The sequence below is a fragment of the Nothobranchius furzeri genome, chromosome 6 (assembly GCF_043380555.1).
Source record: "Nothobranchius furzeri strain GRZ-AD chromosome 6, NfurGRZ-RIMD1, whole genome shotgun sequence".
NCBI classification, from domain to species: Eukaryota; Metazoa; Chordata; class Actinopteri; order Cyprinodontiformes; family Nothobranchiidae; genus Nothobranchius; species Nothobranchius furzeri.
In genome coordinates this window covers 73,883,021-73,953,167 of record NC_091746.1, presented here as the reverse complement: position 1 = coordinate 73,953,167, position 70,147 = coordinate 73,883,021, and the positions used below count along the sequence as shown (strand labels likewise).

At 43.8% G+C, this 70,147-nt stretch overlaps 1 protein-coding gene across 5 annotated transcripts; it reads left to right on the top strand.

Annotated features, from left to right (window-relative positions):
* Nucleotides 1-13,532: 13,532 nt before the first annotated feature.
* Nucleotides 13,533-67,213, top strand: tjp2a (tight junction protein 2a (zona occludens 2)). 5 transcript variants are annotated; one of them, XM_054744917.2, is made up of 26 exons: nt 13,533-13,766; nt 19,340-19,469; nt 31,325-31,378; nt 40,217-40,341; nt 40,423-40,525; nt 41,182-41,893; nt 44,671-44,774; nt 45,650-45,803; nt 46,690-46,801; nt 48,829-48,965; nt 49,041-49,122; nt 49,205-49,355; nt 49,458-49,566; nt 50,313-50,532; nt 54,512-54,699; nt 54,779-54,874; nt 54,950-55,029; nt 55,115-55,325; nt 55,403-55,503; nt 55,579-55,803; nt 55,886-55,933; nt 58,985-59,200; nt 59,322-59,336; nt 66,346-66,423; nt 66,565-66,650; nt 66,887-67,213. In XM_054744917.2, the coding sequence occupies exons 1-26, from the start codon at nt 13,660-13,662 to the stop codon at nt 67,035-67,037; spliced, it is 3,795 nt and encodes a 1,264-aa protein (XP_054600892.2). In that variant the 5' UTR covers nt 13,533-13,659; the 3' UTR covers nt 67,038-67,213. The 5 variants fall into 5 exon arrangements, with proteins under 5 accessions (XP_054600892.2, XP_054600889.2, XP_054600891.2 ...); XM_054744914.2 differs by having other exon boundaries at nt 13,534-13,766; nt 55,886-55,984; XM_054744916.2 differs by lacking the exon at nt 59,322-59,336 and having other exon boundaries at nt 13,534-13,766; nt 55,886-55,984.
* Nucleotides 67,214-70,147: the final 2,934 nt, after the last annotated feature.

Genomic DNA, 70,147 nt, shown 5'->3' with positions numbered 1-70,147 from the left:
TTTTTCTCTTGAGCTACAGAAATAAACAGATTGAGGGTCTTAATGTGAGCAGGTGGAACAAGTCACACCAGTAGCCCCCGTGTGAGCTGCAAACAGACGAGTCAACCCAGTTTTAACAACACCAGATCATAGCGACTGCAGGACGGGACCATTTTAACTAAATCACTGTAAAGAAAACTAGTCAGTACAAAATCTGAGCATCTCTGGATAGGAAGTAAACTGGAGGAGGGTGGAGACGAGTCTGATGGAGAGATCTGATTACATCCTTCTGTCTGCAGCCCAGGACATAGCTTTGTGATTCAGGTTGTTCTGTGTTTTCATGTGAGTGAAAACAGCATCACGGTCTAATAAAACATCCCCTTTAGAATGCCGCTAACCTTCACAGGAAAAGGAGGCAGCTCCATCCCTTCCTGTGCAGAGCCACAGAATTCCTGCCCCAGTTCACCTTCCTGTCCAAGTCAGATCCAAAGTATTTGTAGTCCTGTCTATCTTTTCCTCGATCTCTTCCCACAAGGGATGAGGAGTGGCAGGACTCCTGGATCTCAGGAGGTCAACAATTAGCTTTGTGGTCCTAACTCTGGTTCTCTGAAACTCCTTCAGCTGAATCCAACGAGAGCAGAAACATCGGAGGAAATCAAGGAGAAAAGGTATCAAAATTCTGTGGCTGAAGAGCCTCTGAGTCACGTTTTTGTTCATTAATAAAAAAAGTTTATAAAATAAGATAAAAGTTAGTTTTAGATGATACATGTTCTCAGGTAACACCCTTTAACACTTTTACATATTTTAATCTCTTAGAATAAAACTCATTCAGTTATGATGTATTTAATTCTAAATAAGAAAATTTTATTTAGTTTTAAAATCTGTGTTGTGTTTTAAGTCATAAGTAAATGAATGTTTTAATATAATCTAAATGTATTTATGAGTATGTTAAAAACAAAAACAACTGACAAGAGTAAAATGCAAACAAGATGCATAAAAAGATATAGAATGTGGTTTTAAGATGATGAGTGTTGAGATAAAAATAAATCCTTTCTATGTAACATAAAGACAACAACCATTCAGTGTTCAACTTTAATCCAAGCTGTTTTTATGAGTGAGTATGAGGACCTGTGGAAGTGTAGGGATCAAAGGAACAGCGCTAGGCTGGTTTAAATCCTACCTGTCTGACAGATTTCATTTTGTAAATGTACATAACAAATCATCTTCATACTCCAGGGTTACTTGTGGAGTACCACAGGGTTCAGTGCTTGGACGAATTCTTTTCACTATATATATGCTCCCAATTGGTAAACCCTAACCCTGGCGCTTTATAAATAAACTTGAATTGGATTGAAAGTGTTGAGATTAAAATCTGTAGCTTAAGAAAGTAAAATAAAAATATTATTGAAAGAAACAAAAATGAAGGTAGGTAATTTTATCTATTAAGTTGATAATATTCATTTCAGGTTAAAGTTAAAACTATTTTTCATTAGCATCCAATATTTTGAGATTGTCTGCATGTTTGAGACTCTTATTGTGAAGGATTGAAGGAAGTGCCTGGCTTTGTTCAATGGTTTACTGCGTAAAAGCACACCCAGAACCATCAGCTAGTGTAAAAAAACAAACAAACATAAAGAAAAAAAACCCAAATGTGGCCAGGTAGAGATATTTCTTAGTGCTTTTCTTGAAATAATCTGATTTCAAGATTCTGACTTTTATCTAAACAATTTTAAACAGTGTGTCAAATCCAACATTAATATTTAAATTTATTATTTAGATATGAATTTAGGGTTGAGCTTCAACACTTCAGATTCAAGATTTAGATTTGAATTTGATTATTCAACATTTAGATTCAGAATTAATTAATTACTTTTAGGTTTAGTTTTAACACTTTGATTCAGAATAATGTTTACTTTAGTTTTAGATGCAATATTTACATTTAACATTTGTAGATAGTCAACATTTAAATTTAGATTCAAGATAGGTTTAAAATTTAGATTGAGACAGTCTACTTTTACATTCTGATTTAAGATTTAGATGAGATTTAAGATGAGTTAATATTTAAATTTAACATTTAGGTTTAGATTTAATATTTAGCTTCTGATTAAAATTTTTAGAATTAAATTTGACATTTACATTCAGACATTTAGGTTTAGATTTGTCAAAATTGATGAAATGCGTGAACTGGTGTGTGATTATTTTCCATTTTAAATGTGATGAAAGCATGCTAAATATAAAGTAAGGAGCCCACGCAGTAACCCATTCCGTTGCTTTGAGTTCAGCAGGTGTGGAAGAACCCGGAAGTGTGTGCTGACCAGTTTCGACCACAAACAACCACGTGATCTTATGTACCTTTGTGTAGTGACCTCGGCCGCTATGTGAGACCCAGCGGTGACTCAGACGAATGATGCCCAACCACACCTAAAGAGTCATGCGTGAAACTGTTCCGAACCCACACAACACACCTGGAGTTTCTAAGCCCCTCCCACATACCTGCAGAAAACCAGGAAGCAGCCTTCTATGGGCTTCGGGAGAACATTTCCAGGCTATTAACCCAGACAGAGAGCCCCTATCTGCTGACCAGCTCTGTTGTTTGGACCCACCTGCTTTAGTTGGACACTAACAGGACACCTGCGCAGGCTCACCTGGTGAGTACGTCACGTTCTACTTCCAGAAATGTTCCGTTTTTTCCCTCCGTGTTTATCTGCGCTCACAACTGCCTCACACGGACAATAACACCTTATTTTGACGGGTTTTCATTAATAAACACACTTGTTGCGTCATTTGAGGCCAAATGACGACACTTCTACGTTTATTTTATCTGTTTTTCGGGGGCGAAATTAGGGCCTCCGGGTCACGTTGAAGCTAACATGGGTGTTTCCCTCCAACACGGTGAAGCTCTTCGCCCAATTAGGCCCAAATACTCGCCAGTAACTACTCTTAACTAAACTTTACTTTACATAATCAGATAAAACGTGCATGTTAGCATCAGAACGCCCCAGTGACGCAGTTTTAGATGTCTCCGTTAGCATCTGAAGCTATTAGAACATTAAAATGTTGGGCTTTTCCTTCACGCTGGGTTCATTTGAGTGTAAAACAGGACTGACCTCTGACACCAGTCTGACTTTTGTTACATCTGTAAAAAGTGTCTGAGATAAACAACCTTATTGTTTTAAAACTGATGTCTATTTTATAAAAGCGTAGGCTACTATTGTGGGTGACTGGGGCTCTATTATGAGAAGTATAAATCTGACACAAGATGCGGGTGTGGGTATATTTGTATACTGGCCTACTAGTGCTGCCTTTGCAGGGGTGTGCATAAGCCAATGCATGGCCCAGGGGGCCATTTGGGGCCCTCGAAGGGAGTTTGCGTGGCCCCAATAGCATTTCTAGAATGGTTGAATTTTGTGTCCAGGCTTCTGATGTAGCAAAATATTGCATGAACCGCTAGACTAATTTAGATTTAACATTGTATATTATTTAGTATTACTTTAACAAACAAGCTCCTATATCTGATTAATAAGATTTGTTCTCTGTTTTTTTTTTCAACCTTTCTATATTTATGACAAAACTGCATTTCCTTCAGATTTTCAGGTTTTATTTTTTTTCAATTGCTATTTCATAACAACCCAAGCTAAACAACTGACAATAGTAACGAGCTCACCTTTGGTGCATGAAAGGTTGCAGAAAACCGACAGAACTGGAATTTCATGGAGTGACTAGCACTCAGGAGACGAGCCTTTCAGCTCCATTAGCTGCAGGAAAACATCCTGCAGGTTCGTGTTTTACGACATTTCATGTTAACTCCGTTTGATCCTCAGACAGCAGAACTGACAATTAGCTGTTTGCCATCAGGTAAATTAATCTAGTCTCTGCTTTTCTTTGTTCATTAACTGCTGTTAATTCCAGATTCTTCATGTCACGTCTCGTTCGTAATCTCACCTTTTTATGAGCAGAAGCTTGCAGGTGCAGCATCTACTCCATATACTATTGTTGAATAAATCTGGGTGGTTTATTTTCCATAAGTACCACCAGAAACACCAGTCTTGTCTAACACTCCACTAACTAGATGTTAGCAGTTGTATTATTATTATTATTTTTTTTTTTTTACAAAGACCTGGCACACTTTCAAAATAAAATCCAACCTGATTGTGTTATAGTGTGAGGTTTGTTAGTGTTTTTACACAATAATCCGATACTAGTGTAAATGTGTGTGTGCGTAGGTGAGCGATGGTTTATGTTGTGAAGTGCCTTGGTGGGGGGGGGGGGGGGGGTAGAAGCCAAGGAGTTGCATCCAATGCAGGCCATTTAGCATTATATGTTCTTAGAATATAATTTTTAACTTCATTAAAATGTTTGAAAGAAAAATTGTTATTACAGCAGTACATATTTTTCAAACATGAAAGCTTTATCGGTCTAACATGATTATTATTATTATTTGAAGGTGATAATTTTTTGTTTGAACACAATGATCTCATTGTTCAAACTAGGGGTCGAAATGTACGTTTTTTTTATACATCGCATCGGCCGACATGCCTCCTTAGGAAAGCTGATCTGAAGTCCGGTGCAGACCGGTGCAACTGCAAAATTAAATTTAAAGTGGGAGTCAAGGCATGGTTGGAGACTTATTTCATCCACACTTCCTGTTAGGAAAACGCTTCAGAAGCATCGAGGCAGTGATAAACGGATTCTGGAGGATTTATGCTAACGAAGATCGTTAGATGAAAAGGGGAAGAGGGCATTTTGTTCAAGGAGGCAGTCGGCTCAGAACGCCAACGTGTCATGTCAGCGGGTGAGTGTTGAGCCAGGTGGAGGTTCGGCTGCCTCAGCTGGAGACCAGTGCAGTTTTTCAGCTTCGCCATCAGCCACATCTGATTCTTAATTATAAATAAACTTTTACTTACTTACTTACTAAATAAATGTGGAGCAGAGTTTTAACCTGAAGATGGAGATATAATTATGGTTTTGGGCTGAAATATTACATTTAAAGTTAAAGTAAGTTACACTAAACTGCCTCACTATTGATTACACAGGTCTACAGCACCATCAGACACTCCTCTATACAGGTTATCAGCAATAAAAAGTTAATTTAGGTGTTGTTTGCACTTTAAATGTACATCTACGTATCTGAATAACAGCTTCTTAATAAGGGCTCTAAAAATAATTTTCAACTAAAATTTATTTTTATTTACCAGTCTTGAATATTTAATTGCTGGTCAGTTAATTGTTTGTTTGAGTAACTCTGGGTTTCTGATTGTTCCACTGAGCCGTGCATAAAGATGAGATTAAAGCGTCGGTTAAATTCAGTGTTCAAAAACCGATTCAGCTTCAGAAACTTTGCATCAACTGATGCTACTGAGACATTTTACCGTACAGAGAAGAAAAACGTTTAGAGATCGGCCCAAAAAAATCAGCAGCACATATCGACCATCAGCAATAGAAAAAACCATATCAGTAAAGTCTCATTTTAATGTAGTGTCATCATCAGGTTCTTTTAATATCGCAATTACATTTTGTGCTTAGAACACATAAACCTCGCATTGTAAAGTAAAACACGTTAATAATGAACTTCTCACATAACATGATATGGTCAGATATTATTATGCTTCCCTATTTCGTTGTGTAAATAATGGATTAAATAACCGAATGGCTTCTTTATGAAGTTTTTATCACACTCAAACCGTCTTTTTCTGTCTGTAACAACCTTCTGCTGCAGATGGAGAAAAGACCAACAAAAATGCCAGGATTTGGCTTCGTATGAATAACATGAAGTTGGACTCCTTTACATCCAGCGATGCGGAGCCTCTTAATGAGTCCTTGACTGAAAGGCTTCACTGCTGGAGGAGAAATAGAACATCAGCATAGCTCTTGTCTCACGATAGGTTGAAAAAATGTTTCTATTAGAGGCGCTGAAAAAAATCGATTCAAGTCCGAATCGGGATTCTTATTTATAAAGATTCAGAATCGATTCACAAAGGTTCAGAATCGATCCCAAGAACTCAAATGTTTGGCACGTTACAGGTTTGAGATGCACTTTTTTTTTCTTTGTTCGGAGAGTCCATACTCCGTTTACTTTTGAGGTCCCATAAGTTGAGATGATTTATTTTTGAATCTGCTGATAAGAGGGAACTTGAATGCCATTTTTTCCATACTCATTAATTTGAGATTTTCATATTTATTTTTTAAGTTGATAAGTGAGTACTCAGGATTACTCATGTATTTATTTTAAGTTATTGATAAATGAGAGAAAACATTTTCCTCTGTAAGAAATCTGAGGCACTTTGTTTAAACAGGTTGAGGACCCAAATGTTAAACTTGTTTCTACACATACTTAAAGTATTTGACCGTATTACTTTCAAAGCTACTGTTAGGTAACTACAGATTTGTTATATTTTACAAGGTAAGCAAAAATAAATGCTGCCTTTTGGTCAAAAGATTGTTTCTGTTTACAGTTTTTGAATCACTTTAGTTTACCTTGTAAATTAGCATTTTTTGAGCATGACCAATTTAAAGTCAAATAAAAATGTCCCATAGCTTTAACTAACTTGTACAACAAAGTAGTTCATCCTGGAGCTGACTCTTTGTTAACATCGATTGTGACTTGATTTTAATCGAGAATCGATTCTGAATCGAATCGACACCCCGAGAATCAGAATCGAATCGTGAGCTGCTCTAAGATTCACATCCCTAGTTTCTATTGGTCCAGATCACACCTGTGCTGAGCATGTGCACACTCATTCTCCACCCTTCTTAATTCCTTCCTCTCTGCACACTCTCATCTCAGATATCCAGTTGGCATGTGTCCCTCCATCTAGCTTGCACATGCATTGCATTTAGACGTTGCATAATGGCCTCAGGCCTTGGTAATGCAGCGCTAGCCTACAGTGCTACTACGACACGTGGGGAAGTGACGAGGGCCGGAGAAACAAACTGCTTATGTAAAAGCATTAAGAAGACCAAACCACTCCTGCTGCATTTGCTCACTCGGGTGAAAAGTAAGGAGAAAAGAATAGAAAGCTGCCTCGGTTCATTAAAAAGTGAAAGTATGCAGCGACAAAGGAATTAGCTGCGGGGGTGAGTCACTCGCCTCCGTCGTTCATATTTAATAAGCTGAGACGTGTTAAAAGAGGAAGCGTAGGCAGCAGGTTGGTTCTCGGCAGCAGATGCTTTCAGTGGAAAATTCACGTCATAAAATCCTAATCTTGGCTGCTTTTATTTACGCTGTGTTAAAGTTTTTATTAGTACTATGTTTGTACTTTATTTGAGCATTGTTGGGCAGTACATTAGATACTGTTTTGCACAAATGAGTTTTTTTTTTGTTTTTCCACATGCCTCCAGAGGCTTGGAGAGCATCTGATGTAGAAAACAGGCTTTCTTCTTACGTTTTTGCACAATAAAAATAAGTACTGTGGTGTTTTTGGACCATAAGGCTCTTTTCTACTTTACCAGACCTTTGCAGTACACACGTGTCTCCATTTCCCCGGGTTTCCGAGCTATTCCTAGCCTAATGAACTAGACCACATTCCTGCTTTGCAAAGTTTTATTTAGGAATGCTCCATTGGAACCTCCGCAGCCCCTGGCAGCATTCTGGCTGACCAATCACAGCTCTCTAGAGGAGTTTCAAACCGATAGAGCGCTGTGATTAGTCCACAATGGTGCCAATTCCCCTCTGGGATTAATAAAGTACCATTGAATTGAATGAGTTATTCTCATCGACATATGTACTGGACAATTTGTTTCCATAGCTCCAATAATAAGTTTTTGCACTAAAATGGGAGGTGGCCACCACCGCCATTTTGACCGTGTCACAGGTTCCGTCAAGCCCAGACAATTCCAAAAAAGGGAAGAGAGGTGGAGCTGAGGGTGGGGCTGTAAGGCTGGGATCAAATGACGACACCCATCTAACTGAAGCGATGTAGCTACAAGCTAGCGCGGCGATGGGAGCTAAGCTAGCGGAGGTAGCTACCTAGCTACAACCGGAGTTAACTGTGCACAACACCAGAGCTTCTGAGTCAGAGATACGCCGGGCTGACCGCTGGGTAAAACCGGGTGGAACACAGAGGTCTCCGAGAGCTCCACAAGCCGGCATCCGCGTAGCAGACCGGCGCCGCGGTGATCAGAGATTCGCCGAGTTGCTGCTGAGGGGAGGGGACCATACCGATGGTCGGAACCCAGCTCCACCAACACGTTATATTTCAAACCATTTTCCAAAGTGCAGCATTATGTTAAATGCACTGGGTTTTACCCTATTACATTTAAATTTCATGGTTAAACAGTACATGTTAAAATCTAAGCTCAGCTCGGCAGTGACCTAAAATACATAAATATAATTTTACTTACCGAAAAAAAATGAAGTGGAGCCTCCTTGGACGCTCTATTAGTGCAATTAATGCCACAGCAAGTCATTTTGTCCAACAGTTGCACAAAAATATCCAAACAAGAATACACAAACACAGAGACTCAAAATCCCGGAACAGTTTCCAGGCCAGACCGAGGCTCAGGCTGAGGCCTTTCCACGGAGCTAGCTCTGTGGTCACGTGGGTCTGATGCTCATTAATTATACAGAATTTTAGGCTTTTAATACACTTAAACAGAAGAGTGAGAAAAACATTCACCCCCCTCAGAGTTGTCATGAGTGTAAACTAGATCATTTAAACCAAAAACATGTTCTGGTACCAGGCTGTAAACATGTTTATTTCTGCTGTGAAATTGGTATTTTTAACATGGGAGTCAATGAGGATTTGCTCGCTTCTGACACCAGCCCCTAGTGGATGAGGGTGGAACTGCAACTTCTGACACTTCCTTGTTTGCTTCAATTTCAGACCCGAATTATGGGTGCTTGGTTATACCTGTGAGATTAGTGTAAGGTGCTGGATTAAGACAAGACCTGAGAATGTCATCTTCTGTGTTAGTTTAGCCTGGATTGAGATTATTTTAATCTTGGTACATCCCAAAAAGACAACTCAATTTTTTATTTACTTTTTTTATGCTGCTGGTGTGTTATTTTGTGCGTCTCCCTGCTGTGCTGCTGGCCTTTTCATCCCTCCTGGGGGATTTTATTTATTTCCCTCTCATGGCACGACCATCCAGAGCCATAATCCTCACACTCAAGCTGCTGGAATATAAATCCTGTCCGGAGATGCATTAGCTGACATCTCATCAAGAGGGCGCAAACTATTATCCCCCCCCCCCCCCCCCCCCCCCCCCCGAAACCTCTCTGGACATGCTGACCTGCTGTCATTTGGTGACTCACAACACAAGATGCTGGATCTTAATCTGTGTTTTGGCATTCCATGCAGGAGGTCACTTCAGTTTGGGAGTGCATGGATGTGTCGGGGAGAAGGAAAGATGTTACAAAAGTTTATTTCTGACATCAGGAGCAGTTGAAACAAACTGCTTCTATTCCACAGATGAAGTTCTGAAGGAATTGAAGGTCAGAATAGGGATTTTTGTGGTTGGAAATGCAAGTCCAAGCATCTTTGTTATTCAGAATTTCATTCTGAGTCTTGGCTCGTAGTTTGCTGGTGTGAAATATTTGAAACTTGTGGCTGCTTGTTGTGTCGCGGTGAGAAACGACCTGGTGTCGAGACGAAGCTTCTGCCTGAAGTAGTTAAAACAAAACGAGCAGATTTAGGTTTATTTACGAGGTTTGCATCGTTGTGCTTCTGTCTCGGGTCTGCAGATCCACGGTGCACACGTGCAGAAGTGGAATGCGTCTATCGTTTAACACCTGACCTGATGGTGACTTTAAAGCTGGCAACTACATGCTTTGATGTTTAAAGGCACATTTAAGCAAATTCAGAGTTTTTCTGTGTAAAGGTTAGATTTATTTATGAACTTTATCTGTTTTAGATAGAAAATGAAACGGTAACCGGTCCTTGTTTCTAAAACTAAGAGAAGTTAATGGCAGCAACAACAGTAGATACAAACATGGAGACTAAAGTGGCCTGAGCCTATTTAGGGGAATCGTTGTAGTCTGGTCTTGGATCTGAAACCTGGATATTCTGACAAATTACTTCTGCATTTGGGACAAAATACTGCCGTAAAAAAACATACGTCCCAGTGTTTCCCCAAGACATTTGTAGGGGAAGCGCCGCGTCCAAAGATTCGCGTAATGGCCAGAATGGTAAATGGCCAGTATTTATTAGGGGTGTAAGAAAATATTTATTCGCAATATTTGTTCCTATGATATTATATCGATATTCAGAAGCCGTGTACCGAATGTTTAGAAGAATTTACATGCAATCATTTGTGTATTTTCTTTTCCTTTGGTGCAATTCAAACGGCAACCGCTACTTGGCAGCGATGTGCAATGGGATTTGCTTCCACCGCTGAATTGATGGTTCAGATACCTCATGCTAATAAACATGTTGCGTATCAGTTTGGACTGTTAATTGAATTTTCCCACAACAATTTCTGTCTAAAAAAGTTGCTAATATCATCTGGCTGAATGTATCCCTATATATCGTGATAAGTATCGTATCACCAGAATTTCACCAATGCACATCCCTAATTTGTATAGCGGCTTCTTAGGGTTCTACAGCCTGCTAAGGTGCTTCATAACACAATCAGTCATTAATCCATTCACATACACACACATTCACACGCTGGTGGTGATGAACTACGATGTAGCCACAGCTGTCCTGGGGCACACTGACAGAGGCGAGGCCTGCCATACACTGGTACCACTGGTCCCTCCGACCTCCACCAGCAGTCAGTGGTTTAAGTGTCTTGTCCAAGGACACAACAGCAGCAGCATTCTGCAGCCAGCACAGGATATGTGTTTACTGTGTTGGGTAACTATTGTTTAGTAGCAGACTTGGTTGTCCAGTAGCCTGGTCATGGGGCAGGTTCTGCTGTTGTCTTTCAAAAGATCTCTGCATGCTAGTGGACTATGAACAACGTGACGCACTCACCACCACCACTGCCCTGATCAGCCCACAAAGCAGATAGAGCAATGTGAATGGCCCCAATTGTGGACATGTCGCAGCTCTCTATGGGTTTGAAACTCCCATAGAGAGCTATGATTGGCCACCCAGATTGCTGCTATGGGCTGCAGAGATTCCAATGGAACGTTCCCAGTAGGGATGGACAATAATTCAATAACGATATATATCGATTAATAGACCTGTGGTTCAATAGGATCGATAAAACTTAACTCCATCACCAAGCCCTCTCCTCTCAAACCTAAACAGACAAGATGTTGCAGCAAGGAGGGGTGGAAGAAATTATCCCGTAAAAGTTTACAGTACTTCACCAATGTGGCGATACTTTCATTCTTACAAGTCTGACAAAAAACAAACAGTGGGTTGCAACAGATAATCAATAAACAACAAGTCTGGTGATGCAACCAACTTGTTTTATCATTAAGTAACGGCCTAAGATGGCCAGGGCTGCACTTCAAATATATTTTTCAGTTATCAATAATTATAGATATTGATCAATAAGCCCTTTCTCTCTATCACCCAGCCCTAATTCCTAGACTAAACTTAGCAAGGCAAGAATTTGGTCTAGCTCACCAGGCTAGTAGACCAGTGGTTGGAGTACCAGACTACATGTAGTTTTGCCCAGGTTGGCCTCCTGGTCTCGGCAATATCTGTTTTTCCTCCTGGTTTAGCTACACTTACCAGTATGTTTTCAACCCTTTATTTGTAAACTGTTTATAATATTTTATTTATTTATTTATTTAACTTTTTTCTTTTTTTTATTTGCGTCGCAAAATATTTTGCAGAAATATTTAAAGAGCAAGTCGCCCCAATTCAACTTTTTGCCGATAAACAATCTACATGAGTGTCTAATCGTGCTGTAGGCACGTGTAGTCAACATTGTGGCACCTTAGTGAATCTTTGATAAAGGGGCAGCAGTAGCTCAACAGGTAGAGTGGGTTGTCCAGTAATCGGAAGGTTGCAGGTTCGATCCCGGCTCCGGACAGAGAAATCTGCTGTTGTGTCCTTGGGCAAGACACTTAACCCACCTTGCCTGCTGGTGGTGGTCGGAGGGACCGGTGGCGCCTGTGCTCGGCAGCCTCGCCTCTGTCAGTGCGCCCCAGGGCAGCTGTGGCTACATCGTAGCTCATCACCATCAGTGTGTGAATGTGTGTGTGAATGGATGAATGATACACTGTAGTGTAAAGCGCTTTGGAGTCCTTACTCTGAGAGGCGCTACACAAGTGCAGGGCATTTACATTTAAAATTTAAATATTCTGCCTAAAACTGTCAGTGTTGTGCCGTTGTCGGTAAAAACTCTGCACTGCATTTGAATTTAAATCTGCCATCGTTGTTAGCTAAGAGGTACACAATGACGTTAGCTGGTACATTATGATGTCACAATGCTGTTGTGAGCCTGTGTGTGTGTGTTTGTTAGTGGCTCTTCCCTCTCGGTCTGCCAGGCAACAGCATTTGTTGCATTTTTCAAACATGAAGTGGGAGTGGAGTAAGTTTCTTGTAGGGGGTGACTTGCTCTTTAAACTAAAATATAAACACATGAAATCTGCTTCAGCTGTCTAATTAAATGACTGCCGTCACCGGGAGTCAAACTGGCATCAGCGTGTGGCAAAATGTGATGAAAGGCAGACGCTTTTACTGCTGGACTACCAAGGACATGCAGCAGCAGCGTTGCCTATCGTGCGTGCGATCTGGTTAGGCTTAAGATGCTGTCGTAGGCACATTCTGTCGTAGCAGGCGTGGGCGGAGCTTCGCTTAAACAAACCGTTATAAATTCTGGCTGATGTAAATAACTCCTAAGATAAATGACATCTCAATAGTGCCAACGGTAATATTTGATCATATATTGTGCCTAGCTTTGCTCTGAAAGGTTTACTATGGCATGATCTGGCTCCTTTAAAAATGTTTTCTTGAACTTTTGGTCCCACTCAGACCAGCTGTTGGCTCATCAGTTCAGAGTTCACCAGAAGAGCTGAACCGCCGCTCTGCTGCGGTTTTGTGGCTCGGACGCTAAAAGTTTAGTTTTCTCAGATCAGAGAGATTAAAAGCAGTTGTTAAGCTCTGTTCGAGGTGAGCAATGGAGCTTCAGGCTCCTCCGTAAAGGGGGGTCATCATCCGTGGAGGAGGGTGTGTGGATGTTTGGGTGAAGTGGATGGGTCTCTGTGTAAGTGGTGAGAAGACTAAGCCTGGATGGGGGATTATGGGAGAAGGGGGCGGGGCGCGTGCATGATCTGTCAAGGCTTAGTACCACAATTATCCGAGCGGCTGCAGCTGTGGCTCTGACAGCGGCGGTGGTGATGGCGGTGGTGGCACAGGCTACATTTTCATTAACGTAATGCTCAGAGACGCTCCAGAATTATGTAAGAGTGACGTGCCGTCATCCTCTCCTCAGCCAGCCCACCTCCCAGCAACAACGTGGATGTTTGTTTTGCTTTTAGCTCTCTGAGAACCCAAAAGGGCATCTGTCCGAGCCGTGGTCGGGTGTGGGTCTCGGTAGGAGCCGGGCCACACCACCTCACGGGCATTTTACCGGTCCAGATGCTGAGGCTGTGGCTCGTTGTCATGGAGAAGCCGATGCACTGAGAAGCGGGAGGACGGATCAGTCGGCAGCTTTGATGACTCGGAAAGAGACGGGATTCGCAGTGTGCCTCTGGTGTTGCTCATCGGTGGAGATGAAAGTGTGGCCGTTGTCATAGCGATGAACCTTTGAGGGATGCAGTTAAAGGAGTGGTAAAAGATGAAGTTTAAGAAGTTCATTACGATCATGCAAGCGGCGATGGGGATCGTTCCCCTAAACAAACGGGAGCTCCTGCCGCCCGGCAGGAAGCTGTGGAGACCTCCGGGGTGAGTCCATTTTCTGTCCGACGACCCAGAGGGTTGGTGACTGCACCTAGGAGGAATTTATTTCAACGTATTTAAGGTTTAATTCATCTTTTTACAACAAAAGGATCTCTGTTTAGTCAGCTAGTTGGCAAACAAACAGGTGGATGTCTAATTTTACCACAGAGTGTTCTCCCTTTGTGGTAAAAATAACATCGATGACTTGGAGACGAATTCTTTAATCTTCAGTAGCAAAACCTAAATTATTCATCCGAGTGGAATAAACTCATCTCCCTCCTTTGTTACCTCACCTGGTCTAGTTTAAGGTCATCCTGTTTAATTGATCCTGATTGCATGAGGACCAGTCCAAGTAGATGTCTTTAGAAATAATTTATAAGACAGGCTTTTAGAAACGGATTAAGAAGAGATTAAAATATCTTAACTTTCACACATTTACTGTATTTATTATTATTTACAAAGGTGATACGACTCCTGAAGGCTCTTGTATGTATTTAAAACATGAATATCCTTTTCTTAGCTAGTAGTAATAATAATACATTTTATTTCAACAGCACCTTTCTAAACACTCAAGGACACTTTACACACAGAGATAAAATACACAACAATAAAAGACGGAACAGCTGAGTTTTGAGTCTGGTTTTAAAGTGAGTGAGGGAGTCAATGTTAAGCTAGTAACTTAGCTTAACTAGTAGCCCCCTTTAAGATCACATAAAACTAGGGATGCACTGATACGATACTGGTATCGGTACCGACTTTTACCGATACTGGTATCAGTATCGGTAAAAGTTAACAGATACCAGTAACTCATACCAATTGCAGTTGCTTGAAAGTGACTTCACTGTAACTTGTCATCTCTGTTCACCTAATATTTTAGTTTTGTGATCACTTCTATTACTTTTTATCTACCTCAGTCTTTTCCCGTTGAACACGGAAGAAACTAAAACCTGTATTCCAATTCATTGCATTTTTTTGTGTGCTAGAAGTATCGGTAATCTGTATCGGCGAGTACTCAGATCCAAGTATCGGTATCGTATCGGTTTGGACAAAAGTGGTATCGGTGCATCCCTACATAAAACATGATTCACACTCATTACAACAGTCATTGGTTCCTCGCTAGGGTCTCTGGTAGCTGGTGTCTAACTCCAGCCGGACCCAGGACGGGTCTCCAGTCCGTCACAGGGACACCCAGAGACAAACACACCCAGAGTCGTAGCAGCTGGTTAAAAATACTGAAACTAAAGAGAATGAAAAGCAAAAAGGTGACAGACCTAAGCTGTTGTTCCCTATCAGTTCTCATGTTCATTAACGAAGAACGCCATTACTGACTGGAAACGATAAAAAACCAGCAGGTTTTCGTTTTCTCTGTCGGTCCAACAATAGGTGACAGTCGAATTAAAGAAGTTGTATATTCCTCCATACGCTTTCTTCTTTACCTTCCCTGGAAGCCAAGAAATGATCTCACCCAAAGCTGCAGAATAAGTTTGCTATGTGTTGTTTCATCAACACACATTAAATGTTGACCGACTAATGAAGGGTGAGTCTCAGACGGAGGAGCGGCGTTCTCCTTGTTTCTGAGGGACCAACAACCTGCCTGCTGTAATGAGGGCGTCCCTCAGGTCGGTCCAGCCGAAGGTGGTGAAGACGAAGGTTATGAGGGGCGACGGTGGTAATGGAGTTGGGGGCTTGTCCCGGAACGAGGCTTGCATGTTTGCACCCCGCCCTGTCTGTCTGTCTGTCGTTGTGTCTTTGGACAAGACACTTAGAAAGAAAGGATTTTTTATATAGCGCCTCTCAAGGTAAAAATCACAAGGTGCTTCAAAAAAACCAAATTATATATATAAAAAAAGATTAAAAATATGTTTCAAATGAGAAACAAAAATTGTGATTAAAAAATGTAAGGAAAGAGGGAGAAAATGAACAGGAAAGAGGGAGATCAGTGGATCCCGGGAAAGGCGGAATAAGAACAGAATGAGGAGAGGGGGGTGACGAAGGTCACGCCAAAGCTTGAACAAGTGAGTCTTCAGCTGCTTTTTAAAGGAGACCACTGAGTCCACTGATCTCAGGCTCAGGGGGAGAGAGGTCCAGAGTCTGGGGGCCACAGCAGCAAATTATCTGTCACCTTTGACCTTTAGCCTGGTGCTGCACAACCAGTAGGCTGTGATCACTGGACCTCAGGGACCTGCTGGGGGTGTAGGGACTGAGAAGATCACCAATGTAAGATGGTGCTTGTCCATGTAAGGCCCATTTTGCTAGGTGGTGGAGGTATGAGGGACCGGTGGTGCCGGTGTACGGCAGCTGTGGCGACCATGTAGCTCATCACCACCAGTGTATGAATGACTTGTGTTGTAAGGACCCTTCACAAACAAAGAGTGCGATCTGGTATTTAATCATCTTTTTTTTAGTTGCCAGTTTAAAGCGGCTCTAAATTAAAAATAATAAAGAAACAAGATATAAGTTTTAAAAAAGTTCTGAGTCTTCAATGACACGTGCAAAAAACAAATTGATCTTTCTGGGACAATGAAGAGTCCTTGTTTACATTACACCCAAGATAATGTTTACATTTAAAGGGTTGAAATGAGAGCTGAAGTGGAGAAGCAAGTAGGTGGTGTGGTTGCTTTTACATCCAAGTTGTCTGGAAAGATATGTGCTATAAAAGGAATTATACGTTGTCGATGGCAGTATTGATCAATATTGGCCCAAATTTTCTTACCAGTTCAATCCTTACTTGTAAGATAAATGTGGCTTTAAAGACTAAGTCACCCCCTACCAGAGTATTACTCCACTCCCACTTCCTGTTTGAAAAATGCAACAAATGCTGTTGCCTAGCAGACCGAGAGGGCGGAGCTGCTAACAAATACACACACACAGGCTCACATTGACATTGTGACATCATATGGTACCAGCTAACGTTCTAGGGTACCTCTTAGCCAATAGCGATGGCAAATTTAAATTCAAGTTTAGTGCAGAGTTTTTACCTGACAATGGCACAACACTGCCAGTTTTAGGCAGAACATTTAAATTTTAACTAAAATGCACTAAAGTGCAAAACTATTGACTACACGTGTCTGCATCACGACTAGACACGCATTTATATAGTTTATCAGGAAAAAAAGTTGATTTGAGGGTGACTTGCTCTTTAAAGATCTTTCTGTTGCATGTGAAAACTTAAAGGAGCAATAAGTAAGAATTCAATAGTGAATTAATCACAAAACAGTCTGTCTACATCGTGTTGGAAGGAAGGTCACACTCACAGGTTTCATCCTCAGCTGGCTGCTGGGGCTAGAAGCTAATCATCACAGGAAGCATCGGGGCTCGCGTTATTCAGGGAGTTAAACATCAACGTTGCATTTTTTACCCAAGAAAACGTTTCTTCTTTAACGCAGAAACGACTCTAGCTGGGATTAAGTAATCATCTCCTGTCTTATTTTAAATTTCCGTAGCATTTTCTTCATCACAGTTCAGGCTGGTTACCAAAGACACCAGGAGGAGGGCGACATTAAAGCTGCCAGTTTGGCTGAGAATGTGTTTTACTCATGTCTGCACATGCTGCAAGTGATCGGGTCAGGGAGGCTGCAGATTATGATCTGTAGTGTCTTTGTGCGGGTCTGGGCTCTTTGCAGTCGAGCATGAGGGAGAAACATGTCTCAGATGTGAAATAAATGTGATTTTGAGTGTAAAAATCATGTCTCTGGTCTAGAAGGTTCAAGCCTTTTTAGAGCATCTAAAAATGGACCTTTCTGCCTGGTGAATCCCATGTGAGTGTGCAGACTTTCTGTTGGGTTTAACAACACGCCAGCAGAGATGTTCCCTTTAAACATTCATCACCTCCTCTTAAAAGTTTAAAATGTGAAGATCACAGCACACTTGGTGGGATTAACTTTTGAGGGAGTAATGTGGAGAAATTGGTGCTGGAAGCGATAATCTGTTGGTTATAATGTTTAGTTGCGTTTTGAGAAAAGGATGGACCTACATGACTCGCAATACGACCAGGATGTGAGTTATGGGTGAAAGAAGGATTTGTGTTTCCTCTTCAGTCAAAAACATGTGTGTTGTGTACCTTATCAAAATAAAAGCATCAAATACAATAGATTGCTTATTAATGTGACCGTGTGAGCGTCCTGTCACAGTATCCCGACTGATCCTGCGCCCTGGCTACTTGCCAAGGGGATGTCCCTTTGGCTGACTGGTTAGCATGCATGACTCTCACCCGGGAGTCTGGGGATCGAATCCCGCCTGGGCCCTCGTTTCTCCACCTTGCCACATTAAGATTCGTGTTCACTTTGAGTTTTTCATCCTTACAATTCAAATCAATTCAAGTTTATTTATAAAGCGCCAAATCACAACAAGAGTCGTCTCAAGGACCTTCACACAGTAAACATTCCAACACAGGTCAGGTCATTAAGCCAATCAGTAAAAAGTTTCCTATGTAAGGAACCCAGCAGGTTGCATCAAGTCACTGACTAGTGTCAGTGACTATACAGCAATCCTCATACTAAGCAAGCATGCAGCGACAGTGGAGAGGAAAACTCCCTTTTAACAGGAAGAAACCTCCAGAGGATCCTGGCTCAGTATAAGCAGCCATCCTCCACCACTCACTGGGAAGAATACACACACACACATGCAGACATACACACGCATACACACGCGCATGCACGCACACACACACACACACGCACGCACGCACGCACGCATCTGTCTTTCTATCGTAATCCCCCCATTGACTTTGATTCTTTTTTTTGTGATTTCACCATGCCTAACCCATACCATAACCAATGCTGATCTGTTCCTAACCCATTCACACCAGACCTCTAACTGATATAGTAAGCTTCTAAAAAAAATGAGGACCCAAAAAATGTCCTCACATTGTAGGGAGAGTGTTCAAAATGGTTCTCAGAATGTAGTATGTACAAGAACGCACACACACACACACACAAACACACACACCACACACACACACACACACACACACACAAAGTGTGTGTATTTCTTAGTAAATATTCTATTTGGTGAGAGAAACACATGAACAAATGAACATCAAGTGGATTAAATTAAGTCTGGGCGATGTGGCCTAAAATAAATATCACGACATATCGAGTTAAACTCTAACGTAAATAAACAATAACTACATGCACAAAAGCACTAGATGGGGCCGTCACGGGTATTACGTAGAGTTACGTTGTCATGTGACTGGAGATGGTCCAGCTAGTTAAAGGGACATGAACTTCACCAACTTACACGCATCTATTCTTTTATTTATTTATTTTTATTTATTTTTTTTACTATCGAATTAATTGACATGGGGAAAAATGGTTTTGGTTAGAAATGACCGATGGATACATTTTTGAGTTATCGCCTAGTCCTAGATTACATTGTTTATGTGATTGTTAGCAACATTTGGTCAGTTTTGCAGCCTTGCAGTACACGATATCATAAACTACACCGGTCAGCCTAGAGAAGCTGAAACTCCCACTGAAGAACAGGGTTTTCTGCTCGGTTTCACCTTTTGGGCTGATGACCTGTCACTTTTTTGTCCCAGATCTGTGTAAAAAATTAATGTGTTTTCCTTCCATCCACAGGGACCAGGGTTGCTCCGACCCGACCAGTACTGACCTACTGAAGTCTGGCCGTAAGTTCTGCTGGTCCAGAGAGACCCATTACTTGTATCTTCACCGCCTCTCTTCAAGAAGTTTCTCAGCCATCACTATGGTAGGACACTTCTCTGATGTTTATTATTGATGAGAGGGAAGGAATGGAGAATCATTTGGTTCTGTGAGAACATGGGTCAGGGTTTCAGTTCAGTTGTCTCCGGGTACGATCCATCCAACGGACTTCACTTAAAGATGTTGGTAAAGGAACAGAAGTCAGAACAATCTCAGTTGGGAGACTCGGAGAGGATTTCTCATGTGGGAGTTGAGCTGCTCCTACAAGAAATCTACTATGGCAGTTTCAATGATCTATAATAAAGGGATGTTCTTACACTTAAGTGTGTTTCTGTTTAAAATTTGTAAATTCTTATTTTACCCATTGTAGAAGGCTTTCTGAAGGGCCTCTGCTCAGAGAAATGGTTCACATCCATCAGGACTAACGAGCTAACGGCTAGTTTGAGGGAAGACCATACCAGAGTGTATTAAATCAGATGGAGATAACTTTAAGACGCTTACATTCCTCCAAACTGATAAAATACGCATTTTAATTAGATTCCTAAGAAGTTCATTTTTATTTTCATGTTGCTTGTATTTGTCCTCTAATTGATTTTTTTCTGCTTTTTTTTTGTCTTAAACATTTTTTGGGTAATATAAAATTCCTCAAAAGTAAATAGTTTTTCTTGAAACTAAATTATATGATTTAAATTCTGCTTTTATGAAACATCTCCAGTCTCCTAAATTTCAGAGTAGTCCATGGGACATTACTTCATGAACCGCCGTCCGGTTGTTTTATGTTGTGGAATTTTATGGTTATTTACCAGATCCAGCTAGCCTAGAAATCTAGACCAGCCTGCACAGCAAAATCGTTTTGCTGTGCAGGCTGGTCTAGCCACGCTCCTTGCCAGCCCCAGAAGGTCTACCATTGGCCCAAAGAGTTTTCTGTCTCGCCAATCACGGTGCTCCAAGTTTGCTTGACGTGATTAGCCAATGACATCAGAGCTGCGACGCAGAAAAACAACAAAGATGGCCTTGGGTGTTTCTCAATGTCAAGGCGCCTGGCCTTGCAAGGCGATGTCTTGCGAGGCCAGGCGTCTTGCTTACGAGGACACGGTCCTTCCTTGGACAAAGAAAACGGTTAAATGGAACAGACTTGCATCACGTGACCGCGGCTTCCATGGCGGTCACGTAACGTCACGTGACACGGGAGATAACGTTGTATTTTATACATATTAGTTTCAATATAAATGTATAACGAGTCTTTTACTTTTTAAATTGTGTATATGTTTATTAAATTAAATATATAAGCGAGTTGCTACCCGCTAGCCACCGAAGCTGCAACTACTAAGCTACTAACCAACCATAGATAACTTCTTTGGATCTAAAAATAACATCTTAAATTAGCTGACTTACTTTTAAACTTGAAAATTGTCCCCGAAGTAGCTGCCGGCTTCTGATCCGCCGTCCTTTTGAAAATGCCGCGGTGTATTCTGGGTAATTTTTGACCAAGGCTAGGCTACAAGTTAAAGTTAAAGTCCCATTAGTTGTCATACACACTGATGTGTGTGCGAAATTTGTTCTCCGCATTTGACCCATCCCCTGGGGGAGCAGTGAGCTGCAGACACAGCCGCGCTCGGGAACCATTTGGTGCTTTAACCCCCCCAATCCAACCCCTTAATGCTGAGTGTCTTGCAGGGAGGCATTGAGTCCCATTTTTTCAAAGTCTTTGGTATGACCCGACCAGGAATCGAACCCTGATCTCCCAGTCTCAGGGCGGACACTCTACCACTAGGCCCCTGAGCTGGTTAAAGACACCTTCCGTGTATCCTCACTTAACTAGCTAAACGGCTAACAAACGGAGAACATACGCCTCGGTAGAACATGAACATTGGAACACGTCTTGGCGGCTCCCGACGACATATCTCCTAGGTAACCGGGGCGGGGCCGTGACATCAAGGCGAGGTTCGTTGGCATTGAGAAACACCCTTAGACTCCGGAACGTTGCTTGTTTGAAACGCTCCAGCTGCATGAAGGGACGGTTTGATAGACCACCATAGATTCTGCCCCTAAGAGTAAGCCATTTCAGGTTGAGGTTCAACATCACCAGAAGCTAAATGTAATACTGGGTATCAGTACTACTAGTTTTCAGAGTATCGGGTCGATTCTACCCGCAAATGTTGTTGAAAATGAATGAAATGATGCCCAGTTGTTAAAGTAGTGGTAGCTTCGTAACATATAACCATAACAATCAGGTCTAAATTACATGGGATCAGGCTGAAGTTCTGGGTGACGCCATATTAGATGCCATGTTTCCTTCTCCGGGAGCCCATGAGGACAAAAAGCATTTACTGATTTGTAACAAACAATTACGAAACTTTCACTATTCATAAACGTTGTTGTTTACACGTCTACCTCTTCGCTCGATGCCGGTGATGAAAGGAGTTCTGATGTGGTTTAAAGTGAAAAGGACTGAATGAAACTTTCTTTGTAAATAATATTTAGATTTATTTTCTCAACATTTCCCCTTTTGCCCTCACATTTCAGCTGTAATTCAGTCACCTCCTTGTATTTCCCCTCGAATGGTACAGCCTCTTAGCTGCAGGTACACTCATCAAAACTTTGCTTGTAAAAAAAAAAAAAAAGAGTGTCCCTTTAAAGGCAGGAATCATTACGAATGTGTCCGAGGGAGGGAGAGTGAGGACAAGGATACTGCTAACGGCTAAGCTAGCTGACCAGTAATCCTACTGTAAGTAACATACGTCCTTTTATAAGAGGCTGTTGACATTTGACTTTAGCTGACGAGGCGAGTTCTCTTGTTGTTGGATGAGCTAATGAGATTGCAGTTGGTCGGTGACATCACACACTTCCTGCAATGGGGACCATCACTCTAAGAAGGACAGAACGCTCAGATGTTTATAGAAGCGGTATCGGATATAACTGATACAAGCGGGACGCTCGCTTTCCTTTGGCTTTGTTCATGTTTATTATCACTCGTCCTGAGTGACGCGGCGACGGGCAGCTGGGCGACGTCAGCAAGATCTCTGTGTCTGTGGAGTCACGGAAGCGTCCCGTGAGCCGAGTCGTTTAACATCAGAACCTTTCAGATTGACATGTACAGCAGAACTAAACGTTTCCAGGAAGCTCTGTGATTCAGCGTGCATGATGTTGTGGAACTAAGAGTATGAATTGATTTGTGAGCTCAGAGTCATTCTGCTGATGAGAAGCTCACGTTAAGCTTTAACCCTTTAGGTTCTGGTGGGTTATAGTGGGCTTTAATCCAATCATGTGTGAGAAATCTTATGTTTATTTTGATTTCTTGATCAAAACTTGAACCGAAGATTAGGCTTCAGTGGAAACACACCCATAAACCTTCAGAGTTTGTCACCAAAACATGCTTTTTGAGGTACAAATATCAATTTAAACAAACCTTTTGAATTATTTACAATTTTCTGACTGCCTTTTCTAGCTTTTCAGGTCTTTTTTATATTTGTGTTTTCCTTCTAGGCTGTGCAGTGGCGCAGTGGTTAGCGCTGTTGCCTTGCAGCAAGAAGAGTTCAAATCCCAACCTGGGGTCTTTCTGCATGGAGTTTGCATGTTCTCCCTGTGTATGCGTGGGTTCTCTCCGGGTACTCTGGCTTCCTCCCTCAGTCCAAGAACATGACTGTCAGGCTGATTCATTCCTCTAAATTGTTCTTAGGTGTGTGTGTGTGTGTGTGCTTGGTTGTTTGTTCTGTGTCTCTGTGTTGCCCTGTGATGGACGGGCAACCTGTCCAGGGTGTACGCCACCTGCTTGCCTGGAGACGGCTGGAGATGGGCACCAGCCCTACAACCCTGCGTGGACAAGCGGGTATGGAGGATGGATGGATGGATGATTATGCTCTCCATCTTATCTGTTTAGTTACTTAGGGTTGGACACATCGACATATAAATACTGGACAATTCATTGCCATAGACTCCAATATCACGTTTTTGTGCCAAAATGGGAGGTGGCCACCACCGCCATTTTGACCGTGTCACAGGTTCCGTCAAGCCCAGACAATTCCACAAAAGGGAAGAGAGGTGGAGCTGAGGGTGGGGCTGTAAGGCTGGGATCAAATGACGACACCTGTCAAACTAGCTACAAGCTAACCTGAAGCTAACCCAAAGCTAACGCGGAGGTGGGAGCTAAGCTAACGGAGGTAGCAACCTAGCTACAACTGGAGTTAACTGTGCACAACACCAGAGCTTCTGAGTCAGAGATACGCCGGGCTGACCGCTGGGTAGAACCGGGTGGAACACAGAGGTCTCCGAGACCTCCACAAGCCGGCAGCCGCACAGCAGACAAGCGCCGCTGCGATCTGAGATGTGCAGAGCTGCCGCTGGGGAGAACCGGGTGGAAAGGTTTCCATCCCAGAGCTCCACAAGCCGACAGCCCGCGCAGCAGACAGAAGCCGCAATCAGAGATGTGCCGAGCTGCGGGGAGGGGAGAACCAGGTGGAACACAGAGGTCTCCCGAGAGCTCCACAAGCTGATAGTGGGAACCCAGCTTCACCAACGTGTTATATTTCAACCCATTTTCTAAAGTGCAGCATTATGTTAAATGCACTGGGTTTTACCCTATTACATTTAAATTTCATGGTTAAACAGTACATGTTAAAATCTAAGCTCAGCTCGGCAGTGACCTAAAATACATAAATATAATTTTACTTACCGAAAAAAATTAAGTGGAGACTCCTTGGACGCTCTATTAGTGCAATTAATGCCACATCAAGTCATTTTGTCCAACAATTGCACAAATAATATCCAAACAAGAATACACACACACAGAGACTCAAAATCCTGGAGCAATTTCCAAGCCAGACCGAGGCTCTACTGAGGCCTTTCCACGGAGCTAGCTCTGCAGTCACGTGGGTCTGATGCTCATTAATTATACAGAATTTTAGGCTTTTAATACACTTAAACAGAAGAGTGAGAAAAACATTCACCCCCTCAGAGTTGTCATGAGTGTAAACTAGATCATTTAAACCTAAAACATGTTTTGGTACCAGGCTGTAAACATGTTTATTTCTGCTGTGAAATTGGTATTTTTAACATGGGAGTCAATGAGGATTTGCTCGCGTCTGACACCAGCCCCTAGTGGATGAGGGTGGAACTGCAATTTTTGGTACTTCCGTGTTGGCCTTAATTTTTCAGCCGCATTGTGGGGGCTTGGTTGGACATTGGCAGTTACTGGACCTCAGAATCTCAGTTTGGTCCTGGTTATGTAGCACATGTCTATAATAATCATAGACAACAGGTGCTTAGGTGGTTTTTCACCTCTAGGAGCTCTGATCTGAACGTGTCATCATTCCATCCTAGAGCTGAGCAGTAAATCAAAAATGTATCGTCATCAAGGTGAAATCCTTTATATATCGTGATGTTTATTTTAGGCCATATCACCCAGCCTGAGTCTGGATCATTTAAACCTGACTCTTACGAGCAGCAGCAACTTGAATTCTGGAGGAAGTGTCTGAAATATCTCAGAGCATCTGCAGGGGTTCTCATATTCCTTTGGGGAATGCTGTCGGGTCGCCGGAATGCTGAGCATGTTCAAAAGATTCTCCTTCTGTCTGATTGGTCAAGCGTGTCTGCGGTAGTCTGGAGCCCTTCAGAGATTAGTTTCTGGGTTAAAAGTGTAAGAAAAGAGTTGGTGTACCCCTGATTTGGCTCCGCCCACTTGTGGCTCATCCTTCTCACACGGTCTTCCGTTATTTTCTGCTGAAGAACATTTACTTGGTTATCATGAAGTACCAGTTAATCTCAGTTTTTAATTTTATAATGCAATATTTATATTCTGGTTTCAATCTATCCTTCTCAGAATGGATTGGCATCGGGTCCCATTTGGGAGGAATTGGCTATGACCAGACCGGGAGTTGAACCCCGATCTCCCAGGGCATATTCCCTATTTCCCAGTTAGTGGCTGCCATCATTTAAGAACTTTTTCCTTTTTTTTTCTGTTGTGGCCTCATTTAGCTGACAGCAGGCTGTTCTAATAATGAAATATTACATTTTACCTTCTTTATAAAGCTATTTTATAGTCCTGGAGGATCCAGACATGGCCTCTAACCTAAAGCCTTCTAGCCAGTGCTGTTGCTTCTCTGCCGAGACGTGATTTTTATAGAGCTGGACTCGGTGTTTCCCAGGCGTCCTTTATTTAAACACAACTACGCTGCAGCGACCTCCTCCTCCTCCCCCTCTCGAATGATGATTAACCAGAGAGACATGTCACATCCAGGCAGCGTCATTGTTTTAATGACTTTGTCTCACAAATTATTCAGGTCAGAAATGCTGTTTTGCATCAGAGTGGCCTATTTTAAGGTCTGTTGGCATTTGTTCTGACTGAGCACATTCTGTAAGCATTCTGACATTTACCGTGTAGCTCTGAACAAAATGTTTGAGTTTCAGCTTTTTTATAGAGTATAAGTCATTTTTAATACTAGGGATTATCTAGTATAACAATAGGATAATCTCTGTTCTAGATACTTGGAAAAATGAAGGTTTTTCAGATATTGTGGCTGCAGTTGTAGGAAACTGTTTCATATTTTAAAAGCACAAAGGCTGATTTCTTTAGTCATTCACAGAGAACTGGTTCTCACAGTTTAACATCAGTTTTACCCCCCAGACTCACAATTTTGAGTTGGCTGTAAAACAATATTTTATAGTCTTTATTAGAGTTTAATCAGAATCAGCCCCGGCAGATTATAAATGTACAGTCATCAGAAATGATTGATCCACAAAACTAGAACTGGTGCGTCTCCTACAGACATGTCTGAAAAGTCAAGTCATGACATCATGTATTGTTTTATGGGGGGATAATGTGTGTGTGTGTGTGTGTGTGTGTGTGTGTGTGTGTGTTAGAATTTTTTTCTGTTATGATAAAAAAACTGTTTAAGATTTTGTATAAGTGTAATTGACTATATGTATTTTTACAACATGTGTTCAGATATTTTTGGCGTATTTAGACAAATATTGTATTTGTACATGCATTACCTTTCTGTTACAGTTTGTTTAATCTATCAGTTTTTCAAACTCAGTCTTTTTCAAGTCAGTTCATGATGGTTATATATATATAATAATTTACCCAGAAATAGATGGAAGCCGGTGTGATCTTTGTTTTCTGTCGTATTCCTGTTTTTCTTCTGTCTGTTAGAGCCTCACAGCAGGCTGCTTAAAAATCAATGGGGATTTTAGACGAATCCATTTAATCGGTGATCAAATCACCAGTCATCCAATAGAAATATGTTTATATTGTTTTTTTGTGGTCTATAATTGGTGGGAACAGAGTTGGGGATTTGCAAGGTTAGTGTTGTATTATATTAATACACTTTATTTCCGTGTTGTTTTTAATCTAAGGTGGTTTCGGTAAATACTCTTCCCCCCCCCCCCCCCCTCTGCTGTCTCATTTGGTACAGTCCAGCTGGAGCTGGGGGAGTCGGCGCTACTTTTGCCCGGATGTTTACTGTTAAAGTGTTTAAGGGAGCTGAGTTTCTGTCTTAAAGTAAAGCCGGAAAGTCACCAGCGCTTTTAAACACCCGATTCTTATCTTTCCCGTCAAATTCCGGGTTGACACACAAGCGGAAACGCTGAACTGGTCCCAGTTTGGTGTAAATCTGGTACCAGTCCGGGACGGTTCAAAGTGCGTGATGCCAGTGAACGGAGGGGGCCTGCTCTCCCTGAGCAGATATCCAACCCGGTACCTAACCGTAAGTATCGCGCCGTGGCTCGGAGTTGTAGGGAATGCCAGAGCTGGGGTTTGTTCTGGGGGAAAGTTTGTGTTTTAGAGGATACTTTAAGGAGCGTGCAGGCGGCTCCATGAATCCCTGAAGCCTGTTGCATCCTGCCGCACCTGCTATCGGCTCCGTCTGATTCACTAACCTTTCAGCTAGCGGTCGCCTCTGCGTTCAAACATTCAGGAACAAGCTTTAAACCATCTGAAGTAGATCCGTTTTGTTTTCATGAAGATCTGCTTCATTTACCGCAAGTCTAACGTATTATTTGTGCTTTTAGTGGACAAACCATCTTTTTACCAGGGAATTTTACCCACAGTTCTGTTGCTAACGGTCGGCAACAGAGGAAGTTTCCCTTTAGCTAATGGCTTCACTCTCATAGTAATCAGTTTATTTATGAACTATACTTTTTACTAAACTTTCTGACTTGAATAAGGTAACACGGCTGCTTTTCCGGTAGGGGGCATACTTGCACAACGTTTCCCTTCCGCCTGATGAAGGGTTTAAGTTTATTTATAATAATAATAATAATAATAATAATAATAATAATAATACATTTTATTTAAAAGCGCCTTTCAGGACACCCAAGGTCACTTTACACAAAACACGTAATAAAATACAATAAAACAATAATAAAACCCAAAGAAGAAAAAACAAATTTAGTTTAGGTAAACAACCAGAAACGCATCTGTAGGACCGCTGGAGGACCGAGGCTCGTATGTTTATAACCAACCGTCTTCATGCAAGAGATCTAATCTCAGGAATGTCCCTGAGTTCCGTTGCACCTTTCAGCTTTAGATAAACGTTGTGTTGTGCTTTTGTGTTGTTTAATGGAACAAAAAAATCTTAACTTTTAAAGATTGTTTCAGAAAGTCGGTTTGATTTTTTCCACATTGAACTCTGAGATTTGGTGTTTTTTAGATTAAAACTTGCAGATTGGTCTGAACTGACACCTGACTGGTGTTGGTTTGGTGATTGGAGCAAGGTTGTGTTTTTGTCTCCAGCTGATGCACCTGAGAGCTTCGGTTCATTCAGTCGTGTTGTCTTTCTGCTCTTATTTTTAACAATGGATTGATTTCATCTTTGCTTATCTGGTGCACCCTGTGATCATTTAGAGGTTAAATACTGAAACCGTAATCATGATGCTGCATGAGACGCTTCTGCCGCCCACATCCTCAGTCGTGTTTGTTTTTATCACTTTTGTTTCCTGCTTTTTTGCCTTTAATCTGTTGTTGGTTTTTATATCATACCAGAAATGATACTCCTAAGTTCCTGGCAGTTTCACGCTGATAAGCAGAAGTTTCAAACTGATTCACCCATGCAGGTTTTTTTGTTGTTGTAGGAATCCTACTCCCAGTGTGACAGCTTAAGGATCCTGTTTTATTGAAACAAACTCACATTTTATACTCTCTGTACCAACTTCCACTAATGTATTACCACGTAAAGGTGACTTTCTGGTGTTTTACACATAACCTCTGACTGTTAACCTTCTTTCTGACATTTGTGAAACATAAATTTGTCTTTTTGCTACGAACAAAAGTATTTCCTGTTTCCAGCAACATCTATGGAAACATTTTGTGCTTAAATTAAACCTAAACTGTGTTTTCCAGTGTTTGATTATTCATAACGAATTAAATTGTCCTCATTTTATTTAATCTTCACAAAAATGTGTCATAATAATCATGTAAGTATCATAGAATAGAAAATTTTATGTATAAATATACATACTTTCAGAAAAGTGCACATCCTTTTATTTTTATTTAGTGAAATCCACTGTGCCACTGTTCCAGCTGCATGCTCCCACCGAGGCAATAGAGGCTGTTTCTATTCTCCTCTATTACTGTGAAGAGTGAGATGGTTAGCTGTGGTCTGCTGCTTATCTGAAGGCTTTATCTGCTCTTTGATCATTAAAAATAAACACGGAGGGTTTTAAATATAGCTTCCTGGGCTTTTTTCTTTTTTTCGTGAGTAATTTGTTTTCTAAGTCGCATCCTGTTGTTATGATCTGGTATTTCAGTCTCTCTCTCTTCATTAGAAGAAATGTTTGTCCTTCCGTTATGTAAGGGCGTGTGCTCAGGAGTCTAGGACTTATCCAGCAGGCGTGTCTCCGAGCGGCCATCACCATCACATTGAGGAGAACAAGGAGACAGTCCCAGTAAAACGGCCTCGGCCTTGCCAGCAGTGGTTGAAGAGATGCTGAAATCTACAGCTGATTTATCTCGGGCTTAACAAGTGACCTTGGAGGGAGAGCGGTTTAAGACTGATATTATTAGGGAGTTTGTGATGATTTAAGTTTCTGCATGCAGGCGGTCCTGTGGGCTCTGCAGCCTGAACCATGTCCCAACATTCCCGTGTATTGGTCTGAACATGAAAGGAAAAGCTAGGCTATGATGGGTTTTCTTTTCCTGAAACGGCTGAAATTTGCACGCCGCTGCGTGAGGCAGCTCTACAGTTTCAGCTGCATCCATGTTTTCTGGAGGCGTTTGTGGACCGGCTCTTGTGCGTTTCATCGGAGCGCTCCTTCACAGAAGTTGGTGTGTCTGCATGTTTACACTTTGTGCAGACGGTGGGATTTGTGCAGAATGTAGGCCAGCAGAATCCCTCTTACGTCAACGGCAGTTAGGCGGGCAGATGCAGGGAGAGAGCTGCCGCTGGTGCAGCTGTGGCCATGGAGGAGGCTGTGGCGCTCATCCGTCCGTCAGAGCACCGCTGGCGGTGAGCAGGGACAGACGCAGACAGGAGCCCCAGCCATGAAGACTGTCCTCAGCCTGCACAGGAAGTGGGCCCATGCGGTCAAGACCATCCGCATCCTGCAGGGACTCGTAAGTGTGATCTGGCTGCCGTCGCGCTGGTTTCATTTAAATCTGGGTCCTGGTCAGGCAGCTGGACCCAGCTGGTTCTGTCGGGGAGGGTTGATCTTCAGCCAGGTCCAGTTTTATCTAAACAAAAATGTTTTCTTTGCAAAAAATGGTAGAAAATTGACATTTTATCCAGTCTGATTTCCATCCATTGATTTGTGGAATTTGAGGACAGGAACTATTGAGTTGTGGTTTGTTTTTTATCTGCTGTGCCAGAAGTTTCTGCCCGAGTTGCTGTTTGCTGTTGGTGATGAAAATCGTAAAACCGAGGATAACTGGAGCATTTTAAATGACCCGCACTTGTATAGCGCCTCTCAGAGTAAGGACTCCAAAGCGCTTTACACTACAGTGTATCATTCATCCATTCACACACTGATGGTGATGAGCTACGATGTAGCCACAGCTGCCCTGGAGCGCACCGACAGAGGCGAGGCTGCTGAGCACAGGCGCCACCGGCCCCTCAGACCACCACCAGTAGGCAAGGGGGTTTAAGTGTCCTCCCCAAGGAGCAGGGATCGAACCTGCAACCTTCCGATTACTGGACAACCCGCTCAACCTGTTGAGCTGCTGCTGCCCCGATGCTTATGATGCAAATAAAATCCATAATTGTCTCGGTTTTGGCTCTGATCGCATTAAAGCATCTCACTGGTGGGAGAGCAGTTCCAGGCGCTACATCCTGAGAAGATTTGTACATTTTTAAGTTTGAATTGCACCAAATTCAAAGAATAACTTTTTGGTAACAAGTTTTTTTAAGAGCCAGCTCACATAAGGCATGCAATGTTTGTTGTTGTTGTTTGTGTCTTCCTCTTTGTGTCTCGGTTTGTTTGCAGTTTATTTGCAATTTTGGTAGAAAATTTGTCCCCAAGTTGTTTCAAGTTTCTTTTTGACTGACCAAAGCTAAACAGAGTGGTGTTCCTGATGACCAAGAGGACTATTCTGAGAACTAATTTGCACATTTAGCACAACACTGAAGCAACAGGGAGGTCCTACAAGGTGGAAGTAAAGTGAGAAACTTTAAAAAATGTTTGAACGTTTTGGAAAGAATGGCTTTACTTTTGCAGGTTTGTGCCTCCTGCAGCTTGTTGATGGTTTCTGGATAGCCAGTGACTAATATCATCATCCGCTGATTCAACAAAAGCTTGACAAACGCACGTAAACGGCTCCGCCGCCCGTCGGCGTTCTGCTGTTAGCTCCTGGTTGTGTAACAGCGGCGTGGGCTAACGAGCGGGCTTTGTTACATCACGTAATACGTTATTAATCTGTTGGGTGGAAACACAAAGACCACCCATGGTAATCTTTGCCTTTTCTCCCCTCAGAACCCGGTCATGGAGGAGACGGTATGGGAGCAGTACACCGTGACCCTGCACAGAGTGAGTCCATCTGCATCATTTACAAGTCCTCCTAACAAAAGACTCGAGCTGCTGTCCCGAGTGCTTCACATGAGCGGCTCTGAATTATTCATTAGGTGTTTCAAGTCACCATCAGCAGCACACGGGCATGCATGCATGCGTGCGCACGCACACACACACACACACACACACACACACACACACACACACACACACACACACACACACACACACACACACACAACCACAAGTACGTACCGTTTGAGCCAAAAATAATCCGTTCACTCACAGTGGATGGGATTATTTTTAACTTCCTGTTTTAGTCGGTTAAAATGATTGCATGTTCAGCCTTCTGCGTTTGTCTGCTTTGATTAAACTTTTGAGACGGGAAAGTTTGCTTTACGTTGCTTTAGTTGGCAAAAACTCTAGGAAACGCCACAGTGGCAACATCTGCTAAACAAACTGGTTTAAAGGTGTGGAACACTGAAAAACTACATTTTAAATGTTTTTTTCTGATTCTAATGGGTCACTCTGAGTGTTTCATGCAGGCTGAACGTGAAAATAGTCTCCTACACCTATCCCCTGCAGTAGCTTCTGACAGGAAACAGACGGTGAAACTCTAGGATTAGAAAATCCTGACAGGTCTACGTCACCCTGTCACCTAACATTCATGGACTCACTCCTGACTCACGACGGGGAAGGCCGTTGTTGGTTTAGCGCCCAGGAAACAGCAGAGAATGTCTCTGCTAGTAGACGCTAGGGCTGCTCGATTATGGCAAAAACAATAATCACGATTATTGTGACTGAAATTGAGATCACGACTATTTAAGACGATTTTTCAATTTATGTTGATTTTATTTGTTTTTATTCAGTCATAAAATTGCTCAGGGCACAATCAGGACAACAATAAGAAACAAGATGATCACTAAAATAACTCCTGATTCCCAGTATAAAAAGACCAATATACTTATAGCTCATAGTCTATGACCCAAGGGCTGTAGACCTTGGTTTAACTCATGTAAGTCTAATCAGTACAGACCCAAATACCAATATCTTGCAAATACTGACAGCAAGAATTATACAGTGGCTTTTATAACAAATAAATGCAAATAAATTGATGTTCACAAAATGTTGCATAACATTTATTTAGTCATGTCAAGGTGCTGTAGGAGAGTGCACTAGCACCGTGTCCTCAGAGAGATTAGTTATTAGTTATCAGCGTGAGGAACTTATTTCTATCTATTTCTACCTTATTTATAAACTATTTATTTACAAGTCCATCAGTTAATGTAATAATTGTCCCAACCACAGCTGCACCCCCACCCCCCAACCCGGTCTCACAGCAATCGGGGGCAAGCTGCACGTGTGTTTAGCACGCCGCACGCGCACATTTAGCTGTTTTTAGCGGCTCAGGAGTCCGCAGGTGCGGTGTGTGTGTGTCACTCACTCTGGTTACTCCAACAGGGAGCCGGCTCCGAGAGCTGTCTTTAGCGACTGACACATCACTACATCATTCCCTTTCCTAATGTCCTGAAGAACGGTCAAGAGCGCAGGCGGAGCGTTTAGCTAACCTGCAGGAAACGTCGACCACAGTTATCCAGAAAGTAGCTAAGGGTTACCAGAGATGTTTCTCAGGTGTTCGCTAGGTATTTTTAAGTTAAAAAGTCAAGAAGGGGGTCTGAAAAGCTGCTAGAAATAGCGTCACAGTCACTAAGTTGGCAACACTGTGGGAGGAGCGCTTCATTTGCAACTCAGGGCAGCACAAGCGGGAGGAGCAAATAATCGGCTTGTTTTGTTTTTTATAATCGTTCAAAACTCAGATCGTAATTGTGATTAAAATTCGATTAATTGAGCAGCCCTAGTAGACGCTAACTATTAGCATTAGCTACTCCACCACACAGCAGAACTCCTGTGGGTGAGAGTTCTGTGATTGTGTTTTTGTTTTACAATTAGCTTTTTCTGTAGATTTGCTATAACAGCTCTAAGTAAAATTTAAGCACTAATGACAAAAATCATGAAGTAAAGGTTTGATTCATAGAAGAAACCAAACTGGGTTTAATATCTGATTTCTGTCTAGTTGTGATAACTGTGCTATGTGTAAAAGTATTGTCAAATGAGCTGAAGTTTGATTTGGAATCATCTTCCATCATCCGTCTCCTCACGGACAGTCTGTGTGTTTACACCAGATAATAACCATTTACACACGGACCGTCACAAAACCCAACTATTTCCCCACATAGACTGATGTCTGTTGTAAATGCGTTGGTCTTGCTGAAGCACCCAGGTAATGTGGTAGGAAAATGGCTTCATCTGCATGGCTCATTCAGGCTCAGACTGGTAACTTCTGTAAGTGACAACATCGCGGAAGCGGTCTTCTGACTGATGTCGCCGCTCCAAAGTGACCCTTGTAACACCATCAAACAGAGCAGTACGTGTGCTGCAGCGTTGTCCATTCCTTCAGCCATTGTGCGTCTCCTGCCAGCGTTTGTTTAGCTTTTGTGTTGCTATAAGCTAACTGGAAGAATGTCGCCACCTGCTGTACCTGAGTGGAACAAACTTCATTTGAGAGTTTGGTTTTCTAACGTACGTGTAAACTAGGATAAAGACTCCCAGTTTATTACTTTAGAACGACCTAGATCGACTTGAATGAGCATGTAAACACACCCAGTGTCTCTAAACCAGACAACATGGCTGCTGTCATTACTGTCGTCTACACCTGAAACCCTCCTGTCACGCGTCACACCAGATACTTTTCTCCACACACTCCAGCTTGCTTCACACGCTTCACCTCTTTTCCACCGTAGACCCTAAGGACTTCCTGTCCTTGCTGTAGCGGCACCGTTCCACATCTGCCTCTCTCATTTACACACATGTACTCTGTCCTGCTGTGACTAATCCTCATTCATTAATACCATAAAAAATAAAAAGGCCTTAAAATAGATTTTAAAAGTCTCTGGAAAAAGGATTTTTAATCTGAGTTATGTTTTTGGAGTCCGGTTTGCCGGTGCATAAATAATCTGAGCGAAGCCATCTGGCTCTGCTGTGGTTGGAGGGTGTTTACTCTTTGTGCCACCAGCCAGCGGTCAGTTTTCACACTCTGAAAACACGTGCAGACCAGTTGAGCTTGGGTAATGTCACTGATGAGCTCATCGTCTCGTGCTGCATCTCACCGAGGCCAAAAAAGCAGATTTAGTTCAAAAAGGTCTTGAGCTGCAGGCGTGTGACCTCTGCGTGTCGACCTTCCTGCAGCCAGCTGTCACACTCGGCTCCGTTCATCCATGTTTTATTCTCCTCTAACGGTTATTATCTGGTAAATCTGTGCACTAATGTGTCCCTACTAGCATCTCTGCCCCCCAGAACATCCATCTTTTTGTTTTAACTCAACGTCCAGGGTCTAATGTTTTATATTCATCAGGGATCTTAGACATTTAGCTTGATTTTTGCCGGCAGGTTTTGGCCTAAAAAGCACACAAGGTCAACAAACACATGTGAGAGGAGACAGCATCAGCATGAATCTGAGTACACGCTAAGGCTGCTCGATAATTTTTTTTGGGGGGGGGAGGGGGGGGGCAAAATCATTACTGTTTTGGTGAATATAACATTCATTTAACACGATTATTTACTGAGCTTTAAAACCTTTATTTGGTTCTCATGTTAAGGTGGAACGCACAGAATGCTGTGGTGCAGATTTTCAAAATAAGAGTTTTAGATGGTTTATGTGTGTGTGTGTGGGGGGGGGGGGTTAAGCAGTAAACAACTCGTCAGTTTTAATTCAAACGAGGTTGATCATCTGAACTTGACTTGTGTTCACAGATGTAACACAAAATCTTATTCATCGGGGCACAATGTCTGAATCTGAACGATGAGATTCAGATGAAAACACACACCGCCAACAGAAGTTAAAGAGCAAGTCACTCCAAATCGACATTTTTTTTTTGCTGATAAACTATATAAACGAGTGTCTAGTCGTGCTGCAGACACGTGTAGTCAATAATTCGACACTTTAGTGCATCTTAGTTAAAATTGTAATAATCTGCCTAAAACTGTCAGTGTTGCACCGTCGTCAGGTAAAACTCTGCACTGCATTTGAATTTAAATCTGCCGTCGCTATTGGCTAAGAGGTACACTGTGATGTTAAATGGTACATTATGATGTCACAATGTCGTGTGTGTGTGTGTATTTGTTAGTGGCTCCACCCTCGCGGTCTGCTAAGCAACAGCATTTGTTGCATTTTTCAAACAGGAAGCGGGAGTTGAGTAAGAATCTGGTAGGGGGTGACTTGCTCTTTAAATAAAATAAAAAATATGGATTTTATTAACCATAATAACCAGTTGTTTGTAAAGGGTCCCCAAACTCGTGTCACTTCCTGTCTTGTGGTTCCTCTCGTTTAAATCCAACAAAACCGAAGCTGAGCACAAATCCAGGTACACCTTTTTATACGTTGTAATTATTTCTGTTTACATTCTTGGCACCCGATACAAAATCGTTTTTAATAAAATCGGCTGAGGAAAACTCAGGAATGCACGACTGTATTTTGCTTGATGGTAAATGGTAAATGGCCTGTATTTGATACAGCGCCTTCTAGAGTCCTGGAGCCCCCCAAGATGCTTTACAACACAATCAGTCATTCACCCATTCACACACACACATTCACACACTGGTGGGGATGAGCTACGATGTAGCCACAGCTGCCCTGGGGCTCACTGACAGAGGCGAGGCTGCCGAGCACTGGCGCCACCGGTCCCTCCGACCACCACCAGCAGGCAACGTGGGTTAAGTGTCTTGCCCAAGGACACAACGACAGCGACAGACTGAGCGGGGCTCGAACCTGCAACCTTCCGATTACGGGGGTCTGAGGCTGGCGGGAGGAGATGATGTCGGCATCTTCATCGCTGGTGTTCAAGAGGACAGTGCCGCTGAGCAGGAGGGTCTTCGCACAGGAGACCAGATCATGAAGGTGTCGCCCCAATGATGATGATTATTGTTTACATCGTACCATTATCACAATTTCACACAAGTAGGAAGAACTTTATATCTGTTTATTTTATTAAAGTCAGTAGTTTTTTAATCAAAGTATTTCATGAATGTTTTTTCTAATTAAAATAAACAGCCTTGTTGTCGGTCTATAAAGCTTCTCAACATATTTATATTCAGGTTTTTTCTTCCATTGAAAGTCTTTAGCCTGAATTTATACCCTGAAATAAAACGTTCTGTTTAAGGGAAGCTCCGCCAACGCCTGCTCTGACAAATACGTCTACTACAGCGAGTTGGTTGCCAGTGGTTAAGGCATCTGTCTGCCGTCTCAGATTTGCCATGCGCTGATGTGGGTTTGAATCCCGGTGATGTCTGCAGTAATTTATTTAGCCAGCTAAAGCAGATTCCTGTTAACTATTTCCTGCAAAATATTTAGTCTCTTTGAATTTGGTCATTTCCAAACAGCATTTTAGTTGATACTCTGCTCACCTCACATAGACTCACACTGGCTAGATAAACAAATAAAAAAACAGCAGATTAGTCCTCTAATTTAAACAGTTTACCAACAAAGGGTTGAAAACATTCTGGCAGGTGTAGCTAAAAAAAGACGAATAAAGGTTCCCCGCTTCTGTCAGCTTTTCTGTTAGCTGGGGATTGTTGCAAAACATTTCCCCACCAGGACACCAGAGGGCGTAGCGCTATTTTGAGGTATCCTGCCACCATTACAATCACGCATCCGGTCCACGGTAGTGTATTTACTGTTGTGTTTACATAGTTTTAATGTATTTCAGAAACTTTGGAGCACAGACGAGTTAGTCCCTCATGTTCTTTTACCTTCTAAGCCCACGTTTCTCGTCTTTTCCATCCACGGATAAAACGGTTTCTGCATATCTTTGTACTTCAGTCCTGGATGAATAAACGTTCATATTTTCAGACATTGTTCGTGATGCGTTCCTCAATTTGTTCCACGTCTGCCGCAAAAAGCAATAAGAATTATAAAAAGAAGCAATTACAGAGATCCGTCCAACCAATTATTTATCAAATTAAAAACATTAAAATTTTATGACCTAGTAGATTATGGTAGTTTGAAATTTATATATAAAGTCGACAAAAAGCACCTTCCAAAGAATTTGATTTTAAGATTTATGGAAAGAAAAGAGTAGTTATGATTCGAAAGGCAATCAAATAAACACGATACCAAAACAGGATAAATATAAAGGAACGTTGTGTATCCATGTATGGAGACAAAATGTGGAATAAATTAAGTACCGAAATCAAGAATACCAAAACAATAAATACCTTTAATAAACATCAAAAATGAAACACTTAGCTTATATGATGCTATGAAATGGACGTATTTATGAAGTAGAGAGAATGAAGGGAAAACACACATTGTTTGTTCTACTTTGTTTCATTTTAGCTATTTTTTTGTGCGTGTTTTGCATTGATTGCTTTCTCCTTTCATTAATATAAGAAAAAATATTTTTTGTGCATTTTTATTTTCTCCATTTTTTGCCTAAGTTAAAACGGTAAACCAGGTCAGACATTTTTTTTAACTACAATAACTTTGTTGTCATTTGCATTTATTTTGTTTAAGGGGAACAGATAACATAAGTTTTGCTTCTTTCTGTTCCTGTTTCATTTTTTGTTTTTGCAAACCTATTTTGTTTTTATTTGTGAATAAATGAAAATCAACTTAAAAGAAACTAAATAAAAAATATATATTCACGTTTTGACAGGGCAATGACGAATTTACAGGAAGCAGCGTCCTGACTAATCACAACTTGCGTCACTTTCAACGGATAGTTAAAAATTGGTGCATGTCTTTGTTACCCTCTGCGAGCCCGTCGGAGGGCCCTTGCGCTGATGTATAATGGCATTGAGTGTCTCTTTACCGAAGTATAGACTAGTTTCCATTGATGCCTTATGAGATTTTCAAAGTACAACTCAAAATTTGCCGCTGAAACGGAAAAATGCATGAATACAGCCAAACATTTATTTTTTTCACGAGGAACAACATCTCATCTCCAAAAGTGGATTTCCATGATATGGCCCCTAAAATAACTATATAAATCTAATAAAATAAGCTATATCCAAACGTTTTAGCTAAACTCAGATTTACAATGTACATCTCAATGTTTTTGTTCATGTAAAGTATTTACAAAGAAGCAGTTAGTAGTCAAAGCTACAGGTCTTGCATGTCTCATATATTTATATAAAATTTTCTATTCTAATTGTGGCAATAAGAAATTAGCTGCTTCCCAGGGTCACAAACACCTTGTATGATGGAATTGACGAGAGCAGACGTCATCCAGAATTAGAAGAGTTGCAGGTGAAGCAGAATGGAAGCACAAGCAAATAAGCACCATTCTCGCAGCTTTACAGCTGCTGTTATTAAATTCCCAACACCCAAAAACATGAAAGAATAAAACTTTTGTTACTGTGGATGCTTTTTGGCGCCGATCATTGACATCACCCACTGCCAAAACGTTTGCGATATGCTGGCGTCTTTGCAAAGTCCTGAAAGAGCTGAATTTGTGTAGAAACACAACGGCTGAGAGGAACAGTCTTTCCTGCTCAGTTTCCCCCTCCCAGAATTTCCCCGACATCTGAAACGCGCCTCATGCTACCTTATGAGGAATTTTGGCCACTGCAGGCCCCCGTACCTGTTACAGGGTGGTTGACCCACCTCTCCACACAAACGGGGAAAACAAACCCGTCAGTCGTGGTGAAAAGTATCGCAGAAACACCAGCCTCCCTCTAAAAGTACAAAGTGTGAAGCTGAGGGTGAAGTTCAAAGCAGAACAAGAAACCAGAGATTTTTAGAAATCTTGAGAACAACTTTTCTGTAGGTAAGGCTGGACCAATAGCAGGTGGTGATGGGTTCTTTATGGGTTTAAGAAGACACGGGAGAAGAGCCAGTTGACACTGGACAGTGATGATCTCCAAGCCTCCTTATCACATCAAGTTGGGACTATTTCAATACTTTACTGATGTCAGGATTGCATAACCAGGAAATGGACCTTACACACACACATGAATTGAAATCGAGTTGGCAGACCACATGTTTTAGCAGATTCTGACAGGCAAGATGTTATTTATAAAAGAACTATGCTGACCTTCGACCTCTGTTCTCAGGCACACCTTTATAGCTCCAATTAGGGCTGCACGATATTAGGAAAACCTGCGATATGCGATAACAGCGATTAATATTGCGATGGCGATATTACTTGCAATAAATATAAACTTCATTCCGGAACAAAAATAATCAAAAGCAAAGAAATAAAAAATGTGACAAAAATATCATAAAAATGAGAAAAGCAAAAGATGTGAGGAAAGGGGAAAAAGAAAATGAACAAGAAAAGGCGATCAGTGGATCCCGGGAAAAGCAGAACAAAGCTACCTCAGGTGTTTGCTAACCATCCAAATGAAGTGTCGGGGGCGGGCGTCTAACCTATGAGAACCCACTCTATTGGCCAAATGGGTGAAGAGCTCTATTTGATTTGTTAAAAAGACTTCATGCTTCCATTTGTTGGACAGAACGCATTATGTGTAGCGAACATTTGGACTGACCATTCATTGCGATATTTATCTGTTCTTTGCGATATCAGGGTATCCGCGGGTCCTTAAAAAGGTCTTAAAAAGTCTTAAATTTGGCTCCCTTAAACCTGCAGATACCCTGGATATGCATATTGCGCGTGCTGATATCGCGATAACGATATATTTGCAATATATTGTGCAGCCCTAGCTACAATCGAGAGCTTCTGACCAAAAATGGACATTTAACATGAAAAGTGTGGTTCTGAATCATGGGTAAACAACTGCTGCTCCACTGTGGTTCCTCATGTTTATTTGTAAACAAAATATTTTCTTTTTTGACACCAGGATCCCAAAATGGGTTTTGGTATCGCAGTGTCTGGAGGACGGGACAACCCAAACGAAGACACGGGCGAGACGTCTATCGTGGTGTCTGACGTCCTGCAGGGCGGGCCTGCTGATGGATTGCTGTTGTGCGTAGAACTTCTTACCTTTAATTTAATGGTTGACTTGTGCTTTTGGTGTGGGGGGTTAACAGATCTGTTTGTGTTCAGTGAAAAGGATCGAGTCATTCAGGTGAACGCCATCCTCATGGAGGGCGCCCAACACTCCTTCGCTGTTCAGACGCTCAGGAAGTGTGGAAAAGTGGCAAAAATCGTAAGTTTGTTTTCTTAGTCATTAAAAACGGGCGATCCAGATGTTTCTGCTGCGGTTTAGAAAATTAAATTAACTGTCAAGCTTCATACCAAAGAGCGTTGGCATCACATCCCAAAAACAGAATCACAATGTTTTCAAATAAAGCGGAAATATTGTTTCTAACGTGAAGTGAAAACTATTTTCAGAAAAAGATCTTAATGGAGGCGCATTTATAGATGTGAGACGCAAGCTTTAGGCTAAATCTGTAGCAGCGTCCACAGAGAGTCTGAAGTTCCTGTCATTCTTCACAATAAGAGTCTGAATCATACAGACAAACCTCAGCTTAAGCTTACAAAAATATTTTATTAAAACTGTTTGGGTTTGATCAAAAAATGGTATCAATGAACCATTTTAGAAACTGAGCTACACCTGTTTCAGACTCTTAATGTGAAGGTTTAAAGGAAAGTTCTGACTTCCTGTGTGGACGGTGCTGCAGAAGAAGCTGTAGTGTGTAAAAACACATCCAGAGCCTTGGATGAAATAATAATATAAACAGAATAAATTAAGTTCTGTCACCAACTTGGTCTCAACAGTTCCTCTTTAGTTTTTCTTCTTCACGGCTCGCATTCTTGGACTTCTTCTCTGATTTTATGTCTTTCTTTTGTGAAATCATTCAGACTGTTAAGAGGTCCAGGAAGGTTCCGGTTCCCGTGCTGAACCGCCCTCCGTCACCTGACGACAGAGTCTTCAGCAGCGACTACAACAATGACTACAACTACGATCAGGACCGCCACAGTATGTACAGCGGAGGTGGGCGGGACCACAGCCTTGAGAAGGAGCGGGGTGGGGGTGGATACCTGGATTCCGGCTACCAAACCCGCGACCGCGACTACACCCGGCAGGAGCGTGGCAGGAGTGCTCAGAGAGACCTGAGCCCAGACAGGAACTACAAAAGAGATGGCAGCAGAGGACGCACCTTGGACCGGGACTACAGCCCCGATCGCCGCTACAAGAGCGAACACACGCTGGACCGCGACTACAGCCCGGACCGAAGTTACCGAGGCTACAGCCCCGACCGGCGCTACCGCAGCGAGCGAGCCCTGGACCGGGACTACAGCCCTGACCGGCGCTTCCGCAGTGAGAAAACGCTAGAGCGAGCGCACAGCCCTGAATCTCGTTACGGGAGAGATGGCTACAGCCCCGGGCGGGGACGTGATCGAGACCAGAAGAAATACGATGAGCCGGTGAGACGAGGCGCTAGCAGGGACCGCCTGGAACGGTCGCCCTCTCCTGCTGCAATACCCGTCCCTCTGCCCCGCCCCGCCCGAGACCTGGAGCCTCTGGAGAAGCCTGTGAATGTGATGCTGCTGAAAAACCATCCCAACGAAGGTGAGAAACCAGCAGACCCAGCTAGCACTCACCTGGTAGCCTTGAGTTTGACTTGAGACTTTGAGAGGGGAGGGCCTGGTGACGCAGCGTGCCGAGTCTGTGGTTTTGATTGGTTAGGAGTAAGTAGGGAGTCTAGTATGCTGCTACCTGATAGGTTATAACGAAAAAAGGAAACTTTTTAAATCAAAGTTTAATCGACCAGCTGTTTATCTATCGCACCACATCTATCGATAGAAATATTGAACTATTAAATTATCGTCCAGCCCTAGGTTAACATGAGTATTTTTTTTTCCTTAAATGCTAACTCTGCTAACGTTCTTAGCATTGCTTCCTCACTGTGCTAGTAAAGAACTAGCATGTATCTTTTAGCAACCCAAGGCGGAAGCGTGTTGACGAACTGCCATAGTTATGAATGTGGGTGAACTCGTGCTATTTAAAACCTTTGTCTTTATTTGGTTGTGGCGTCTTAGATGTGGCCTAGATTGTCCAGTGAACGTTGTCAGATCGTTGTCCTTGGCAGGTCCTGTACGGATGCCACGGAGAACACAAACTTTACTGTTGCCCAGAAATGATTCAGCTGAATAAAAGGTCAGGAAGTGTCAAACGGGGTCCGTGGCATAGACAAGTCGACTCATGCCGAGAGCTGTGGGTGGGCGATGGGCCCAAACTTAATATTTCTAGTATTCTTACGATGATGACGAGAAAATGGACGATGCAGCAAAGTACAAAAACTGTATTTTGATATTCATTCATAGAAATGTTGGCAGTAATACTAGGGCCTAGGGCTGAACGATCGATCGTTTTTGGACTGAAATAGCGATTTCAAACGGCACAATCACGTGACCGTTAAAGCTGCGGTTTTAGCGGTTTTGACTGATCCAGGATCAGTTGTGTAACTTTTTTATATACGGGGTTTTCCCCGTGTGTTATGGTGGCGGCAAAAGCCAGCGCAGGGGAGGGGGGTGGGGTGTACCGGCCAGAGCCGAGCCCAACTCCACAGCTGTCAGACCTGCATGTTCAGGTTATTACCCTGTTTAATGTTCCCACACACAGCGCTGCTAGAGCCGATAGTGATGCACCGTAGGTGAGCCCGGGACAGAGAGAGAGAGAGAACGTAGTTGAGTAAGGGAGAGAGAGACTCCTCCCACATCAGCAGGTTCAGGCTGGTTTCTAAAGGTTGGTTTATGCTTCATCAGCGCGAGAGCGGAGTCGCGCACTTTAGTTGACTTGAAAACTCAACTTGTCTTTTAAAAATGGTTTGAATGTTTCTGACGGCACACGCTAGTTCAGACAAGCTAAAGCTTGGTTTATGCTTGACGCATTTACTTTCCGCTTGGTGATGCGGCTCGCGGATGGAACGCGCTTCACAACTTGCAGCGTTTATGGTTCATGCGGCTCGTCTCTGCGGTGAACCAATATTCTCCCAAACTGTAGGGGGCAGCATGGAGCTCTATGGCATGCATCCAACACTACACCATAGTAGAAGTAGAAATAACTGTTGTTTACAACATGGTATTCCAGCATTTTTAACTGTGTCCTCGTCTTTTCCGACAGTGCGAGCTATTTCTCTCCAAGAATTATTAACAACATGTTGATCACGGTGATCTCTGAGAGCTGAATCATACAAATGTCTGTATTTACCAACCTCTGCCGTACTAGTTCTTGCCGGTTCGCCATGTTTTTCTGCATCCGACCGTCCGCGTGGTTAGAAAATTTCCTAGGTGCGCGTTGCGGAAATTTTGGGCCGTGCGGAGGCGCGGTGGAGGGGCGTGGTTGTTAAAATGACGCAATTTCGCCGCGCGAACCTCGCGGACGCGTCAAGCATAAACCAACCTTAAGGTGTCAGGATGCGTGCGTCTCTCTCACGGAGCTGACGTTAGTGAGGAAAAGCTACCAGACGGCTTCAGCCTGCCTTATGCAGGAAAACTGTGTGCTGTTGTTATTTAATGCAGTTAAAAACTTTTTCTACCTACAGATTTCCTCCATGCAGGTTTGCAGTAGAACATGTTTTTATAAAGCTCCTCTAGATAAAAATCACAAGTTGCTTCACAAACACATAAAAAAGATAATAATGGGAGAAAATATTAGAAGCTTTAACTGTTTTAATTGTATGATTAAATAGTAAATATTAATGTGAGTGATTTGTTGTACTAGATTAGAATCTAGATCATCTCTTCACTTCATCTACAGGATGGCTTGGCAGGCTAGTGTTGGACCTTTGTTTGCAGAAAATCGTGAATTGAACCAAAATTGCAATTTCTGCTGGAAAAATTGTGATTCAATCTTTTCCTATAATCGTTCAACCCTACCAGGGCCCTATGAAGTCCGTTTCACAGTGGGCTGCTGGTTTGATGCCTGTCTGTTCGTGTCGGCCATGGTGGTTGAGTAGATTGTGTGTCCCAGGGCAGCTGTGGCTACAATGTAGTTCATCACCATCTGTGTGTGAGTGAATGTTTGTACTGTAAAGTGCTTTGGAGTTCTGCATGTGTGATGTCATCAGTGGCTACTTTAACTGCATATGAGCGGCTTGTATTTTTCATCAATCTAATGGACTCTCTCTGACCTCCATCTCCCGCGTCAGTCAGGATTACAGCGGCTGAGATGCTGAAACACACAGGAAATGACGGTTTATCACTATGGAAACCGATCACGGCTACTGAGTGTTTTGTCTAACATCACGTAATCTCTTGTATTAATCGACTTGACATGAAATTGTCTGAATGTATTGTATTTGAGTCCAAACAGCACAGATTTGTTTTTGTTTTTATTTAATCCAGAGTACGGCCTTCGTCTGGGCAGCCAACTCTTCATCAAGGAGATGACCAGCACAGGACTCTCTTGGAAAGACGGCAACCTGCAGGAGGGGGACATCATCCTAAAGGTAGTGTCCTAACGAGACCTGGGCGATAAAATGGTAGCAATATAAACGGTTTCTACTCCATAACGGTGTGAGAATCGTGTGTCTGGAGTAGAGCTGCGAGAGGTTAGATCACCCAGAAAGCACAGTAACACTTCAGCGCTAACAGCCCACGTTTATGCTAATGTTGCCTTTTACATCAGAAACTGTTAAGCCTGAGAAAAGCTGGCTTAACGCGTCATAAGCTTAGACACGCCCCTTACATTAGCATGTCCCAAACCTGTTCGCCAGCCATATTTAAATGAAGATGGCAGTAATGCTAACAGCAGAGCAATGCTAGCTCTAACTACTGTTAACGCTAACCTAACCTACTCCTAACATCCTTTTTTGACAAGAGAAAACAACAAAGAAGAATGCTGGAGCACACGTAACGTTCCAGGATGTACTGGGAATACCCAGACGTTGAACGAATCCCAGATAGTCATCCGGATACCGAAGATGGCTGTACATGGTGTCTAGCTTCAGGCGGTCATAGAGCCATCGCTGTAAAGCTCCCAGTCTGCATGAAGCTCATTTCTTATTCATGCGCTGGCTGAGTGGGCGGGGCCAACCAGCTTTTCCATTGTGGAGCTTTAATGTTTGGTTGTGGTTGGCCATGTATCGGGGCTCTTGGGCCATTTAGAGCCCCAACAACGGTTTGTAGTTGTTTAAAAAACATTTTTCTACAAACTCTTAAAATAACTATTTAAAAAGAGTGAGATTTATCGTGATATTGACTGATATGAAAATCATAATAGTGATTTTTTTCCCGTATCACTGCTCCCTGCCAGCGTGTCATAGAACACGCGTTTTCATTTAAACGCTTTTTGTGGCTTAAGTCGCCTGAACATCTGTTTCAGATCAACGGCACGGTGACGGAGAACCTGTCCCTCAGCGATGCGGGGAAGCTGATCGAGAAATCCCGCGGGAAGCTGCAGCTGGTGGTGCAGAGAGACCGGCGTCAGATTCTGATCCGAATCCCGCCGATGACCGACAGCGACTCGGAGCTCGATGGTGAGAGACCCTCGAAAATGAAAGGCAGCAGGAGCTACCCGGTGTGAATGCACGCGTGGCGAACGTGCAGTCTGTCGCCAGCATCACCATCTTCATCATCATATAACCCCCCCTCCTCACCCACCCAACACATGTGAACTTCATGTTTAATCACTCGAGAAACGTTTGTTGGCATTCCTTCATGTCGCTGTAACCTGTTTTACGCTCATTATTAAATAAAGCTTTTACTCACATCACTTTATGTGCAGAGATTTTTCAAAGACACTCAGATCCATCAACGGTCACCGTCACACCTCCACCACCATGCCTTCTTTCTCCTTTATACCTGTTTTTCATGTCACATGACCAGAGAGCGGGCTGTGATTGGGCAGGGCCAGGTGGTGGTTGGAGGGAGGAGGAACATCCCAAAGACTTGTGACCCTGTGTGTGTGTGTGTGTGTGTGTGTGTGTGTGTGTGTGTGTGTGTGTGTGTGTGTGTGTGTGTGTGTGTGTGTGTGTGTGTGTGTGTGTGTGTGTGTGTGTGTGTAAGTGTTGGTTCGCCTCTAGCAGGCTGATCTAATCCCCGATCATAATCCTGCTGCTGGATATGACGGTGTGCCGTTATGTTCAGGTTCTCGCTGCTGCAGCAGAACCGCTTCCTGAAGAACCTTACAAGGGTCCAAACGGCTTTGTGCAGCTCTGTAATTAATCTGATTGTTTTATAGAAACCCGATCGGTCTCACCGTCCACAGATCCGACCTCGTTTGTATTTATTTGCTTTGTTCCCAGTAAAAACCTTATAAAAAACAGCTCTTCTGATGAGCTTTTGTCTCAGAACTTGAGAACGGAGCCGCTCGTTTGGCTTCAGAAAACAGACTTTTTTCATTTTGTTTGTCGTGTTTTGCAGATATCTCTGAGATCGAGTCGTACCGCTCTTATTCTCCACAGGACGACCGCCGAGGTCACCACTCTGACCTCTCGTCCCACTCGTCCAATGAGAGACTTCGAGATAAACCCAGGTATAGACCCTCACTCAGGTGCGTCTTCAGCTGCTGCAGTCTCCCTGTGGTGATGCTGTCTGATTCCATGCCCAGTATGTTGTTTTTACAAATCTGGAGTCTGATTAAAGTGCAGGGTTATTTTCTGTAGAACAGCTGATGATTTCGGTACGTTTGGCCCTTTTGAACATTCCCAAGTTTCTGTGAAACTGCAGCTCGAATCCAGAGATCGAGTTTCTGACTCGACCTCGACCAGTTTACTGTCACAAACTGGCAAAATGTTTGGTTTTGTAAAGTGGAACGCTCCCTTAAACCATGTTTGAGTGTATGGAACCAGCAGTTCCTCTTTGTTTCATCTTATTTCCTTTTTTTACACATTTATTTTCCTGTATAATTAAAAAAAAACATAAAAATCAACTTAATCACTTAAAAAAATATAATCTGCTATCTTAATAATATACCTATCCCCACAATTAATTTTCCCCTTTTTCTATAAAAACATTCAAACCGGCTGATTTTGGAGTTACGACACAGTTAAATGTTCTAAGTAAAGAATTAGACATGATTTATTGGGATGCTGTTTGTGTGGTTGGATACAGGAGAAATAAATTGGGATAATGCAGGATTATGCTGTGTAATGCTCAGCCCATTCACTATTTAAAATAGCTGTATGTGGAAAAACAACTTACAATAATGAGAATATTTTGAAGCTTGGATTTATTAAAATAATTGTTCATTTTTAACCCTTCAGGTGTTTGAATTTCATAATGTGCATTGGCTGAATAAACGTGTTTAATTCAGTCCCGGGAGGCGCTTTTGAAACCGCAGAATGAGAACAGACTTGCCCCAAAAATTAGAAAGGAAAATTGGTCCCGTGAAGTCTGGGAAAAAGTCTCTGGTTGGGATCATTCCACCATCACGGGCCACAGATGAGGAAAGTCTGGCTGAAGCTGGCTTTTGTGAATAGAAGGCAGCAGTATGAGCAGAAACGTACCGATTGTTGTTTCCAAGGCCGATACCATTCTGACCTGCTGACAAAGATTTTGGCCAAATATTAAATGCTTCAAATTAATCAGAAATTGGAAACAAAAGAGTGTTTGCAAAATTTTTACCTCTTGAGAAAAATCTAAATCAGAAAGCAGAACTAGTGCATTTATCAGATATGAGAGATGGAAACCAAGCAGAAACGTATGTTACTTAGCTGAATCCGTATCGACTCTAGGCAAGGGTTAGTGGTTAGGACTTTGTTCAGAAAGCTGTTCGAAACTTGTGGAGATCAACTGGATTTTTTATTTTTTTTTTATTTTTTTGGTCGATACCAGTGTTAACTCATTCGCTGCCAGCTATTTCCTGATCGATAAAGCCATCCGCTGCCAGTGTTTCTCACCGTTTTTACTGTTTTATTTTAAGTCACAGAACGTTGCGTGCTAGGATGATGTTGACGCCAAAACAACCAAAACAAAGCGGAGACTCACCTCTTACATCAGGAAGAATCCGCACGTTTCGAGCGTTATCCGTTCTTTCATAATCCGTTGTTGAATTGTGATCGACAGAAGCTTTTCCGGTATGCACCTCACTTTTTTTACAGCAGCGGCCCAAAACGATCTCCTAACACATGGATGTTCTACTTCCTGATCACGTGACGTGTGACGTATGCGGATGAAGATCGGCTTTAGAGCTGAGATGTTTGTTCTCACGGTGCGGGGGCTCGTCCGACGCCCACACAGTAAAAACATGTAAATGATGACTTTAGTCATCATTGGCAGTGAATGAGTTAAAGAAAGTCAGGACATAATTTCTGGACCTTTAATATAAACTTCTGTTTTAGTTCTTTTCAAAGGAAATGCTTTTGATTAGAATTTTCTTTTGGGACTATTAACCGGTCTACGTACTTTATTTTACATGTTTTCTGTGTATTTCAGTTATGAGAAATTGTGAGTTTGGAGCACATTTAAGATCAACAGGGTTCCCAGGACTGGACCCTGGGGGACTCCTGTGGTGTTCTGTGGCAACAGGACTTCCTGCTCTTATATTTGACTTTGTGTTAGCATCAGAGAGGACCCACCTAGCAGGCTGGCCAAAATGGGCGCCATGCCGACACCATTCAGAGGTGCAGAGAAGCATGTTGAAGACACGCCCCCTTTACAGGCAGAGAGGGAGGATTCTCGATCGGCGACGCCACCAGGTAAACACGTTTGTAAATGTTTTTAAAAAGTTAATAAAACACATGTTTGGTGAAGTAAACGGTTTGTTTCTGCAGCGCCAGTCGTTGCTCCGAGAGTTCAGAGTATTCCTCCAAAAGTTCCACTGAAGCCGAGCGTAGAAGACCAGGAAGTTTATGGGTCAGTGTTCCACAAATGGCTCCCATTTAGAGGTTTTTCTAGTGTATTTCTTTCATTTCCTTCCTTGTTTGAATAAATGCAGGCCAAACACGGTGATGGTGCGTTTTAAGAAAGGCGACAGCGTTGGTCTGAGGCTGGCAGGAGGAAATGATGTTGGCATCTTCATTGCTGGTGTTCAAGAGGACAGTGCCGCTGAGCAGGAGGGTCTTCGCACAGGAGACCAGATCATGAAGGTGTCGTGTTTGTTTCCTTCACGAACTTCAGACGTATGTGACGAGGCACCGCTGAAATGATAATAAACGTGTCATAACCATTTATTTGTTTGAACGTGTCAGGTAAACAACGTGGACTTCAGAGGGATGGTTCGTGAAGATGCCGTCCTCTACCTCCTGGAGGTCCCAAAAGGAGAAGATGTGACTATTTTGGCTCAGAGTAAACCTGAAGGTAGGAATCTTAGGGTGTTTCTCAGTGTCGAGGTGCCTGGCCATGCGAGGCCATGTCTTGCGAGGCCAGGCGCCTTGCTTACGAGGACATTGTCCTTCCTTGGTCAAAGAAAACGGTTAAATGGAACAGACTAGCATTACGTGACCGCGGCTTCCACGGTGATCACGTAAAGTCACATGACAGTGGAGCTAACGTTATATTTTATACGTATTAGTTTCAATATAAATAAATAACAAGCCTTTTACTTTTTAAATTGTGTTTGTTTATTAAATTAAATATATAAGCGAGTTACTACCCGCTAGCCACCAAAGCTGCAACTACTAAGCAACTAGCCAACAATTGATAACTTATTTGGATCTAAAATAACATTTTAAATTAGCTGACTTACTTTTAAACTTTAAAATTGTCCCCGAAGTAGCTGCCGGCTTCTGATCCACCGTCCTTTTGAAAATACCGCGGTGTATTCTGGGTAATTTTTGACCAAGGCTAGGCTACAAGACACATCCCGTGTATCCTCGCTCAGCTAGCTAAACGGCTAACAAACGGAGAACACACGCCTTGGTAGAACATGAACACTGGAACACGTCTTGGTGGCTCCCGACGACGTATCTCCTAGGCAACCGGGGCGGGGCCAAGACATCAAGGCAAGGTTCCTTGGCACTGAGAAACCATAAATGAACATCAACTCCTTCAAATCTGTCTAAAGCAAACAAAAGAGGGAAGTAACAGTTCTGTGTTTGTTGAAGTCTACAAAGACATTCTAGCCTCTGGCAGAGGAGACTCGTTCTTCATCAGAACCCACTTTGAGTACGACAAGGAGACCCCACAGAGCCTCCCCTTCACCAGAGGAGAGATCTTTAAAGTCACAGATACGCTTTACGATGGCAAGCTGGGCCACTGGCTGGCCATCCGTACCGACAAGGATAACCAGCTGCTGGAGAAGGGGATCATTCCCAACAAGAGCAGGTGAGTGTTGCATCCTGATGGGATTGGTGCCATTGTGGTCCGACATTTTTTCAGTAGAAAACGAGAACGATTTAGGGAGTTTTCGTGAAGTGTTTTTTTGTTTTTTAGGTGTAAAGGTTTTCAGGACGTTTAGATTGACGTTAGGTTAGAGCTAACTGGGTAAACAGACGTATAGTAACGGAAGGTTTTAGCGATGTATTATGCTGGGTTCTGGACATAAGACTTGTTGTGGACTAAACTTCATTTATACTTCTCCGTCAGCTCCACAAGGGAGACACACACACGGTCGGAGACAAATTGTCCTCAGACTTCTCAGTCTCCTGGGGAGTGTCAGTCGTGTATCCGGTCCAAGATAGTGTGTTTATGTTGTGTTTTTTGTATTTAAGACTTTTTAGCACGGACAATTTTGGCCCTCATTTTTCTCCACCTCTTCATGCGCTCGCCACCTCTAAACCCACGTTTCCCGTCATTTCTGCCCATTAAAATAAAACGCTTGCCGTGGATCTTTTCACTCCTCCGTTCACGGGGGAATAAAACTTTCATATTTTTAGAATTTGTCGCGAGGTATTCAAGCTTTTCCGTGTCTGCCGCTATATATCTTCTCTCTTTGTTTTTGATGACGCCGCTGTCATCTCTTTGTAGATGACAGCGGCGTCCTGACCAATCACAAGCTTGTGTGTCTTATTGGACAGATGTTTAAGCCTGATTTATACTTTCCGTCTGCGTCAGTGCTGAGACACGCAACGCCATTATGCGTCGGTGCAACGCTCTCTGACGGGCTCGCAGAGGGTGACGGAGACATGCCCAAAATTTTAAACATCCGTCGAAAGTGCCGGAGATCTCAAGCTTGTGATTGGTCAGGACGCCGCTGCCTGTATATTCGTCACCAGCACCGCTGTAGCTCTGTTGAAAGGTAAACGGATATTTAGCGACAGACCCAGAACAGATTGAAGAATGCATCGCGGAAAAAGTCAGAAAGCATTAACGTATTCACCCGTGAGTGAAGGAGTACAAAACACGGAGCAAACGTGGACGGAAACGACGGAAAATGTGGGTTTAGAGGTGGTGACTGCATGAAGAGGTGGAGGAGAACAAAGGACTAATTTGTCTGTGTTAAGTCTCTGAAATATATAAACACATTAGTAAATACACCATCGAGGACCGGATACATGAGTGTTATGGTGACAGGATACCACAGAACAGTGCTACGCCCTCTGTTGTCCTGGCGGGGAATTGCTTTGCAACGCTCCGCTGCCTGAACAGAAGTTTGAATGTGAAAACCTGTCCGACACTCGATGTGCATCGCGGAGCTCGTGGAGAAGTATAAATCAGGCTTAAGAAAACAGAGCTCGACTCCGTCCATCCTTGCGAGCCTGTCGGAGATCCCTCGAAAGTATGGATAATGGCGTTGTGGGCGTCGTCCCGACAGACAGAGAAACATAAATTAGGATCAACTGTTTCATTGAAGGACATTAATTGGGCCCTTGTGGACGTGAAAAGACCATTTTTGTTGAAGATGCCTGTTCGGTCAGTAATATGAAGCTTCTAGTATGAATGAATGCCTTGTGAGTTGTTTTCTGTACAGAAAAGGCTATGGCGCTCCTGTTTTAGGGGGTAGAGGTTGGTTGGGTGAGTGGAGAGGGTGTAAAATGATGGGTTAGAGAGTCTTACTCGTTAATATTTAGGATTTGTAAATAGGGGAGTGTATTTCCTGCCGATACAAACAGCCTCCTAGTAAGAATTTAGCGTGTAAATTCTCCCCAAACAATCATTGCCGTTGTTGTTGTCGTCGTCGTCGTCTTCCTCCGCTTATCCGGGTCCGGGTCGCGGGGGCAGCATCCCAACTAGGGAGCTCCAGACCGTCCTCTCCCCGGCCTTCTCCACCAGCTCCTCCGGCAGGACCCCAAGGAGTTCCCAGACCAGATTGGAGATGTAACCTCTCCAACGTGTCCTGGGTCGACCCGGGGGCCTCCTGCCGGCAGGACATGCCCGAAACACCTCCCCGGGGAGGTGTCCAGGAGGCATCCTGACCAGATGCCCAAACCACCTCAACTGGCTCCTTTCGATCCGGAGGAGCAGCGGTTCTACTTCGGGTCCCTCCCGAATGTCCGAGCTCCTCGCCCTATCTCTAAGGCTGAGCCCGGCCACCCTACGGAGGAAACTCATTTCGGCCGCTTGTATCCGCGATCTCGTTCTTTCGGTCATTACCCAAAGCTCATGACCATAGGTGAGGATTGGGACGTAGATCGACCGGTAAATCAAGAGCCTGGCTTTCTGGCTCAGCTCCCTCTTCACCACGACAGATCGGCTCAGCGTCCGCATCACTGCAGACGCCGAACCAATCCGCCTGTCGATCTCCCTATCCCTCCTACCCTCACTCTTGAACAAGACCCCGAGATACTTGAACTCCTCCACTTGAGGTAGGACCTCTCCCCCGACCCAGAGTTGGCAAGCCATCCTTTTCCGGTCGAGAACCATGGTCTTAGATTTGGAGGTGTTGATCCTCATCCCAGCCGCTTCACACTCGGCCGCGAACCTACCCAGCAAGAGCTGAAGGTCAGAGCTGGATGAAGCTAGGAGGACCACATCATCCGCAAAAAGCAGAGACGAGATTCTCCTGCCACCAAACTCGACACACTCCACACCACGGCTGCGCCTAGAAATTCTGTCCATAAAGGTAATGAACAGAACCGGTAACAAAGGGCAGCCCTGGCAGAGTCCAACCCTCACCGGGAACAGGTCCGACTTACTACCGGCAATGCGGACCAAACTCACGCTCCTCTGGTAAAGGGACTGAATGGCCCTTAACAGAAAGCCACCCACCCCATACTCCTGGAGCGTCCCCCACAGGGTGTCCCTGGGGACACGGTCATAAGCCTTCTCCAAATCCACAAAACACATGTGGATTGGTTGGGAAAACTCCCATGCCCCCTCCATCACCCTTGCAAGGGTATGGAGTGTACCAAGTGTACCGATGGGCATCCTTATGTTCGAACATGGTGTTCATTATGGCCAAACTGCGGCTTGCACAGAAGTCCAATAACGAAACACCACTCGAGTTCAGATCAGGCGGGCCGTTCCTCCCAATCACACCCCTCCAGGTCATGCTGTCATTGCCCACGTGAGCATTGAAGTCCCCCAACAGGACAATGGAGTCCCCTGATGGAGCACTATCTAGCACTCGTCCCAGGGACTCCAAAAAGTGTGGGTACTCTGAGCTGATATTTGGCCCATAAGCACAAACAACAGTCAGGACCCGTTCCCCGACCCGAAGGCGCAGGGAAGCTACCCTCTCGTCACCCGGGGTAAACCCCAACACACAGGCAGAGAGTCTTGGGGCTAACAAAAAGCCAACCCCAGCCCTCCGCCTCTCACCTGGAGAAACTCCAGCAAAGGAGAGGGTCCAACCCCTCTCAAGGACTTGGGTTCCAGAGCCTATGCTATGTGTCGAGGTGAGTCCGACTATATCTAGCCGGTACCGCTCAACCTCTGCCACAAGCTCCTGCTCCTTCCCCGCCAGCGAGATGACGTTCCATGTCCCAAAAACCAGTTTTCTTGTCCGGGGATCGGACCGCCAAGGCTCCCGCCTTGGTCTGCCACCCGATCCACATTGCACCGGACCCTTCATCGTTGCACTGCTTTTAAACATCCCATCGGTACGCTAACGGATAGCTCCTGCTGGTTAAGATGTGCTCTGCTCTCTTTCCTGTGGGCGGGACCATAAATACGACTTTAGCCTCCGACATAGAAGACGTGCTTTTTCTGACTTCCGTCTTTCCGTCTTTTGTTTTTCTGCGGCTAATCGAGGTGATGGGGTTAGAAGAACTGTTTCCTTGACCCACAAATGCCAATCGGAATCATCAGTTATGTTTGAGAGAGAACAGGAAGTGCACGGTTTCTTGGTCAATGAGACCTTTATGGCATCCTCATACCTGTAGTTCAGTTTCCTCTAACTCCGTTTTGGGTTTTTGTCCTTCAGGGCCGAGCAAATGGCCAACGTCCAGAACACGGCCCCTGTGGCATCAGGCAATGACCGAGGAGACTTCTGGAGGCTGAGAGGTCAAAGGGCAGTGAAGAAGAAGGACCTGCGTAAGAGTCGGGATGACCAGAGTGTCATGCCGGTCACCACTAGGTTCCCCGCCTACGAGAGGGTGGTGTTACGTGAAGGTAGGTGAAGGCGGTTTTCCAGCAGCTTCCGTGCCGAGTCGCCCGTGTTTGGTTCTTATCATGTCTTTGTCGTGTTCAGCTGGTTTCAGGAGGCCTGTGGTGATTTTTGGGCCCATTTCTGATGCGGTGAATGAGAAATTGGCCAACGACCTCCCGGACGAGTTTGTCATTGCCAGTAAGTGTTTTGTTTACTTAAATTTTGTCCGCCACACAGAACCCCCCTCCCTCAGCTTCCCCCTTCTCCCTACAGAAACGGAGCCGAAGGACGCGGGGACAGAGAAGTCCTCCGGTGTGGTGAGACTGAACACCATCAGAAAGATCATAGAAGAGGTACGGTTCTCTGGAGAAGTAAAGCCTCTTCATACAGAGCCTCTCGGATTAGCTAACCTTTAAGCTCCGCCCTTCATTTGTCCAGGAACGCCACGCCCTTCTGGATGTCACTCCAAAAGCCGTGGACACCTTGAACTACGCCCAGTGGTATCCCATCGTCATATTCATGAACCCAGACAGCAAACAGGGAGTGAAGACCATGAGGAACCGCCTCATGCCCGGATCCAAACGCAGCGCGCGGAAATTATACGAGCAGGCCGTCAAGCTGAAGAAGACCTGCTCACACCTGTTCACAGGTAGGTGGAGCTTCAGGCTTCCTTTGGTCACTCGGTGGGGATTCTCAGCTCTGAACCTGATTCTGGTGTGAGTGCAGCGACCATCGATCTGAACTCGGCGAACGACGCGTGGTACGGCAGCGTGAAGGATTCCATCCAGGAGCAGCAGGACAGAGCCGTGTGGGTGTCCGACGGGAAGGTGAGTGTCGGTCATTGGCTGCCGGTGAGTTGGCGCTCCCGACTTCGCGTCACGTTTTCCATCCTGGTTCCTCAGATGGACGGATCAGAAGAAGACTTGGATCTCCAGGACGACCGCATGTCCTACCTGTCAGCCATGAGCGCCGACTACCTCAGCATGGACAGCCGCCTCACCAGCGACTATGACGACACTGCGGATGAGGGCGGGGCTTATACCGACAATGAACTGGACGAGACGCTGGACGAGCCGCAGCCCGTTTCAGCCATCAGCCGGTCGTCGGAACCGGTGCTGGCAGACGAGGTGGACAACAAATCAGACAGCCTTCATGCCCTAACCTTTCCTTCCCTGTCGTGTGATGTCATAACCTGTCCTCTGTGTGTAGAGGTCTCACCCTGATCCCCGTCGCACGAGGACAGCAGGAAGCAGAGAGGTCAGCAGAGACCCCAGTCCTCCCCCTTCTTTTGTCCCCGAACCCCCGAAGGTGAGACTCATCCTTTCCTCTTCCCCCAGCTAGCCACCAGCTAGCTAAGTAGCATCCCGCTGGAGGTTTGTGAGCGAGCTGAAATGTCTAACTCATTTTAGGGTTGTCACGGCAACCGGTGTAGCGGTAACCCTGGTAAAAAAGTTGACAATAATAATAACCGTCTTGTTTTTGAAAAAACATATATTATCTCGGTGGATTAGCGTGGCTGCGGTGTAGGCGCGGTGACCCTTACCAGCCACCGTATCATCTGCTGAAGTTGCCGGCGGCACATGCGCGCTTTGCTGTTTACAACCAAAACTTTCTTGAAGCTAAAGCTGAAATAATGGCCAAAGGAGGAGACGGCAGCCCTCAGGACATTTATTATCCCTCAAAGAAGACAAAGTGGGAAGTACGGGCATCTTTTGGATATTTGAAGAATGCCGAGGGACAGCTGATAGAAGACGGCTATCCTGTTTGCAGCACGATCAGAAAAAGTGTCTGTGAAAGGCAGCAACGCTTCAAATCTCACGACACATCTGCGTGACCATCACCCACAACTCTACAGTCAACGCAAGGCAAGCTAACGTTAGCGTTTTAGCTAAAATGCGTGATCCGAGGATTTGGGTTGAGGGAGAAGGCAACGAGTGGCTATACAGGTGCTGGCCAGTAAATTAGAATATCATCAAAAGGTTGAAAATATTTCAGTAATTCCATTCAAAACGTGAAACTTGTACATTATATTCATGCAATGCACACAGACCAATGTATTTCCGATGTTTATTACGTTTAATTTTGATATTTATAGGTGACAACCAATGAAAACATCAAATCTGGTATCTCAGAAAATTAGAATATTCTAAAGGCCAATGAAAAAATGTTTGTTTCTCTAATGTTGGCCAACTGAAAAGAATGAACATGAAAAGAATGTGCATGTATAGCACTCAATACTTAGTCGGGGCTCCTTTTGCCTCAATAACTGCAGTAATGCGGCGTGGCATGGACTCGATCAGTCTGTGGCACTGCTCAGGTGTTATGAGAGCCCAGGTTGCTCTGATAGTCGTCTTCAGCTCCTCTGCATTGTTGGGTCTAGCGTATTGCATCCTCCGCTTCACAATACCCCATAGATTTTCTATGGGGTTAAGGTCAGGCGAGTTTGCTGGCCAATCAAGGACAGGGATACCATGGTCCTTGAACCAGGTGCTGGTGGTTTTGGCACTGTGTGCAGGTGCCAAGTCCTGTTGAAAGGTGAAGTCTGCATCCCCATAAAGTTGGTCAGCAGCAGGAAGCATGAAGTGCTCTAAAACTTCCTGGTAGACGGCTGCATTGACCCTGGACCTCAGGAAACAGAGTGGGCCAACACCGGCAGATGACATGGCACCCCACACCATCACTGATGGTGGAAACTTTACACTGGACCTCATGCAACGTGGATTCTGTGCTTCTCCGCTCTTCCTCCAGACTCTGGGTCCTTGATTTCCAAAGGAAATGCAGAACTTGCTTTCATCAGAAAACATAACTTTGGACCACTCAGCATCAGTCCAGTCCTTTTTGTCCTTGGCCCAGGCGAGATGCTTCTTGCGCTGTTTCATGTTCAAGAGTGGCTTGACACACGGAATGCGACACCTGAATCCCATGTCTTTCATGAGTCTCCTCGTGGTGGTTCTTGAAGCGCTGACTCCAGCTGCAGTCCACTCTTTGTGGATCTCCCCCACATTTTTGAATGGGTTTGTCGTCACAATTCTCTGCAGGGTGCGGTTATCCCTAGAGCTTGTACACTTTTTTCTACCACATTTTTTCCGTCCCTTCGCCTGTCTGTTAATGTGCTTGGACACAGAGCTCTGCGAACAGCCAGCTTCTTTAGCAATCACCTTTTGTGTCTTGCCCTCCTTGTGCAAGGTGTCAATGATTGTCTTTTGGACAGCTTTTAAGTCAGAAGTCTTCCCCATGATTGTGGTGCCTTCAAAACAAGACTGAGGGACCTTTTAAAGGCCTTTGCAGGTGTTTTGAGTAAATCAGCTGATTAGAGTGGCAGCAGGTGTCTTCTATATTCAGCCTTTTCAGAATATTCTAATTTTTTGAGATACCAAATTTGGAGTTTTCATTAGTTGTCACTTATGAATATCAAATTTAAATGTAATGAACATTGGAAATACATTGGTCTGTGTGCATTGCATGAATATAATGTACAAGTTTCACGTTTTGAATGGAATTACTGAAATATTTTCAACCTTTTGATGATATTCTAATTTACTGGCCAGCACCTGTATAAAGCAGCCGCAGCGCCGCTACCTGCATATAAACCGTGTCACGGGCACCCCCATACTGAAATGACGCTATGCATTACGGGGCTCCCAGGGGCAGATAAGAGTTGGTCTCTCTCCGAGAATAATTATGTATTTAACAACGATTACTGCCTGATGACATTTTCCCACATCTGCAAAGCTCACTGGAAGGACACAAACCAAGGACGATATTTTCCTGATATAGGGTTTATTACTCAAGTAAGGGTAAAAAAGTATCTGATTAGAAGGCTACTGGAGTACTGAGTATCATCTGGTCTAATATTTTTAAAATGATGACATCAAACGGACAAAAAATAAGAAGTTATGGGCAATTCTTGGTATTTTAAAGACTAAAGGGAAAAATGTAAACAAATAAACAACATAATTACAAAATAACACATTTTAGGCTAAATTTAGACACAAACTGAGGACAATATTTTCCTGACATACAGGGTTTATTTAATTTTGTGAAAATGTAGCACGTTTAAAAAATAAATACCGCGATAATACCGAAAACCGTGGTAATTTTGGTCACAATAACCGTGAGGTAAAATTTTCACACCGTGTCGACCATATTTGTTTTACAGATATGTTGTAGCTGAAAGTCAAATCGTCTGGGAATTTATGTCGGTTGTTTTTCTCAACATAAAATGATCTTTTGTCCTGCGTTTTCTGAAAACTAACGGAAACCTACTTAACAAGTGTCTGAAATTCCCAAACTTTGCCCGTTGTTTAGTTGCGGACCCAGACTCGGAACGACTCCACCCGGAGCTACGAGTCCCAATCCAGCAGCACCATCAGCAGCAGCGACGCCGCTATGGGAAGCCGGCCGCTCCCCCCGCCCGTAGCTCAGAAACCCGCCATCGGCCGACTGAACCAGTCATCGGAGGAGCAGAGTACTGGGAAGGACGAAACGGAGGAAGATCCCGCCAACAAGTCCTTCCTCGGAAAGGTCAGCAGTAAAGCATACATCTGCTGCAGATGTTCCCCTCCTGCTTTTTCTGCCTTTCTTAACTGACTTTTATTTTCCTTCTTTTCTTCCTCCTTTGCTTTCTCTGTGAAATATGAAATAGCGAATGGGTCACCAGGTAACTACTAATGTCCGCACCCACTGTTTGTTTCAGGTCACAGGTAACGGGGTAATAAGGGGATCAGGCTAAATATAGAAACAAGAAGCATGAAAATATAATTATATTCACTCAAACTTAAACAGTCAATCGTACGAAAAAATATAAAAAAGTTTGAGGGTTCAAATCTCACTTTTGTGATTTTTAGTTGACCTCAGAGAAAATCTCAGTGTCTCCTTTAAATTTAGGTACTTTTGCCTTTAAAATAGTCTAATAATGAACATTTCAGTTAACATGTTATTTCTCTGGTCCATAAAGATGCCTTTGAATCCTAAAAATTCAGATTAACTCGTTCACTGCCATTGACGACTAGTCGTCATTTGCGTGTTTTTACTGTGTGGGCGTCGGACGAGCCCCCGCCTCTGTGAGAACAAACATCCCAGCTCTAAAGCCGATCTTCATCCGCGTACGTCACACGTCATGTGATCAGGAAGCAGAACATCCATGTGTTAGGAGATCGTTCTGGGCTGCTGCTGTAAAAAAAAAGTGAGGAGCGAACCGGAAAAGCGTCTGCCGATCACAATTCAACAACGGATTATGAAAGAACGGATAACGCTCGAAACGCGCAGATTCTTCCTGATGTAAGAGGTGAGTCTCCTCTTTGTTTTGGTTGTTTTGGCGTCGACATCATCCTAGCGCGCAACGTTCTGTCATCTTAAAACAACAGTCAAAATGGTGAGAAACGCTGGCAGCGTATGAGTTAAACATATTTAATATCATTAATTTTTTTTATTTTACAATTTTCTTTCAGAATAATTTGACATTCTCAACATACACCCATTTAATTTTCTGGCTCATAAACTGCTGTTGTGCGTTTTAAAACTTTAGGAAGATAATAAATGAAATGACTTTCCTAATGAATACAGACGAACGTTATTAAAGGTGTGGAGCACCGAAAACAATTTTTATTGAATATTTCTAATTAGAACGGTTCACTGTGAGTTTAACATGCAGGCTGAACATGAAATAGTTTCCTACACCTACCTCCTGGATTAGCTTCTGATAGAAAATAGGAGTAGAAAATCTTGACAGATCAATTCACCCTGTCACTAACATTCATGGACTCACCTATCTGCACTCACGGCGGGGAAGACTGTTGGTGGTTTAGCGTCCAGGAAACAGCAGAGAACGTCTCAGCTAGTAGAAGCTAACTGTTAGCATTAGCAACTCCACCACACAGCAGAACTCCTCCAGGCTTGTTTGTGGAGATAAAACATCAACGTTGCAGAGCGAACTTAGTCAGCGGTAGTTGTGTTGCGGTTAGCCAATCAGATGAGAGATGTGTAAATATCAGGAAATAAGACACTTAATCCTGTCGCCTGAAGCTCAACTCTGATCTGGATCGCTTCTAGTTTATAAAAACGATGATTTGTTTGTACTTTATACATTTTATGAATATTTTGTAGGAGAATTTAGTTTTATTTTGAATGTCGTTAAAGCCGTACCCGTTTGCTCCCTCAGCAAACCGAGCTGTGACCACGGACCGTACCATACTGGGATTTTAGGCATGCTGGTTCACCCCGATGCTTCCTAAAATAAGTGAGAAGTTAACGAACACAAATAACAGCTTAAAATGTACAACAAAGGACTTCGAGGTAAAATCAGCCGAGAGATTATTTCTGTACACCTAAAAGCCGTAGGAAGCCACCAGCCTAACCCCGTTCTGGCGTCTTCCTCAAGGTTCAAGGTCACTTTATTAATACCCACAGGTAAATTTGATTAGCCATGTGACACGAGAATTAGTGCCCAGGTTACACACAGCCACACACACAGACACACACAGATACACACAGACACACACAGACACACACAGACACACACAGACACACACAGCCGCACACAGATGCACACAGCCACACACAGATACACACAGATGCACACAGCCACACACAGATACACATAGACACACACAGATACACACAGACACACACAGACACACACAGATGCACACAGATGCACACAGCCACACACAGATACACACAGCCGCACACAGCCACACACAGATACACATAGACACACACAGATACACACAGATACACACAGATGCACACAGCCACACACAGATACACACAGACACACACAGATACACACAGCCACACACAGATACACACAGCCACACACAGATACACATACAGGTGCTGGCCAGTAAATTAGAATATCATCAAAAGGTTGAAAATATTTCAGTAATTCCATTCAAAACGTGAAACTTGTACATTATATTCATGCAATGCACACAGACCAATGTATTTCCAATGTTCATTACATTTAAATTTGATATTCATAAGTGACAACTAATGAAAACTCCAAATTTGGTATCTCAAAAAATTAGAATATTCTGAAAAGGCTGAATATAGAAGACACCTGCTGCCACTCTAATCAGCTGATTTACTCAAAACACCTGCAAAGGCCTTTAAAAGGTCCCTCAGTCTTGTTTTGAAGGCACCACAATCATGGGGAAGACTTCTGACTTAACAGCTGTCCAAAAGACAATCATTGACACCTTGCACAAGGAGGGCAAGACACAAAAGGTGATTGCTAAAGAAGCTGGCTGTTCGCAGAGCTCTGTGTCCAAGCACATTAACAGACAGGCGAAGGGACGGAAAAAATGTGGTAGAAAAAAGTGTACAAGCTCTAGGGATAACCGCACCCTGCAGAGAATTGTGACGACAAACCCATTCAAAAATGTGGGAGAGATCCACAAAGAGTGGACTGCAGCTGGAGTCAGCGCTTCAAGAACCACCATGAGGAGACTCATGAAAGACATGGGATTCAGGTGTCGCATTCCGTGTGTCAAGCCACTCTTGAACATGAAACAGCGCAAGAAGCGTCTCGCCTGGGCCAAGGACAAAAAGGACTGGACTGATGCTGAGTGGTCCAAAGTTATGTTTTCTGATGAAAGCAAGTTCTGCATTTCCTTTGGAAATCAAGGACCCAGAGTCTGGAGGAAGAGCGGAGAAGCACAGAATCCACGTTGCATGAGGTCCAGTGTAAAGTTTCCACCGTCAGTGATGGTGTGGGGTGCCATGTCATCTGCCGGTGTTGGCCCACTCTGTTTCCTGAGGTCCAGGGTCAATGCAGCCGTCTACCAGGAAGTTTTAGAGCACTTCATGCTTCCTGCTGCTGACCAACTTTATGGGGATGCAGACTTCACCTTTCAACAGGACTTGGCACCTGCACACAGTGCCAAAACCACCAGCACCTGGTTCAAGGACCATGGTATCCCTGTCCTTGATTGGCCAGCAAACTCGCCTGACCTTAACCCCATAGAAAATCTATGGGGTATTGTGAAGCGGAGGAAGCAATACGCTAGACCCAACAATGCAGAGGAGCTGAAGACGACTATCAGAGCAACCTGGGCTCTCATAACACCTGAGCAGTGCCACAGACTGATCGAGTCCATGCCACGCCGCATTACTGCAGTTATTGAGGCAAAAGGAGCCCCGACTAAGTATTGAGTGCTATACATGCACATTCTTTTCATGTTCATTCTTTTCAGTTGGCCAACATTAGAGAAACAAACATTTTTTCATTGGCCTTTAGAATATTCTAATTTTCTGAGATACCAGATTTGATGTTTTCATTGGTTGTCACCTATAAATATCAAAATTAAACGTAATAAACATCGGAAATACATTGGTCTGTGTGCATTGCATGAATATAATGTACAAGTTTCACGTTTTGAATGGAATTACTGAAATATTTTCAACCTTTTGATGATATTCTAATTTACTGGCCAGCACCTGTAGACACACACAGATACACACAGACACACACAGACACACACAGATGCACACAGCCACACACAGATACACACAGCCGCACACAGCCACACACAGATACACATAGACACACACAGATACACACAGACACACACAGACACACACAGATACACACAGCCACACACAGATACACATAGATACACACAGCCACACACAGACACACACAGATACACACAGCCACACACAGATACACACAGATGCACACAGCCACACACAGATACACACAGATACACACAGATGCACACAGATGCACACAGACGCACACAGACGCACACAGACGCACACAGATGCACACAGACGCACACAGATACACACAGAAACACACAGATACACACAGACACACACAGATGCACACAGACACACACAGATGCACACAGCCACACACAAATACACACAGCCACACACAGATACACACAGACACACACAAATACACACAGCCACACACAGACACACACAGCCACACAGACACACACAGACACACACAGCCACACACAGCCACACACAGCCACACACAGATACACACAGACACACACACAGACACACACAGACACACACAGACACACACAGACACACACAGATACACACAGATACACACAGCCACACACAGCCACACATAGACACACACAGATACACACAGACACACACAGACACACACAGACACACACAGCCACACACAGATACACACAGACACACACAGATACACACAGATGCACACAGCCACACACAGCCACACACAGATACACACAGATACACACAGATGCACACAGATACACACAGATACACACAGATACACACAGCCACACACAGATACACACAGCCACACACAGATACACATAGACACACACAGATACACACAGATACACACAGATACACACAGACACACACAGACACACACAGACACACACAGATACACACAGCCACACACAGCCACACACAGATACACACAGATGCACACAGATACACACAGATGCACACAGATGCACACAGACGCACACAGACGCACACAGATACACACAGACACACACAGACGCACACAGACGCACACAGACACACACAGATACACACAGCCACACACAGCCACACACAGATACACACAGCCACACACAGATACACACAGCCACACACAGACACACACAGACACACACAAATACACACAGCCACACACAGACACACACAGACACACACAAATACACACAGCCACACAGACACACACAGACACACACAGACACACACAGCCACACACAGATACACACAGATACACACAGACACACACACAGACACACACAGATACACACCGATACACACAGATACACACAGACACACACAGACACACACAGACACACACAAATACACACAAATACACACAGCCACACAGACACACACAGACACACACAGCCACACACAGATACACACAGACACACACACAGACACACACAGATACACACCGATACACACAGACACACACAGACACACACAGACACACACAAATACACACAAATACACACAGCCACACAGACACACACAGCCACACAGACACACACAGACACACACAGCCACACACAGACACACAGACACACACAGACACACACAGACACACACAGACACACACAGACACACACACAGACACACACACAGACACACACAGACACACACAAATACACACAAATACACACAGCCACACACAGATACACACAGACACACACAGACACACACAGACACACACAAATACACACAGCCACACAGACACACACAAATACACACAGCCACACAGACACACACAGACACACACAGCCACACACAGATACACACAGATACACACAGACACACACAGACACACACAGATACACACAGATACACACAGATACACACAGACACACACAGACACACACAGATACACACAAATACACACAGCCACACAGACACACACAGACACACAGACACACAGATACACACAGACACACACACAGACACACACAGACACACACAGATACACACAAATACACACAGCCACACACAGACACACAGACACACACAGACACACAGACACACACAGACACACACAGACACACACAGACACACAGACACACACAGACACACAGATACACACAGACACACACAGATACACACAGATACACACAGACACACACAGACACACACAGACACACACAGACACACACAAATACACACAGCCACACAGACACACACAGACACACACAGACACACACAAATACACACAGCCACACAGCCACACAGACACACACATCAAAGAAGAATAAACAATAAGTAAATAAAATAAAATGGCCACGCCAGACTCGGTTCTTATTGAGTAACGTTACCGCCTCGGGAATAAAGCTAGTTTTGTACCTCCTGGTCCTGCACCTTGGCACAATAAGTCTCCGTCCAGATGGCAGGAGCGTAAACTGGGCATGCAGTGGGGGGGCCGTGTCCCTAACAACCGCTTTAGCAACCCTCTCTACCTGTCCACTGTACAGCTGCGCCACACTTTTCCTGGTTTTCCAAGCAGCTTTACTATCCTGTTCAGCGTTTCCTTTTGTTTACGAGTGGCCTGACCAGACCACGAGGCTAAGGAAAAGATGAAACACTTTCAATAAAAGAACAATAAAACGTGGACATTATAGTCCTGTCCACATGCAGTCAGGCCAGTTTTCTAAGGCGGTACAAACGCTGCTGGCCGTTCTCACCCACAGCATCACCGTTTTCCTCTAAATCCAGCTCCCTGTCCTTAATTGTCCCCAAATATTTATATGATGTCACCTGCTCAATAGTTTGACCTTTAATTATGGAAAGATCACGCTGTTGTTGTGGCTTCCTTCTAAAATCCATGATCATGTCTTTTGTTTTAATGACATGAAGTTGTAGATATGATTCATCACACCAAGAGATGAAATCCTCAAGAACAGGTCCATGGCTGTGTTCCCCTTCTCTCAGGAGGCGTACCACTACCGAATCATCAGCATATTTAATAACTGTCCTTCTCTCATGTTTGCTTCGGCACATGTTGGTGTAGAAAATGTACAGCAGGGGGGACAAAACACAGCCCTGCTCACGCTACGTGTGTGTTGCTACAGTGGCTTTCATGTGAATCACGCCACCTGGATGTGCAGCATCTGTTCACACCTGCACTCCAGGATGGAGGACGGATGTATTAACGAAGGCTCCTCTCCTCCCAGATCAAAGCCTTTGAGAAGATGGACCACCTGGCTCGAGCTCAGAGGCTCCTGGAGCTGCAGGAGGCGGAAAACGCTCGAGTAAGATCCGAATACTGCTCTAACTGGTTTAACTGGTTAACTGTGCTGGGTTAAGGTGGGCCAGCCCAGTCACAGCGAGGTATTTTCTTTTCCGACGCGATTATTCCTGACATATCTGGGTCTGCGCCTTTTCCTGCTCAGCTGGAAATTGCCCAGAAGCATCCAGACATCTACGCCGTTCCAGTGAAACTTCCTAAACCCAACCTGAACCGGCCCCAGCCAATCGGGTCAGAACCCCGTCTCTCTGTGTAAAAATAAATAAATAAATAATAATAGATTTCTGATTCAAGCTAAAGCCATCCTGTGTGTGTGTGTGTGTGTGTGTGTGTGTGTGTGTGTGTGTGTGTGTGTGTGTGTGTGTGTGTGTGTGTGTGTGTGTGTGTGTGTGTGTGTGTGTGTGTGTGTGTGTGTGTGTGTGTGTGTGTGTGTGTGTGTGTGCGCGTGTGTGTGTGTGTGTGTGTAGCTCGAACGCGGAGCCGCAGGCTACGCCCAGGCTGCAGTACTCTGAGACTCGGGGACTGGAGGACCGGGAGGCCGAGTACCGGCGCCAACTGTCCGACCAGGCCCGGAGAGGATACTACAACCCTCAGAAATATAACGACACCGAGCTGTGAGAACCAGGAAGTGAGGTCATCGCTCCCAGCCTACAAGCAGACGGTGCCTGTTGCCACGGTTACAGCCACCGTCGCTGCTCCGCCTTCACATTTCCTGCCGAAACGCCAGCTCCGACACGGATTTCAGACTTTCTTGTTTTTATATTTTGTTCTCGAGCTGTTGCGTTTTCTTCCTGCTGTACAGAACCAGAACCAGAACCTGGAGTGGAGGATTTTATGTCTCTCACAGGAGATGTTGTGGTGTAAATATTATGTGTGCATGCGTGTGTGTGTGTGTGTGTGTGTGTGTGTGTGTGTGTGTGTGTGTGTGTGTGTGTGTGTGTGTGTGTGTGTGTGTGTGTGTGTGTGTGTGTGTGTGTGTGTGTGTGTGTGTGTGTGTGTGTGTGTGTGTGTGTGTGTGTGTGTGTGTGTGTGTGTGTGTGAGGTTGTTTCCCACCGTTATTCCCACTTTGAGCCTCCAGTGTTGGACCGTTACAGCCAGGTCTCCGAGGCAACCATCAGCAGGTTGTTTACAGGAAGTGACGCATTAGAAAACAATAGTTTTTAAGAGGTTTATGAACTTCGCTGCCTTCTAGTTTGATTAAAATGAGCAAAAGTTTCATTTTGTTTAACTCGGAGCAGCAGCCGCTCGCCAGACTTCCTCGGGTTTATTTCTTCTGGCATCCTGAACTCGACTCGAGGGCTGAGCCCGTTTAAAAACCCTCATCGTATGATTTTAACTGGGTCTTTGTTCCCAGCAGTCGCTCAGGAAAGCACATCCTTCAGCCGAATCTATTCAGAATGGCTCCAACTGAGCTGTTGGCTCTCGGCAGGAGCTGCTTCCTCCTCCAGCTCTCCGGGACCTAACATCCTCTCGTTCAGCCACGGAAGTGGGATCGTGCCGCCTCTGGATCAGGATTCTGGTTGGCGTGCCGGAAACACTCGGTACAAAAACCTAAATAATAAAACGGCGGCGGCGGTCCAGAGAAACCCTTCCTGAGGTCTGGAGAACCGTTTCTCAGCATGTTTGTTCCTCGTGACTCAAGAAGGGGTTTAAAATCTTCCCGAGGCCTAACAGATGTTCCTGAACCAAACTCATTTCTGTCTGGTGCAGCTGTGATGTCAGATTTAATAATGGAAAGCTCCTGGTCCTCTGTTATACAAACCCACCGGGGTGTGTTCCATTTCGCCTGTCGGACGCTTTCGTCCAGTTTGAAACTGGTGCATTCTGGGTAGCGGAACAAGTGCCTTCTAGCTTTTATTCCACCTCCTGAAGACGGATCCTTCCTTCCTTCGGTTAAGAAAACGGTTGCTGTTACTTTTCATGTCTGAAACTGAAGTTCCTTCCCGTCTGTGTTGGTGTGACTTGGAACCAACAGGTGAGGAGGCGGGGCTAAACGCCGCCCTGCCAGCAGAGACAATCACCTTTTTACTGCAGATATTTTTCTACTGAACTCGGACCCGCTCCAGTCGAGTCTGTGTGCACCAGTGAGTCGGGACGTGGGGACAATCACGTCTTTTAGTTTTGTGGTTCCTGTAGTTTGATCTGAGTGTTTCACTGCTCCGTCTTTTAAAATGATGATGAATAAAACTTTTGTTCCCGTTTTGTTTTCACACGCCCTCTTTAAAAGGCTCCCTTGGTTGTTGGTGCCGAAGCCGCGACAGCAGCGGTTTCAGGTTCCTGTGTGTGTTGTAGGAGGGGCCAACGATTCTAATAACGGGTCATGATCAAAACCAAACCAAGACAAAAAGCTGACTGCAGAACCAAACAAGGACTGAACAATTAAAGGCAAATAAACTGTTTTTGAATATTCTCATTTTTCTCTTTTTATCCTCGCGAGGCTCCGCCGGTCTCCGTGTTTTAAACCAAAACAACCTGACATCTGAGCTTTTGAGTGGATGATGCGTATTCCCACCAGCTCTTTGTGATTAAAAGCATTTTTAGTTTTGTTGTTTTTAAACTTTTACCTGAATTTAAAGGGACATTATGGAAGTGTGACAGCCAAAACATGTATAGAAATAATAAATGTCTTCTTCATACGTTCTCCTGCAATGCCCTGGTCCTGTAGAATGAGCCCTGGCATTTTTACTGTGATTGCCTGTTTTTCTGTAAAATCACAGAAAAAGAGAGATGCTCGGGTCGAGCAGGCTGCTTCACGCGCGTTCACGCTCGGGCATAGCCCGTAGCATTTGCTATCAGTAGCTTTAGCAGCAGAGAGAGAGGCAGTGCCACTTTGTCGCTGTTCCTAACGCCTAGTGACGAAGCAAGCTACATTTCTGTGGACCCTTAGCTACTTTCTGTAGAACTTTCTTCTAGATATTTCCTGCAAATTAGCAGCAAAATAGCCATTTTCACTCCGAACTGTTCTTTGGTTTGACGTTGTTTCAGCTGTCATCAAGGATATAAATGTTACAGATACATAACATCACTGGTGCTTTAGCTCACCTAGTAAGTCGTCTGACTCTCATGCAGAAGTCCTGGGTTCGGTTCTGGATGTGAACATAATTTATTTAGAGTTTCTTTTGTACATTAATGGTATATTTTTTTTACAGTAAGATGCCTAAATTTTTATTTGAGACTCGCCGAACGGCATTGAATTCACAGATAAAAAAGATGTGGGTTCAACTTTCATTTTGGAACAATTTTTCAAGCAAGGGAAGGGAATGATCTGAGCATGCAGGAGGACTGACCCATCATAAACCTTTGTCGGCTGTGCTGAAGAGAAAGCTACAGAACCAAATTATTTAATTAATTAGCTGCACGTTCTCCTGTCCTCTGTCCTCCGGGCCACACACACACACACACACACACACACACACACGGGACTGTCTCAACTATTGTTTTCATTAAGGAGTGTGCACGTACAGCATGCGCGTCTCGTGCACAAGCCTACTATTGAAGCTGCCGTTATGTTTTTGGCCTGAGGGGGCAGTCACGAGCATAAAAATTCAAAACTCCATAAAGTCCCTTTAAATAAAAGCTAAATTTAAATTCAGCCTCCCTAGATCAGTTGTGTCTGAAGTGCTTTTATTTTTACTGATGGGGCTGATAAGTTTATTTTTATGAGTTTATCAGACCCTTTTATTCAAGCACCTAAACATCTTTTTGCCTATTAAAACTTAAAATAGTT

Excerpts from the sequence above, each read along its gene's own strand:
- tjp2a (XM_054744914.2), top strand. The coding sequence starts at position 13,660 with ATGAAGTTTAAGAAGTTCATTACGATCATGCAAGCGGCGATGGGGATC. Across the intron at positions 40,342-40,422 it reads CCTGCTGATGGATTGCTGTT|TGAAAAGGATCGAGTCATTC; the intron begins GTGCGTAGAACT and ends GTTTGTGTTCAG. Across the intron at positions 49,567-50,312 it reads GGCTCAGAGTAAACCTGAAG|TCTACAAAGACATTCTAGCC; the intron begins GTAGGAATCTTA and ends TGTTTGTTGAAG.